A 72,089-nucleotide genomic window follows, 5' to 3' on the forward strand; every position below is an offset into this window, starting at 1 on the left:
TGTGTGTGTGAGTTCAGTGATTTTGGAAAGCTGTAGTGATTGAGGAAACTAAACAGTGTTTAACTTGCAAATTTTATTGAAAGCAAAACACACTGGCGCTAGACTGCCATTACTGCTTACCCAAAGTCTCAAGTTGATAGGTAGCTAGCGAGGAGAGGAGAAGGTGTTAATAAGCGGTTAGAGACGGTCGTAATATGTAGAGCTAGGGAACAGAAAGTTAGTGTTAGGATTGGTCATGGGAGTGCGTAGTTAGTAGTATAGTGAACAGTTAGTAGTAGTAGTAATCAGTAGAGAGCATAGAATAGGCTAGTTAGGTAGAAACTTGATTTTATAATTTCATTAAAGGACATTTTGAACTTGTGTTATTGGATTTGTGGCGCCCTCTTAAAAATCCCCACCCTCACAACTGGTGCAACTAGAAGAACTTCAAACCAGATCCATACGTACCATCACAGGTACCTAACTCACGTTAGTGAAAGTAAATGTGGATGGGCATATGGCTGACCAAATCATCCCTTCCTATGCCAAGGTCACACAAGTAGGTGAACTCTATGTTGTCAGATCCATGGATCAACATGTTTGAGACTGGAGCTTTACTACCGTACAACTCTCACTAATGTTTACAATATTTTCATAAACTTACATTACAAATACAATAAAAACAAAGAAATTCAACATAAAATGAATGAGAAAAATTCAATAATTAGTAAATAAATTGATCATTTATTTAATATTTAAAGGTAAAGGTATTTGAATCACTTTCCAGTAATTGTAGGGGATTTTTTTTTCTTGAATCAAATATTGTTCTTCATAAATTGCAGTCTTAGATGAAATCTTCATTATAACACACATTTTGATTTCATGTTTTGTTGATAGTCTCGGTTGAGGTTTCCTGGAACTTGTGTAGGCTTCTTTCTAGAGGTGTATATGCACTGATTTAATTCAGGTATTCTGAAAAATAGATGTACACACAATATTTCTACTCAGAATTTTCTCTAATTATAGTTTACATTTTTATACATACTCAAAATTTTAAATAAAATTGAAACTAAACTAGCCATTAAATCTATAACTACTTTAGGTCAATATATATTGAACATTAAGCCTAGACTCTATTACTAAATCTAAACTCTAGATCTAATAACTAGGGTACAAGGCCTACTAAATAAGTGGATATAGAATATAGATACTAGAGTAATAAGTGTATGTTACAATATTTACTGACACTAAGTCCTAGACAAAATTTCTAAATTATTGTGTAGATTGTTACTACAACTCACACTAGCAATGCTACAGTCACTCTCTATTACACTAGTGAACTCTACACAGTCTACATTTACAACTCTACACACCTTTTAGGCCTTGCCTTAGCTTAGACCCCACTAGACTAGACAGACTGGGATAGGTAGTACTAGACTAGAGTAACTAGATAGATTAGATAACTTACAACTAGCTCTCTACTCAAAAAACTGAAACACACACTAGAATCTAAAATCTAGATCTAGAATTCAATCTAGTGTAGTTAAGTGTAGTAATCTAGTAATCTAGATCTAGTAGATTCTAAATCTTATCACTGTACTGTCACTTTTTATTTAGAGGGATCAATATAGTTAATAAAGTAATAAAGTAGATATAGGCCTACAGATATTATATATTTAGGATCAGGTAGATTTAGATTTTAGATCTATTTTTTGTAATATTCTGTCATCGAACTAGACGGTCTAGATAAGTGTTTACTGTTTACCAAATCGTTCAGTAGGAGTAATGTCCCCTGGGGCTAGGCTTGCTTGGTCGTACATTAACTTTAAAAAATAATTTATTTACTTACCGCCACAAAACTTTTCTGTCAGAATTGAATGCAAATATATTACTTCCCAACCGTACGTACACAATAGACTTGAAATTTTGTATATTTGTTGCATATTGGGAGTTCATGATGAGTTTAAAATGTTGAAGCGAAGTCAAGAAACAAGCAGCCGCCATGTTTTTTTTTATCAATGGGAATCATGATCACAAAAATTCATTTAGTTTGGAAAAGTTAATCTCTCCCTGGCGGAAGTTTTTCCAAAACTTTGAATGGATTAATGAATTAATATTATTAACTATTTAAAAAATTATTTTCAATAGCTTATCTTTAATTAAAAAATTCAAAACACGTAAAAATCGATACTTAATATTTTGTTTTAATTTGTGACAGCTAAAATATAATTTTAGCGCTTGCCAATTAATGTATAAAATGTTTTGAAAAATAGCATGTTATATAGCAAAATATTACTGCAACACCCTATTATTACAACAATAATGTTCTTGTTGACGTCAGTGCACTTTGCATACACATTTTTTTACTTATAATAATACCCGTTCTAGCCAAAATTACATGGGGCATATGAGGTAGGGTTCACTAATTTGAACACTAGACTCGAGTTAGCAGTCTAGTTCTCTACCACTAGACAACGCCGTCACATATGTATAGATATACTGGGGAACATAAGGTGTTTAGCGAGTTTGTGTGGGAGTTGGTCTACTCAGTCTGTGTTATGTATGTGGGTACTGGACTGTGGATTTAAATGTATATGTAGGGTGGAGTGTTTTGTGCGGGGTGCAATGTTATGGCTCAGGTTGTTGGGTGCAGTAGCGTAGCTAGGATCATCTCATGGGGGGGGGGGGTTCAAATTTTCCCCAGCAAGTTATATATATCAGAGGCGTAGCGACCCTTCCGGCGCCCGGGGACAAATTTTCGATTTGTAAACACCAGCCTCCCCCCCCCCCCCCCCCCTCACATCAAAATTTCGATTTGCACCCACGTCAAACGTTATATATGTATATATATATATATATATATATATATATATATATATATATATATATATATATATATATATATATATATATATATATATATATAAAACGAGGGGTCTGTAGGGGGTGGTAACCCCTTCTAACCCCCCTGCCTATGCCACTGGTTGGGTGGCATTCCATGAGTGTAGTAGCATGTGGACCGGGGCTGCCAGGGATTTGGTGTGGGATGTCGTTCATTGTGTCGTACTGTGTGAGGTGTTGAGGATTACGATCTACTGCGGGTGTTGTCATTTTGTATGTGTGTGTTTTCTTTAATGTGATTAGGGCTGCTAAGTAGGTCACCAACCAGTTCTATGGCTCATGCAGGTTTTATTAAGCCGTAGTACTGGTTCGTGACCAACTTACCAGCCCTATTGTGTGGGATGAGTGACTAAATTGTGGATGGTGGGGTTAATGGGGTTAGCTAGTTACCGCTATTTTAACAAACCATATTAAATGTTACCATACCATTTGCTGGTTCTAATCTAAACCCTGAACAACGAGATAATAAACAAACAAAAATATGCAACATATTTTTTTTTAATTTATAAAAAGCGTGCTAATGACAAGCTTTTATGTAATAATGAATTTAAAAAATAAACGATTTTCTTGAAAAGATATAAAAATAAACTACTATTTAAATTAATATGAAGAAAAGCGTGGGTCACTATATTTTTTATTTGATACTTTTACTTATATGTAGGTAGAGATCCACGCTTTTCTTTATAGTTATTTAAATAGTTGTGCATTGTTATATGTTTTAAGAAAGAGAAAAAACGTGATGTGGTTAAGTGTCTCGAAGCAAACTTGACTTCATTAGTGGCCTGTTCTTTTAAGTACTGCCTTGATTAATACTCTTCACTCATTGTGCCTCAATCATAAAATTCTATTTTATGCAGCCCCCTGCTATTGATTTTACAATCTCCCAAGACATATTTATACCACCAGGTAAAATTTGCAAGGACTTATAGACTTTGTTAATGTGTTGATAAACAATGACTTTTTTTTCAAGACAAATTATAGAGTTCATAGGCTTTGGACATCTTGCTAATTTTTTCCAATACGGAACAAATTCTCGACAAGGGCTAAATACCAAGCGCGAGTAAAATTGTTCAATTTTTTTTTAGTTTGTTGATTATTCCCTATATTCCTATATTCTTAGACTCGTGACCTTGTTTTATAAAAGTGAGTTATTTAAATGTAAACAATGCACATATCGGGACACGGATTTACCTACAGAACCGTATGAAAACCTTGAGTGTACATTAATCACTGACCAAAACAATGAGGTAAAAATACCTTGGTGACCGCCCAAGTGTCAGGGACGTAGAGGGACGCCCTCAGGAGCCCCCCCCCCCCCGATTACACTACCGCATAGACGCCGAGTACGGCCCCTGGCTCCTTATAAATTACAGGCGCCAAATAGCATCCTGTTAACCATGATTGCTTCATTCGCTAAATTTACACAAATGAACAGGATTTTTTATTTAACACGTAAAAAAATTATTGGACGTGTTTTAAACATCAGTGTGACTGACGCAATATGTTAGCGTTACTAATGGTCTATTATTAGATGCTCGATCTTTAATTTTGAATGGATTGTCTAAAAATAGATGCTAAATGCATCATTCGCAAAGTGACGAAACTGTTTGGATTTTTTTACACACTAAAAAGAAACATCCCAGTTAATAATCTAACCTTGGTTAAGTTTTCTGATAAAACGTATTACATGACCCTCAGCGGAACATGTGAGACTTTAGGAGCAAAACAGCAGGAAACGCCTGATTCATTGAGTGAGCGTTTGTAACGCCCCATCCTATCCATTGTTTATCCGACTTTATTCTCCGCGACTCTACCTGATTTGAAATGCAGACATTATCAGAATTATCTTCACTGTTGTGACGCATGTAACATGCAATGTAACCAGGTCGTAGGTTATCTAAGCCAGTGGCCAGTCAGAACGGTCTAATCAACAATGTGAAGATCAGTTGTAGTCATTCATGGCTAGAGACGGCAACGTGGCTCTCTCTCTCTCTCTCTCTGTCCGCAATACTTTTTGGCAACGTGACCAGTATGTTCAGCGATATATGGAAAACTTAGAGATAAGGACTTTGTTTGAAAATGATACGGTGGGAGTTTTAAATATATTTACTAAATTTTATTTAGTAAAGAAAAGAAAGAAAATATAAATAAAGCAATATTCGAATGTAGAAAGACATTTTTAATTATGCATCCGGAAAAGTGTTTATGGTTTTGACAAAAAAGCAATAAACAATGACGTCACATGCCTCATGTTTAAGCTAGGGCAAGAACATACAAATAATAGCGTCATCTTCCAATTTTAGAATAAGAAAAAATGAAATATTCATTCATATTTGATTTATATCTACTTGTCAAGACGTACACTATGAAATTATACAATTTTCTCGGTTAAACTAACACAAATTACTTTTTAAAAAAAACAATTGCCATTGAACCGCCAGGTTTTTAACGAAATCATTTCAGTCTCTTAATCGGTGTGAATATAATATGGTGTTGTGTTGACTAATAATGTACATTATTTGGTTTTAATTTTTCTAATAGGTATTAGAAACCTACGTTATATTAAATGTGTTATTTTGTTATTTCTTTGCTTTGTCACTAATATCGTTAAAGTGTAGTAAAGCACATTGCATATTGACCCATAACTATTTTATATAAAATTCTTTCTCAAACAAGTATAGCATTGAAATATATAGACTTATAATTCACGTTTAACGGGTACCGACGGCTAGTAAAAAAAAGGCATTGTGTCAAGTTACTATCGCTTGTTTTGTTGTGAGGTGACTTTTAACAAAAATGGTATTCTTAAAACGGTAGTGGATCACGTCAGGTTAAAATTGACCGTCTCACAGAAACCCTAACATATAGAGTGAAGATGATTTGATAAATGAATATAGATCTAAATCTGTAGTATCTTTAAATAAAAGATTTTTAGCTGTATACAGTTATGACTTTTGCCAGGAACACTGACTCGTTAATTTAAGTTTTTCTGTGTGGCGATTTGCGTGAGTGATGTCCCATTTTAACATCCATGGCCCAACTAGGGTGGTGTCAAACGCATATTTATCTTCTTCGTCCTAAAATACAGGAAATTTAAAATGATTGTTAAAATGGGGTATAAAACAATGTCGTACATGATCTTAAATCACATTTTTTTTCTATGCAAAAGAAGCATTACAAAAATATATAAAACATTTTAAAAATCAGGTACACAAAATGTAATGTTTATGTTTTTGAGTAAACTTAGTCTAACTTAACAGATGAAAATAATATGAGACTCATGGAAACAACATCCGAGCTTCTTCGACAAGATATAATTAATACAAGCAAATTTTTTTCTTTAAAAAGTAGACCAATTTTATTTGATAAGAGTTTAGAGATAAGAGCCATTTGTATGTATACCTTTAAGAAAACCTTGGATTTATCAGATAAGAGACAATGTACTTATAGGCCTACTTTGCAGACTCAGAAAAACTTACAAAACAGAATAAAAGTACATTTATACCTTGCAGTTTTTGTCAGTCTCAGAATGTCTATCCACTTTGTTGAAAGCTTCCCAGTCTATTTTCTCCACGGGAGTTTTCTCCGACCTCATCAAGACACTCTGCTTTAACCCATAGAAGCCCACGGGTTTCTCTGGCGAATGCCAGCGGAGGTCCATGCTCCAACGGATGACGTCAGAACGATTGTTAAGGCTGAAGAAAGGATACATATATATTTTGTTTTACAAGATAAATTGTTCTATAGTAGACTTTACAATTATTTAACTGAGGTTTATTTATTTTAGTCGACATTTGGCAATATTTAAAAACAAATTTTATCTAAATTACTACTGTTTTTCGTGTTAAAATGTTTTATACACTAAATCCGGTTTTTAATTTTATATTACCAGAAAAATGAGTAATAATAAGACAAGAATATATATATATACATATACATATATATATATATATATATATATATATATATATATATATATATATATATATATATATATATATATATATATATATATATATATATATATATATATATATATATATATATATATATATATATATATATATATATATATACATATAAAGAAAGAAGTATGTTTTGTATATACTTACGAGAATACAAAAACTGAACATTGTTTTTAAAAAAAGAAAACATACCTTCTATGTGGTATCATATTATTTATGAGCAGCATTCCACCATAAGGTACTGGGCACAGCACTTTGTCCTTCACAAAATCAACATCTAACAAAAAAAAAAAAAAAAAACGTTTCCATTAAAGTTACTAGCAAGCATATATGTTTGCAATCAATATAAACCTGATATCAATAAAAATTGTTTATAAATGTTTTTGAAAATATAACCATGAACATTTATTTAATAAAAAGCGAATAAAGCTGACTACAGCGATTTTCAACAACCTTAAAATGGCAATTAATAAGCGACATGGTGTACCTTTTTAATTCACGTTATTGTATTCACGATTTTGTCAACGCATACAGTACGAATGCTATTTCTGATTCAACTTATGGATACCAACTCTTTATTTTCATTTAACTGGGTAACAATTGGTTAAAAAGACATACGTGATGAGGAGTTGTGCCTAATGATAAAAAAAACATGCAAATCATAAGCAGCTACTAAATACGATTTCAAAGCCCTTTGCTAAGCAAGATAGCCCAATTATGATCGCACTTTTAGTGGAGGAGACTGGGAGAGGGGAGCGTTTGGACTTTGACTATATGTGACAATAAGGAGGGGCAGTCAGCAAATGTGGCATCAAACGTGTGTATTTTAAAATGTAAAGCGCTTTTAAAGACTGTTTTGTAAATTAATCTTCATCTCCAATCTTACTTATAATGTTGAAAAGGAATTAACTCCAACTCAATTGAGTTTTACATGTTGATCATGTTTTAGCCATACATGCCGTTGACTCATGTTTCATCTTGCTTTTCTTTTCTTTTTTTGTATTTTCTTATATAACCTTTAAATAAATTACAGAGCACACATTGTTTGATGCGGAGTTGTCTCTCCGAGATGGGTTGCTATCCCCAGCTATCGAGCCTAATATGCCTGGGAGTAAATTGATCATTATGTGTTAGGTTGACTGAGGTCAGTAAATATTTTTGAAAGAAATCGATGTCTAAAAAACAAAATAGCAATTCTGAGGACCGTACTCAACTGAGGTGTGATGTCATTATAGGTGGGTAATGTTTTGTGACGATGTGTGACTGTGCGGAAAATGAGAAAATGTGATTTTTAAAAGCGTGAAGAAATGTGTGTATAACCTCCTAGTCAGCTAAGCTGGTGTAAAAATAAAACTAACTGAGCGTTTTAGCAGCATGCTCTTCGTCTGTTTCTATATACCAAGTGTCCCTCCAGCAACCGGTGTGTCTTGCAACTTTGCCAGCCAGATGACCACCTGATATTACCTATTATAAATATTGGGCCGATAAGTAGAATTATAATCTAAATTTCTTTCTGATATTAGCAATTAGCATCCTATAAAAATGCAAATTACTTGTTAACATACTTCATAAATAGTATACTGAAAAAATAATCTTAAAAAAATATGTTAAGTGTGTTTTCTTGAAACACATGTATTTTAAAAAGTTATAACAACAAGAGTGTTAAAATAGTATTTACCTATTACAACTGTAAATTAATATTGATTTATTGAAATTATATCATTTAGTTAACAATTTTAATATGGGTGTTAATGAAGGAGACGAATTTTATTTAACGTTATTTGGTAAGAAAGACTGCTTAATCCTTTGCAAATATCTAGAACTTTGTTTGTAAATATTAGACTGTAGCATGGTATTTTAAATTTCACTAAGTTCAATGATACTTATATATTATTTCTGTTTTTAGTTCTGTTAAGTGATCAGAATCTCTATCACGAAAAGTCTATTCAACATCTAACTACAGGCCTTTTTTTTTTTTAAGATCGTTTTAGCAGGTGAAAAAAAAATAACCTCCATGCATCCATTTTCCTCGTTAGCGTCTAAAAATGGGATCCAGGCCGTTGGGTAAAGAACGTTGTAGGATTCATTGTCAAAATATGCGCTGTCTTTGAATTGAAAAAAAAAGTAATTATTATATTTTAATCATTGTCTATTATTTACAGACATAATGAAGAAGTGAAAAAAATATTTCAAATTCTACAGATATGTTCCTATTATCTGTAATTCTAGACGAAATCTTTCAAACGTTGTTGAAAGTGTATTTGTACTAACATTATCCTCACTTGGTGTAGTATGCCATCTAAACAGTTGGTTGGGAAAACGAATAGTATTTTTTTTTAATTGTAGTGATCAGTTTGTAAATATTTAATAATGTAAACGTTTAACAATTTGACTTCTTTTAAAGATGCTTGATTAAAGCGCCATAGGATGGTCTTATGTTAAATCTTGCCCTGTTTGTAATCTTTGCAAGAGTACTTACCAGGCACATCATTAAGATTGATTAATTTATTGAGATTGTTTGATACAAGCAATCGTGAATGACTGTTAAAATTTATAACATTGTATCTAAACACAGAACTTAAATACAAGTGTTTACTTGTTTTGAATGTTATTTTGTTTAAATTGTCCTTTTCAGTACACTTAAGATTATTACAAATAATGTTTTAGGCCTATATTTCTTCTTAATATTATTTCTCAAAAACCACAACATGTTTATATTACCTTGATGCCAGGGTACAGTTGTTGCGTCATTCTGAGGTGTTTTGGTTCTGAGATTCCAAACTGGGTGACCCGCAATTTCTGGTCCAATCAGCTGCTCCACCACATTCAGCAATCTCTCGTTTGCCCATAAATCACAGAATGCCTAGATAATATAATAGTTTAAGAGTATGACTATCAAAACAGGATACAAGTAACGAGATATTCAACAACAATATGTTACGTAAGTTGAGAAATACAATTTTAACCTCTGTCAAACTTCCAAGCTTATGAAGAATAATATTAGCACCAGGAAATTCTTTTTCTATGTAGAGAAGTCTCTGGAAGAAGTCATGCTCCTTGTACAAATCTGGTTGTTTGAAATGGTTTACAAAAATTGAGAATTAAATATACGTGATAATATGTATCATGCCAAATGATTAAACTTATATTACTGAAAGAAAAGTAATATAGAATAAAAATATGCCAAATAATTAAATGTGGTTTATAATCAAAACTTACTTTTGATCTTTCCTCCATCATACAACTTCTGGGCCAGGTCATCGACAAGTTTCTCTACAGAATTTCTACATGGCCCAAGTTCTTCTTCGGTAAAGAAATTAGGTACCAGCAAATACCCCTGTGTGATTAATATATTTTTGTTTTGAAAGTCTTAATACCCATTTTAAATCAAAGGCAAAATGATTCCGCGCGCTACGTACATTTTTTAAATTTTTGGTAGGCCAGTTAACTTTCATAAAACATTGCAAAAATGTACTAAAATTATGGTATATTGAAAATTAGAATTGTAGTTTTCAAAGAACTTAACTATACACTTTTTGCGTATTCACTCAATAAATTACACATACTTGCATTAATTACAGTAATAAGCCAAAAATAAATGGAACTTCAGAAGTTGTGTTTAAGCTATATGGTTCATAATGATAACTGCAGCACTATACAGTTATGTTCAAACATTGGTTTCTATTGACAATGAGCTTGATCATCTAAATCTAGACTGAATTAATTACCTACGCCATTATTTATAAATACCAAAATAAGTTCATCTTCAAACACATAAATGTTTTTAAAACAAAAGCTACGTCCAATTTTTTGGAATTAGGTTAATATTGATATTGGGTATTTACGAATGTCTCGAAGCTTGCTTACACAATTTAGTAAGGTATACCAGCTGTATGACATTTGCATTATACTATAAATTAATCGTTAAATATTATAAGTACACCAACTGAACGTTGTATCATTTGCCTGAGGAAAAAGCTTTTGTTGAGAACTGCAATAACTGATATTTCAATCGACTTCTGGGATGAAGGTGACATCAAATTTAATAATTTTCTACAGAAGCAATGCTTTATTCACTTGAATTAATGACTGTTAGAATTAGGCCCCTCAATGCTTTTTCTAGAATGAAGCACTGATCGACAAATAGGTAGAGGGGCGGGGTTGACACGAAATACACCGTCCGCTGAAGTGGATTGGGGTGAAACCACATTGGAAAGCAATGAAAAGCGAGCAACAGATAAGTAGAACTGGTTGACTTGCAACATTGACACATCTTGACGCTTTTCGTCGGCTTTGAAAAAGAGTTGCCAAACATTTGAAACAATTCACTTCTTAAATCAATTTAATCTTGAAATTTTGTTTATTATGCAATGGGATCTGTAAAACTATAATAAATTTAATAAACAAAATGTGAAAAAGAGATTCTAGCGGATACAGACGTTGCAAAAAAGTATTTGGTCACTATGTTACTCCGTTACCTATACATACAAAAAAGAAGAGAGAAGTTCAGCCGCCAGTTTGTGTAGCTTCAAAATCATTTTAAAAACATATACACATGCGTATACACATACTTACCAGGGAGGGTTGACACCAGTAGTTGCCGCTCCCGAGAGTCCATCCGCGGCAGTGATATATACGCATTATCGAGAAAGTTTAGGGGAGATCACTCCCGCTTTATTAAATATTACATTTTTAAAATAGCAATGTTTTAATAACACGCGTGTATGTTATAATGCACTAAAAATGAGAAAATGTGACTTGGACGATAGAGCAATTTAAAATTATCCTTTTCCGATTATTAAAATTATGTATCTTCAATATGATCGTGTGCTGTATTAGTGTTTGTGCCAACTTTAAATATAAATTTGAAGCTGTTCTAGTTTAATTGCTTACTAGTAAACCCACACAACAAACATAAGGGCACAGCCCTTACACGCCAGAGACTACTGCTCATTTTTTATTTCGAATTTAATGTCCGGCTGATTTTTAAAAAAATCCAAAAAGTACATTACATTTAAAATACAATCAATAACTATAACGTATTCCGTAAAGATTAGATTGGATAAAAGTAGGCCAACTGTCCAACGTGCAGATTGGTGCACTGTGGTCAAAATGCCATGGGAACTATTTATGACCTGGACGGCTGTTTATGGTGTAGTGCAAGTAGCTTCAAAGAGCTTATTGTTGCACAACGTAGTGTAAGGATAGTAGTACATTAGATAACGCTACACAAGTGTGAGCTGGGGGATGAAGACTTTTCTGATGGCATTACTATGTGGATGAGGGTGTTTTAAAAATGCGTTTTGTGTCATTTTATGGAAATAAACAACTAGCATAACACCAGTGCTGCGCTGGGTGTGTTTGGCGGTAGCACATCACTTGCCTTCAGCGCGGGTCGCGGTAGCACGTTCCTTTGCGTGCAACCCCATTGGTGTGGATATGATCAGCAACCTGCGCTGCGCACGGGTGGCGGTAGCACTTCCCTTGTGAATGCTTCGCTTTGGTGTTTAAATAATTAAACCAAACGTAAAAAAGTAACAATTATTTAAAGCCGTTCGCGAGCATTGAGATTTCCTTCTGTCCACTTTACGAGTGGGAATATTTAAAAAAAAAACAACAACTACTTATAGGGTTTCTTACCCATGCCATCTCAGTAATTATGTAACGCCCTATCATCTTGGCTTGGATATCACATATCAGTTGGTGAAAATATTGTGTAATATATAGCATAAAGTGAAGAAAATTCTTTAGACCTAGCAATTCATTGGGCAAACGAAGTAGAGTTCATTTCTTTCTTGACCACGGCATATGTATGGCAAGTATTGTCAGCTTTTCGCCAAGCCGTCTTTACTTTCACTAACATGAGTTAGGTACCTACCACAGCTGGGTGGACTCAGGAATGGACTGTCTATCGAATGGGACCCGGATTAGAGATCGGGTTACGGGTCTACTTGTGATTCTGGGTTGATCATCGCGTTATTACCGTCTGGTGCTGTGTCACCCACATCCACATCAGTCAAGTCCAGATGTGGGGTTTGCCTGACAAGTTCCTGTTTCTGTATTTCACTGGCGACCACCTCTGGCGCGAATGGCGTCGCCTCCGAACGTAGTCGGGTTGGGATCACCTGGAAGTTCAGTTCGTCACCTTACCCGTCTGTTTCAATGGCTGATGACCTCTCTCTCCGCCGCCGCTTTTCCTTTGCAAGTATTTTGCCTTTATCCATACCTAGCACTCCAACTGAAAAGAGTTCCGGTGCAATGTCCGAAATTTGCCATTTTCCTATCTCCTCCAGCACGGTGTACACTGGCACGTCCTCTGCCCTATCCACCACCACATAGATTTTGGCCTCCCACTTGTCGCTGATTTAGGAAGTGACCGTAGGGCCCAATCGGCGTAATAACCACCGATGTTTTTGGCTGCTCGTTCAGTAGGCCGACTTCAGTTGTGTTTTTAGGCTTTGTATGCATTTAGTCGGTGTTTCTTATTTCCTCCTTCCCACATCGACACCGAAAACTAAATCGATGGACAGCCTAAGATAACGACCGAAGAAAAGAAAATATGGGATGTAGACTGTACTTGAATGAATACAGCCATTGGCATAGCGACCCCTCCCTTCTCCCGGGGACAATTTTTCAATTAATCGCCCCCCATATATTTTTATGTTTATAATTCAAAACTGCAGCTAAAATGAGCTTTTAATTTTTTTTCCACTCCATTTTGGCGCCCCTAGGATCGGCGCCCTAGGTCATATGTACCTTCTCTACGCCTCTGAATGCAGCTATTGTACGCATGTACTAAAGCATGTACATTTTTTTCTTCAAGTCGCCTTCTCGTCCTCTTCGAGGATCATATTCACTAATGCCCTATTCCACCGTTCGACTGGTTACCGGCGGAGTGTTAAGGTGTTGTCCGACACCTGCGGATACCCGCAATATCACAGCGGTTTTCACGATTTTAGATTATCTTCGGGCAATACTTTTAGCTGTCTGTTCTTTATTACTTAAAATTTGTGAAATGATCTAGAATCACCAGAACATTTTGTTTTTAACCTTTTTCTTCAATTAATTATCTATTGACAGCAGTTTTAAGGGGAAATATGTTTTTATTGTCTGCATGGTGTACCCTTTCTGAGATATCTCCCACATTTCTTTATTTTCCTTTCAAGGTTTCGAAACATATGCGGCCAGCAAAAACGCATTCGAACATGATAAATAGCATCATCTAGATGGGTGTGAAATAGATCTTCATATACACCTTGCATTGCTTCTTTCGGATGTGACGAAGTGATAGCTAGTTGAAATCTACTTCCTAACTCAGCATCTGACATTTTGCGATATAGAAATTCATCTTTAATTACGAGTTTCTTTTACGTCCTGACTAATGCTTTCTCCTCTAGTGTACTGTCTGTTTACATTTTTAGCTTGCCTCTATTTTTATACGACTAATGACCGACGAAATGGTAGTATCGTCAACTGATGATTCCTCCATTTTACTTTCTCGTATATACGAAGTATAGAGAAAGTCTTGTAATCGTGCAAAACAAAATCGAGATTTTTACAAATCTCGACGTTTTACACCTCACTGATACGGAAAAACATAATTTTGCAATCTTGTCCGTATGTCTGTGTGTCTGTGTGTCTGTGTGTCTGTCCGTGTGTGAACACGATAACTTGAGTACCGTTACAGCTAGGTTGATGAAATTTCATATATAAGTATCATATCAAAATCGTAGATCCGTATCAGCTTTTGAGCGATTTCCGATAACCGGAAGTGGTACTTTTCCTACTTTGAATTTTTCAAAAGCCTATAACTTGAGTACTATTTTAGATAGATAAATGAAATTTCACATGTAAGTAGAAGATCTAACTCTCTACCTTCTGTTAAATTTTGAGTAATTTCCGTTGACCGGAAGTAGTAATTTACGCTACTTCTGATTTCTCAAAAAACTAATGTAAATTATAAAAGTACTAATAATATTTCGCACTATTATGCGCTTTTTTATTTGGCGTTCACTTGGTGAGCAATTAATTTCTCTACGAGATTTTATTCTATTTTTAAAACTTTAAGTATTTAAAATGGATTAAAAATCATGTCTAAAGCCCGAGTTCCCATCCCCTGTTATTTTATATAAGAATATTCTAGAAAGTTTAGGGGAGATCACTCCCGGTTTATTTTAAATACAGTTGGAGTGATAAGTCCCATTTGACTGTTCTAAGATATCATATCTGATAGCTGACGGATCCTTTACCACCTGATCGACCGCCTGTATTTACGTGATATCTTCCCAGTGAGTTCTCATATGCGCTACGATAATCGGTTGGGTGTTATCGCCTACCGTGGCTGCAATTATGGCTGATACAAGATGTGTGCTATGCGAGTCGACTCGGCGGCTTGCGACTCAAACTTCTCCACCTCTTCACTCGATAATTTGGTATCTTTGCCGGCTCGTCCTGGTGTCGTCTGGACAATAAATCGGCATCTACGCGAGTAGACCATTTTTTGAACTGTAGGTCAAAGTCATAGATTGACAGAGACGCCAGCCAGCGATGACTTGTAGCATCCAGTTTGGCATACCGGTGAATGTAGCACAGTGGATCATTGTCTGTGACCACCTTGATGTTTGAGTCGACGATATATTTACGGACCTTCTCTGTCATCGCCCACTTAAGAGCTAGAAATTCTCGTTTGTGGGCCGGGTAATTGAGTTCTGTTTTGTTCAGGGATCGACTGGCACAAGCAATAACTCGTGACGTGCCGTCTTGCTCTTGATACAGTATGGCACCTTTTCCTGTACCACTGGCTTCGCAGTGCAGAGTAAAAGGCTTTTCCCTGTCGGCAATAGCCACAATAGGCTCTTCCGTCAATGCTTTAACTACAGCCTCAAATGCCGTCTATTGAGTCTCACCTGTCCTATTTGTTGTTCATTTTGACATGTACCCTACAGTTAGATCATGTGATGGCCTAGAAATTTGGGCTAAATTTGGAATAAATCGCAAAGCCAATAAAAGATTTGACATCCCGGACAGATCTCGGCACTAGCCAGTTGATTAGCGTGTTGATATGTTTGGGTTCTGACTTGATTCCCTTATCTGTGATCACGTACCCCAGATGCCGAACTTCAAATGTCCCACATACACATATGACAGGATCTGACTTCAGGCTGTACCTCACTAGCCGGTGTAATGCCTGGATTGTCCGTTCCACTGACTCCTCTAAAGTTCTATCATGCACCAAGATGCCATCTAAGAACACAATCAGTTCTGTCACATTCAGGTCAGCAAATGGTTTCTCCAGTAGCCTCTGAAGTGTAGGAGGAACGTTCTTCAATCCCACGGGCATTTGTTTGAATTGATACAATCCAAATAGTGAGGTAAATGCAAAAGGACAGGATCCTAATTTTCAGCCGCCATTAGTGTTTTGTCAGGTAAACTTTATATGATGGGGTATCTGGCCTTTTTAACGGGGTTATTTTGACAACTCCTCAAGACGTCGTAGGTAAATAACAAATAAAACAGCCCTCCTGCTTTTTAGATCAATGTCACACGACCGTCTAGTTTATTCTCAAAATTATAAACACGAGACCTATTTGCAATGGCTTTAACTACATAAACACATATATTTTGTTAGAATATTCTATTTAAGTTTCTTTCTTAGCCAGAATAATATATACGAAACTTATACATAGGAGCCCTCGATAACGTAAACGCTCAGAATCCAATGTACACTTATCACATTATGGTTAAATGCTTCGTGTTTAGCGTGTTTAGATTTTGATATTAATTTAACATTTCCGAATGAACCGGCAATGCATGCGGCAACTTAGTTAAATATTAGTGTGTGTGTGGGGGGGGGGGGGGGTTATGTAAATAGGAGAGTTAGGGAACTAAAATAAATATGGATAATCCTAAAAGAAAGCAGATCGTATATTAGTTGCTCAGGTTCATCAAATGTTTAAAACAATATACTCAGGATAAAGTTTAACTTGTCCGCCCCATTTGAAACTTTGAAATAGAACATTCAAAGCATGTGTATTGTCCATTTTGGTCTCGTGTTCGAACCCCGAGTTATTTTCAGAAAAACGTTCCCAAGTCCACTCAATGCTGATGGGTACCTGAATCACGTTAAGGAGAGTAAAGGCGCCTTGGCATAGTGCTAACCACATTATCTCTTTATCTGACTGTACTTACTTTTCTATCGTCATTTATATAATTTAAAGTCATCCATCATTAAAACTATCTAGTTATTATCATTATAATGTAACAAATAAAACATTGACTTTTAAAGAAATAATCAACATTTGAAACAAAACAAAAAACAAGTCATTTCTTAAATTTGTTTCAAAATGTATGTACATGTAATTCACAAACGTCAAAAATTTATGGAGAAAAATGACTGCCTTTAGTTTTGTAAACACTGCTCTGTCGGTACTGAAGTATTTTACTCCTCTTGTGGTTTTGAATTCTTTGTATAACTAAAAAACAAAACAACAATAAGGTATTAGTATGACATTTTAACAACACAACCATTAAAAAATCGATACTATTTCCTTATTGAATTTAGCAAATTTATAAATGTACCATTGCATAAAGCATAAAATCGAAATGAAGAATATGACAAGCACAAGTACTAGTACTATGGCCGATATCTCGTTTCTGCTCATTAAACGTTTCATAGACTTGGAAAATAATATACCATCTTCATCAGGCTTGGAACTGTTGGTTTCAAATTTTATTGTATTCGTAGCTGTAAGAACAAAAATATGATATGTATCAATAAATATTCATACCTAATCTGCAGGTAGAAATCTTAAGTTATAGTAATTCTTTAGTATATGTTTCTTCTTCTTCATTTTCGATCTTAATTGTAATCTTGGACGTGATTTGCTCTAACACAATCAAAATGTTACGAGTTAACATATTATACACCATATGGCCCATGGACTCCAATTTCAGATTGATTTTTAATGTACTTCCATCTGTCAATCCAAGAACTAATTAGAGTTTACTTTCCCCTTGTGTGGAGCCTCATCTGCACGGGGGTTCGATCTTGAGTTTTTTTCGGCTTAACAACCATGCGCTTTACCGGCCCCATCACGCACCCCTGCATGTTTTAAATAAACGTTTAAAGAAAACGGCGTCCATTTCATGAGCCGAAGTTATCAGAGCGTAAAAATGCAGAGTTTAACCAGCCGTTTCTCTGACGTCTAAAATAAAGTTGCAGTTGCAAACAAAAGCAAATTGATTTAAAGTTTGTTTTAAGTTAAAGCATTTTGGGTTGGAAATTTACAAAAAAAAATTAATAATTAATAAAAAATAAATAAAATAATGAACAAGATTTGCACACTTCTAAAAGCAAGTATTCGAATCAAAATAGTATAAAATTATTAAAATTACGTAATATATTACTGTCTTGAACAAAACCATTAACAACCATGATAACAAGCTAATATTTATTTGCTAATCTTATAAAAATCGCTTAACTAAGGTCGTTATTACATGGACTAACATATTGCTAACAAATCATTTCTCCGGAATTTAAAATGAAAACAAACTTTTTTTTTTGTATTTTAGTGAGGTGACTTCATTTAAATAAAGTAATACTCAAATATTAACAAAAAGGTTAGTTAGTTAATTAATACGGACAATTACTCCCAGTTGTCTAAATAAGTTAATGATGTGTCTTCGATAGCACAATATATTCAAAATATTCTTTATCAACAGTATTTAAGTTAAAAATAAAGTCATTTTTTAGAACATGAATATGTAATTTCATATATTTTGCAGTTATGCTAAAAAAAGAATTGTTTTTTTGCTGTTGTGTTTTTGACAATTGTGTGCAGTTTAAAAATTATAATGTTGATGAGAAATTATAAAAGTAAAACTAATTTAAAAATACAAACTAGCATACAATTTTTTTTTCCAAATTTACATATTATTAAACATTTTTCTTCTTGTTGTTTCCTTTGAAAATGTAAAATAAATATGTGCGTATAAGACTTACAATCCATGCAATAGTCACCGAATCTTTTAGGAACACACGCTTTACAAACTCCATTAAACAGACAGTCTTGGTCACTACACGTTATACTACATACTTCAGAACATTCAATGCCATAGCGTCATTTTTTAGAACATGAATATGTAATTTCATATATTTTGCAGTTATGCTAAAAAAAGAATTGTTTTTTGCTGTTGTGTTTTTGACAATTGTGTGCAGTTTAAAAATTATAATGTTCATGAGAAATTATAAAAGTAAAACTAATTTAAAAATACAAACTAGCATACAATTTTTTTTCCAAATTTACATATTATTAAACATTTTTCTTCTTGTTGTTTCCTTTCAAAATGTAAAATAAATATGTGCGTATAAGACTTACAATCCATGCAATAGTCACCGAATCTTTTAGGAACACACGCTTTACAAACTCCATTAAACAGACAGTCTTGGTCACTACACGTTATACTACATACTTCAGAACATTCAATGCCATAGCGTCTTTTTGTACATTCTAAAATCAGATGTAATATCCAATAGCTATATATATATATATATATATATATATATATATATATATATATATATATATATATATATATTTATATATATATATATATATATATATATATATAAATATATATATATATAATGATTTAGAATATACTTAAAAAACGAACCTATAAGCCTACACATATTTGTACTTTTTATTTCTTTAGTAGGCGTGAAGTAGAAAATAGATTTAAAAAATTAAGAATTCGTTTCGCAGTTTAGCTTTTGTGATATAAGTAGAAACATGTTTATTTATTTTTTTAAATGCAGTGTTTAATCCTAATTAAATTAGAATCATTTAAAATTTAAATCATGGACAAAACAACGACAACAATTGGAGCTTAAAGATAAAAATTACCGCCATATGCCTGCATTTCACACAATGACAAGAAACCAGTAGTGCTTAAAACAATTTTCATGATTGGACCACTTGTATCAACGTTGATTTCGTAGAAGAGTGAAATTGTATTAATTGTTCTGGAAAACACTACTTCGTTTTCATCGTTAAATATTTGCACAACAAATCCAGTCATAAATGTATTCCACATTCCTGCAAAATAATAAATCGTGAAAAAGTAAACTTTTTAGTTACGAAATTTTGTAAGTTAGATTCTTTGTCAAGTAATGTCAAACAATAGCTTGAACTATTTCATTAAATCATGTTTTTTAGCGCACTTTCCATACTGGCAATTGCGATTATTAATTCGTTATTTCTGGATGGATGGATGGATGGATGGATGTGTGTCCGCAGCTTTAAGTCGTATCTCCTCCTCAACGAAGCAATATCGAGGACTAGTTCTAAAAGCAAATATGTTAAGCAAGTTCCGAGGATGATTGTGGGCCAAAATAATTCCCGGAATTCCTTCCTGGATTTCCCGGAAAAGCTAAAAAACAAAACCTCGAAAAAATGCAGTTTTTGGCCCATATCTCGGCAACGAGACCACTTAGCGACTTGAAACATTTACCAATCGATTCCTGCCATAATTTAGAACAGGGGTCTCCAAACTTTTCAGTCCGGGGGCCGCATTAACTATCTAATTTCCGTTCGGGGGCCAGTTTCTTCCACGCATGTCGTGATTTTTCTGAGCAAAGTTCTTCAGCCATCACCAACAAACGTTTTTTTCCGTGGACAAAAAGATCTCCGCGGGCCGGATGAAAGGACCTCGCGGGCCGCATCCGGCCCGCGGGCCGTAGTTTGGAGACCCCTGATTTAGAACAATATTGCCGAAGAAAGTTTTCAAAAATATCCTTTCGTTCGGTCACAATTTTTTTTTTAAATTATATTATACATAATACACTACAGTACTATATAGCAATATATAGATATAGATCTATGGGGAAAGGGAAGTGTCAAAATAATCTATTTTTCGCTGTCTTTTAGATCTTGCTATAAGTTTATTTTTTACTTATTAATTCAAACGTTATTTTTGTACCCTATTAATTTATTTATAATTTATATGAGAGTGATAGGGAGTTACAATTACAAGGTTTTTTCACACTTTTTAAAACAAACTTGATCACTATCTATTTTTAGACTATTCTTTGACCTCAAGGTTCTTTGGCTAAACAAAGATGTCTTCCGTGGAAGGTTTCATTCCTGATAGCCATGGATAGATAACGTTATTTAAAATTGTTATGGATAACATAAGGAAATTGCGCTTAAATTGTCACTAGACTTTTTATTAACTTGTTTCTGATATTGATTAAAAAAGGTACGTTATCTTTTAAACCTTTTTAGCTCTGTATAGGGTCTACCAGCAACAAGTATATAATACGTCAGGGATTAATTATCATAAATCATATACATATGTTCTTTCATCAATCAATTTCCCTGAACCCTTAATTGAGTCAAAAGGGCAAAACCGTTGATTTTCTTTAAAAAAAATTCCGCTATCTTTCTCGGTGCTCTGCTTCTCTGGGTATTTCCGAAATGGGAAACCCAGTAAAATCTATCTTTCATCCATCCGACGTCTATGCCTACTCCCCGATGGTAGAGAGCATACATTATTGTTTTGGATAGGCTGTTACTTTGCGTTATAAACTAAACTTCGTTGTTTTGCTCAATAGACTCTCAAAAGGAACCACCGCATTAGTAATCATTTCATGAACTTCTTCATTATTTAAATCATCTCTGTAAGAGATTCCTAGGATTTTGCGTAGACATCTTATGCCCAAGTGTTTTTCTCTGAATGTCTGCGTTGAGGATCCATGCCTAGCATCAGTGGCGTAGCGAGGTAGGGTGTCACCCGGTGCGGCACTTAATGGTGTGACCCCCCCAGAAGGTGTAGCGACCCTTCCCGTCGCCCGGGGACAAACTTTCAATTTTCGATTTGCACCCCCCCCCCCTCAAAGTTACGATTATGCACCCCCCTGTTTTTATATCTCTACTCATCAGTATCACTGTCTCTATCACTATCCATATTTTTATTACCACTTATGCTAATATTATCCGTACCTCTAAGGCTTTTCTATTACAATTTCTACCCCTATACCTATCTCTCTCCACCTCAGCATACACACAGCATACACATACCCTGTTTGTATATATATATATATATATATATATATATATATATATATATATATATATATATTTATTTATTTATATTAAACATAGACTTATATGAATTTGCATACGATTTTTTTAAACAATAATCCGGCGTGATTATTTTAACTGTATTCTAATTATCTTACCTGTGGTATATATTACAATCTGATAGACTTCTCTCGGCCAATCAAACTTTGATACGAAGCTGATTAGTTGTCCAGTCTTATTTATAATTAAGCAATTATCTTGCATGTCGTCTTCGGGTAAAATTTCATTTGTCTCAATGCCGTCCAAGCGAATTGATACTTTTGATTCTTTTAAAATATTTCTTCCTAATTAAATTGTTGAAAATTTCGAATTATTTTAAGAAATACACACGTACAATAATACATTATATTTTTCTTTTATGTATAATACTGACCCCCGTTCAGCCTAACTTGACAAACAGTAGTCTCTAAATTAAATAAAATTTTAGTTTCAGTGACAAATGATTTCGTTTTGCATTCAAGCTCAGCAGTATGTGTATCGATCCAATGATTGATAGTCGGTTGACATTCGTATTCGCTTCCATTGCTAAATGCGCTGAAAACTGTCGCACTAAAATTACTTTCTATAATAAAAAGTAGAAATATTATATATATATATATATATATATATATATATATATATATATATATATATATATATATATATATATTATATATATATATTACAATATTATAATGAAAAATTTACTTTTTGATGGGAAAATATTTATTTTACAAAAAAAAAGATTTTATAAAACAACAATATTGGCTTTGTAAAATTGAATATGGTACGAACAGTTTTAGACATGTATTTTGATCTCATGGCGTTTGACCCAATGGTTCTTACAGGCATCTCTTAGGGAGGGCACCCCCACCCCCAGAAGCACGTCTATCCCCACCACCGCGCCCAATGAAATGTAAAGAATATATAATACATACAATTTTATCAGTGCCTCCCTCGCGAGGAAAAAAAAAGAAAATTGGCGAAGAAAATGTAGCCTAATTAATTTTATCATAAATTTAAACACTAAATAATAATAATAAGAAGAAGAAGAGGAATTGTTATTAATATTATCATTGTTATTATTACTATTCTTCTTCTTCTTCTTCTTATTTTTCTTCTTCTTCTTCTTTTTCTTCTTCTTCTTCTTATTATTATTACCATTATTATTATTATTATTGGTTGTTTTTGTCAAACAAAGCTACATGAGAACATTTCACTATGGACAAACTGCTCGCACCTCAACGCAATTTTTATCATGAAACATAATGGCAATCGCATTATTCTGGTCCAGACCTCAAAATGCCATCTAGTTGTTGTTTGTTACATATTTTTGTATAATGAAAATGTATTTAGAATATGAATATTGTGTAAAAAATATGAAAAGAGAACGTAAATGAATAATCTGATATATAAAATTTATTTTCATGGGGGGGGAGCTTTACTTCCTTCAGTTACTCGCTAAACCTTTAATGCCTAACTCTTTAGGTAGGCCTAATTTTAGTTCACTGACTAATTACACACTTAATGCTAAACTTTGCTAAACTCTCTAGATAATCTTAGATCACTGAATATTTACACACTTAATGCTAAACTTATAATACTAAACTTTCTAGGTAATTTTAGTTCATTGAATATTTACACACTCAATCCTAAACTTTTAATGCTAAACTCTCTAGATAATCTTAGTTCACTGATTATTTACAGGCGTACTGCTACATTTTATCCTAAGCTTACTGCGACTTAGCTGACTTAACTACTTTTCATTCAATTGTATTAAATTAATTGCCTTGGTATATTCCTTTATGGGTCATGGGGAGCAAAGGGCTGCAGCCACGACTCTCCACCTAATTCCGTTTTGGACAGCTCTTACTATTTGCGCCCCACCCCCCACCCCCACTCCCAGCCCCCCTAAGCCCGGTAGCCCTTGTCTTTTCTTCTACTCTTCTCTGGGATTTCATTTGCCGGCCTATATTCCTCTTACACTACGGGTTCTATTCTAGCGCTTTTCTCGCTGTATTATACTCTTTCATTCTCAGGATACACCCAATTCATCCCCATTTGTAGGGTGTATTTTCCAACTATTGCCACTGTAAAATAAGTATACTTTTTGCTTTATTTTTATCACTTTTCTCCTCACTCGTCTTTGTTTTCTTTTTTCGACACGCTTTACTCAACTAGTTTAAAAAAAAACCTAAATCAACAGGTTTATTTTTTCGTCTCAGAATATACAGGAAATAAGTAAAAGAGTTATTAAATAGCTGTGATACTTTAACAGTAGTATCTTTTAAGGGATGTTTCTTTTAAAAAAATTATGAAACCCAATGCTCTCTAATTCTCGTGTGTCAAATTTTGCTCATACTTGAAAGCAAAACATCACTCGCAAATTCACTCGCATATAAAAATGTTCGTATGTCGAGGCAATTGTATGACGAAGTATCAATGTATATATATATTATATTATATTATATATATATATATATATATATATATATATATATATATATATATATATATATATATATATATATATATATATATATATATTATGTCAAATTATTCACTTATTAAAAACACAAAAATATATTACTCACCTTCTTTAAGAAAAATTATTATAGAAATAAAATACGTTTCCGATTTAAACTTCATGTGTAATGAATCAGTAACAGCACAAGTATCATTGTCTAGTAAAGAGAGCGGGTAGATTTCTTGTCCGAAAAGCATAATATCTCCTGGTTAATGATATATATATATATATATATATATATATATATATATATATAAATCTTATTATATTTTTAACATTCTAATGAAGTTGGGTTCTGTTCTACTACCAAGTTATAATTTATTAAAATTTATTAGTTAACGATAAAATTAATTACCTATATTTTGTACTAATACGTTTATACTACTTACTGTAATAACAATTGGGTCCATACCAACCTTCATAACAACCATTCTCCGCCTTTGCATCTATCAGATTATTAAATCTTATTATAGGCTAACTCATAAATCTTAACTAGTGTTGGTAACTATGTGTTTTAATTAATACAAGCGTTTTCAAATAATCTTAATTTGCTTTTTGTTGTTGTAATTTTTCATAACCCAAAATGTATAATAAATTGCATATATTTAATAAAAGAATATGCTATGGAATTCTTATTATATTTGAATATCAGCATGCTTAATTTATGTAGCGCTTGATGTCGATACCAATTAAAATAATAGTTTCAAGTTGTTCATTTGATAAAATAGAACCATCAGTAACTGTTAACATTATTCTAAAGCTTGTTAATATCATCACAAAACAAAATTAGCATTTGTAAGAAAATAATTTACTTTTCACAATACAAAATTGATAGATGACAATTTAGTTAATTCTGTATTTAAAAATCTAAATTGCAAGTGTAACTATATCAAGTCTTGTCAAACCGAGATTGCAATTACTAGTTTTATTTAATTAAGGAAATAACTGTTACTGATGCAACTTCCGGGAACTGTCCATTGTTGAATGTCTTGGCAGCGGATTGTTTCATTTCCTTCAATTTTGTGTCCTTTTTCACATTTCAAATGGCATATTTTGTTTAAGCAAAGCATCCATTTACCATTTGCTATAGTTGGTAGTGTGCCACATTTTGTTTCTGTGAATCAAATATTATCATTACTAAAATTAAAACATTTAGCTATAGTTGTTAATGTGTTATATTTTATTTATCTTATCCAATCGAAATAGCGACAAAATAAATAATGTAATACGCAGTTTTGCTGGTTTTGCTAAAAAGTATGTTTGAATATGAATTTTAATACAGTCCTATTCCAGAAAGCAGAAAATAAAGCAAACTTTCTAACTTTACTAACTGAGCTACCCAAGCTTTTATTATAGAAAGTTTTTTTTTCCGTATTTTCAGTGCATTTAAAAGCCTATTGTTGAAAAAAAAAATTAATTTGTTTTATGGTTACTTTTATGTAATCGTGATAAGCCAAAGGAAAAGCAAATTATATGTAGAATTGCAGACAGGGATGTAAATAACAAAGTCAACAATTGTCTCACCATGAAGGACCATTTAACATAAACATTTGCATCTGTGTTTCTCGCTAGTGTCCAATAAATGTGACGTTTGTTAAACAATCTACATGGGCCTTTGTTGCTAACGTCCCACTTGTGGGACGCTAGTTGTACACTTGATATAATGCAGTAGTTTAAAAACATTGTTACTCTTAAATTTATATCAGATAGAAATATGGTACTGCTACAAGTTCCAAATGTATTTTGCACTTAAAATGTTAATATTTTAGAAGATACGCATTTTCCTGTGCGCATTTTTCTTTTTTCCGCCATTTGACAAGTCCTGCAAAGCCTGCGCTATAACATTTTTCAAAATTAATTTTTTTTTTACAAAACACACACAAATTAAATAGTCTAACCATTTTCAAATACAATGAAACATAATTTGTGTTTTAACTAGTTTTTAACAAATTTTAGCAATATTTTTACAAGCGTCCCATAAGTGGGACGCTAGCAGAATATGGGTTAATGTCGCTTTTAATGACTGTCTTTTTTTTAAATTTATCTTCGATTTGAATTGTAATATTCGAGGCTATTTTCGACTAATACAATTAATCATTGCATTACCTCGTGTTATGCGTCATATGACACGCTGATTGCGACTTTTTTTTCTGTATTTGCTACTTCTATTTTGAATTTTTTTCTCATAGATGGGTTATCGTCCCCTGCCTCGTCTGCCCGTCGTGCTATCTACGCCTTCAACTACAACTAACTGTACTTTCAAATTTGTGAATTTTACCTAATTAATTGTTGAATAATCATGCACACATTATTCGGGTTAGAATAATATTTTTAAAGTGCTGATCAGTTAATTAATAAAGTAATAAACACGTAATCATTTCCGTTTTCAATTACAGAAAATTTAATTTATACTGAGCTATTCAGTAGCCGGTCTACGTTTCTTTAAAATCCTTACCACTACATGCACCAGTCGATGACGCACAGAAAGCTTTTGGATCTTGACATATGCAAGGCATTTCGCAATTCAGACCGTAATGGCGAAAATCACATACGTATTCTGGGTAGACGAAGTTAACTGTTAAACTAAAAAATTCATAAAAAACGTTTTAATAACAAGCTTTTATGTAATGATGCACTAAAAAGTAGAAAATAAATTATAGACTACTATTTAAATAACTATAAAGAAAAGCGTGGGTCACTTTAGTATCTATTGGATACCTTTACTAATGTTAAGGAAGACACCCACGCTTTTCTTTATAGTTATTTAAATAGTAGTCTATAATTTATTTTCTACTTTTTAGTGCATCATTACATAAAAGCTTGTTATTAAAACGTTTTTTATGAATTTTTTTTCAGTACTTTACATGTTTTATTTACAATAGAGTTACATGACTAAAAACCATTGCGCGCCTACTGAACATCACGTTCAGTAGGCGCACAATGGTTTTTGAACGCAGCCATTACGTGATGGCGCAGCTATTGAAGGTGATGACGCGTGTGGTGTGGTTGGCTAGACATGCCTACTAATTCGGTCCAAATTTTAATTAATTCATAAAAAATTAATTAGGCATCCAATTAAGTCAAATTTAGATTCAGATTGCATTGTCTTCATGTCTTGACCCACGTGCCAACTGTGAATCGTATCGGTCAAGTAGAACTGTCCGAATTTTCACTCCTGCGTTTCCGTCTAGACTGACGACTTACGACAGACAGAGGAAGTGAGTTAAATAAAAGCTTGTAATAACGAGAAGTAAAATATAATTATTAAATTATCTTAACTTTTCAAAATATATTATTCTTGTATCTTGCTGGTGTGTCGCGACGCGCATTGTTTTCAATGTATATAAACGGTCTAAAAAGCAATCTAAAAATTCTAATAATAATGTACATAATACGAGCTCAATGCTTTAGAATATATTTACAAAACTTAATTTATGTAGGCTTAATCTCAACACAATAATCGTATTTTACTACCATACATCAAGTCAACAAGACAATAATACCTCCATAAATCTCCACTTCACATAGTGTCAAAGAACCATCGGATATGCCTGAAGTAATGGTCAAGTTATCGGCCGTAAAACTCCTTGTTGTCCAGTCATAAATGGGAACATTGTTTTCTCCACTTTGGTCGTTAAAATGGTAAACAGGCAATCTTTGATCTGAACTGAAAGCCTCGAGAAGAAAGCCCTTCAAACGTTGTCGTTCAGCATCTTAAAGGAATAGTATTTTCATGATTCATGTTCCATTTAAATTAAATAAACTTTCGTCAAATTATAAGGCATATATTTTCATTATAAAATACTTACAAATGGCAGAGAAAAAAATCACAACAATTTTAGAGACCTACGTCTCTTATCAATTTTAGTAATCTACTAAACGACCCGGTTTTCAGCTCGTGAATGGTTAGTACTGCACAAACGCAACACAAACAAATGTCTCAATGTACGCCCTACCATCAATAGCCTTTTACCCGCAAATGAATTGCTGTTCTAAATCTCGAACTAACGCAAAGTCCTTTTTGTAAATCCAGTCCAGACGGAAAGGGAAAACATAAACGTGGGTGCAGAGGAATAATAAAGTTATAATAACACTCATTAGCGTGGATTGATTAAGGGGATAGGCTCCCGAAAAAAACGAGGAAAAATACTTTTTAAGTAAAAAGCCTTTATCATTTATTTGTGTATGTATAAGTTAGGGCATTTAAGGACAAATATTTGTATGTACCAGGGACTCTTCTGAAAATATGGTTGCCATGGAAACGGCGGCCATCTTGGAAAAAACTACCTTTGTGGAGTTCTAAAATTTCCTAAAGTAACATATAAACCGCCCATATAATCATTGATCTTTATTGTACTAACACCAATAAAGTCAGCTGGCTAATTTTTGTAACCAAAAAACAGCCAGAAATATTTTTTTTTAAATTTTCAAAAAAATTGTGTGGTGAAATTCCATTGAATTTAGCATTATTTTCATTGGAATTTCGTCACACCAAATATTGAAAATTAAAAAAAATATTTCTAGAGTGATTTCTGTTACAAAAACCAGCCAGCTGACTCTATTAGCGTTAGTACAAGAAGGATCAATGGTTATATAGCCGATATTTATGTTAGTTTATGAAATTTTAGAACTCCAGAAAATGATGTTTTTTTCAAGATGGCCGCCGTTTCCATGGCTATGGATATTAAAGGTTACTATAGTCCTTAAATGAATCAAATCTGGGCATCCTCCGGTTCCCAGACAGGGTGCTATTCGACACCACGGGCCTCGCCGTGTTAGTTATGGCGCCTACGTTTGTTTAAGTGAGTGCAAAAGACTATGAATAAGTTGGGGTATTATAGTCGTTTGCTAAGTTGAATCTGGCGGTTCCGTAGGCGCCCCAGCATGGTGCAATTTTGCGCCACGGTCTAGACTGTAAGCCCGTTGCGCTTATGTTTGCATTTAAGTTTGTGTTTATGCTTGCTTTTATTTGCATTATTTTGAATTTTTGTTTGCGTTTTGTTTTGCGTCTGTGTTTTTTTTTGTGTTTGTGTTTGGGTTTGAGTTTGTGGTTGGGTTTGTTTTCGTTTGCTTTTGTGGTTGCGTTTGTGTTTTCTTTGTGTAAGTTTTTGCGTTTATGTTTCTATTTGTATTTGTGTTTGCTTTTTTGTGCGCGTTTGTGTTGTTGTTTTTATTTGGGTTTGCGTTTGTGGTTTGGTTTGTGTTTATGTTTGGATTTGTGTTTTTCTTGTTTGCTTTTACTTTACGTTTGTGTTTTCTGTTTGTTTGTGTTTGCGTCTCTGGTTGGGTTTGGGTTTGTGTTTGCGTTTGTGTTATGTTTGCGTTTTGTTTTTCTTGGTTTTGGTTGGTTGTTGTTAGGGGTAATTCGACAAATAGTAAACGTGTATAAATTCTTGTGCTGAATTTCCCATGATTTGGCATGTTATTTCCTATCTTAGGATACCTGCGTATTTTGAATAGCATTTGTGTGTACTAACTGTCTTTCATTTATTAACACACACACATTATATATATATATATATATATATATATATATATATATATATATATATATATATACACTGGTGATACAAACTTTCATACATTAATTAGCCTACAATAAAACACAAGTTGATAAAGTCGAAATACTGAATAAAATAAGAATAATTTTAACAACATATGCAAATAAATTACCTTCCTCATTAAAATTTCAGAAAAATCTAGCAAGATAAAAGGTCTACGATTAATAAAATGTTTTTACCTCTGTTGACTATAATGAATCTTTGAATAGAAACTCTCCTTTTAAAACGAATGTTCCAATACGATGCGTTATGTCTCAGTGTATGAGTACATGAGCCTTGCATCATGTCAGCGTTTCTATTGCCATCAACGGCCTTATCAGACTCATAATTCCGCATTGTGCTAGCATGTTGCGTTTCCTGTTTCAAAGCTATATTGCGACCTATGAAATTCGTTATACAAAATTACACCGTAGGAAAAATTTGATTTGAAAATAAAACTTTGAGCTTAGGGGTCATCCAGAAATGATGTCTCGCTTTTTTGACGATTTTTACCTCCTCCCTCTCGTTCATCACACATCGTCACAAAAAGCAATACTCCCCCCCCCCCTTAATATCATGTCACATCTAATTCTACAACACATCTCAAAATTTGTTATCAAAATAGTTTTCTAAAACGCAAAACAAGGGCTATAACTCATTTCTCACATTGCTTGTTATAATGCAAAAGTGTGACGTCACACCATCTGAACACACCCACCTCCCCTCATCACACACTGTCACAAAATCCCCCATCCCACCCCTACGAGTGTGACGTCATTTATGGACGACCCTTTATTTTAGACTACAGCATACCCCCGCTAACAAAAACCGCACAAACAGATCGTTCTTCATCCAGGCTAATCTCAATACTATTCGACAAGTTGGTCAATTTGAAATGGATGTCGACTGTTCTCTCATCAGAAGCGTTGTGGAATTGGTAGGTTGAGTCAACGATACCATTGTCGCTGTTAAACACTAAAGTAAAACTTTCAAACTCTGAAATTATAGTACATTATATATAAAAAATTATCTCTCCATCCTTCCTTTTGTCCATCTGTTCGTCCATCCATTCAATCCATCGTTCATCGATTGTCTGAAGGTTCTAGTGTAAGTGTACGTTTATGTGTACGTTTGTTGAGCTGAAAATAGGCTTGTATACACTGTATATATATATATATATATATATATATATATATATATATATATATATATATATATATATATATATATGCCTCTGTGAAAAACCTATTTTTTAAATGAACATGACTAGTGGTTTTATGAATTATAAAAATATTCGAATTAACCCTAAACACAACCAACCCAAACACAAACGCAAACACAAACGAAAAACCAGGTGTTGAGCCTACACCTCTGTAATCAGGTGTCCTGCAGCACCCTGGACCCCTTTGTAAGTACTATGTTATCTACATTAATTTTAAAGAAGAACCGAAATTGGAACACATTGGCATTCGATATTAAATTATTATATCATTCCTGACGCCCCTTGCGGTAGTATAGCTGATAGTGCCCCGCGACGCCCACGACAACTGGTTGATCACGAATTTGTGTTCTACTTCGTCATATGTATATAAATATATAATATATATATGGTGGCTTACTTTTGTTCTCAAGCAGTATTCTAATCCAATCCAAGTCTTGATGTTTGCCCCAGGTCACCTTAATTTGCTCCAAAATTGTGCATCTGACTATATTTCCTTCTGTAAGTTGCGAGCGGTTTGGCTCCAATGAACTGGCTTCTTGAACTAAATCCACTATAAAAATTTAATCTATATATATAATTCTCTTCTGGGAGCCGCTAGAAAACAAGCTGCAAACGCGCTCCCTACCTCCCCACCCCTACATGGTTTTAGTGAGCTGTGTTCACTCTAGATGTTTACAAGCAGATCAGACGATTTTAAACGTAGGGGGGGGGGGGGGAAGGAAGGGGGGGGGGGGGTTATGGTCCTTAACGAGCTACTTATACAGTTTTAAAGAAATATTTTCAGTGGCAGCGTTGGTACTGTCGAATTCACAAATTATGAATTACTGAAAAGTAGAAAAAACAACTAATAAGCGGCGTATGTTATACCGCGGGCCGGCTCGTTAAATTTATTTTCTCTCCCTCTTTCACTCTGTTTTTCATATATATATATATATATATATATATATATATATATATATATATATATATATATATATATATATATATATATATATATATATATATATATATATATATATATATATATATATATCCATCTGACTAATTTTTTAGATGGATCTTGGAAATTTACTTGGACATATGGAGAAAGTATCACGTAGGCTCTGCATTCGCCGAGGCTAAAATCTTGGCAAAATTTTAGGCAAAAAATGTGTGGAGTGTTGGAGGGCGTGGTGTGTTGTAAATTAGATCTACTGGGGTTTGAACGGCTTTACCGGCTCGACCACGCAAACCCAGAAGAGCGTTTCTAAAGGTTTAAAAGTTTATTAATTTTTAAACCTTTATGTCTGTTCTAAGAATTATGATTAAGTATCATATCAATAATCAATTATTGAAATATCTTACCATATTTCCTTAATCGAAAGTCTCGAATTCAAATCCCAAGTTCAAATCCGTAGAGCATATCTTAGTCGACTCAGCTCTAATCGGTACCTGACTCACATGAACAAAATGCAGCTTGGGATTGTTCTGACAACTCAATCCGTTCATATCCCAAGGTCACAGAAACAGGTGAACTCTACTTCACCTGCCCCGTGGACCGACATTTTCAGAAAAAAAAAAACCACTTTACTTCCGTACTTTTACTTACGATATTGGCACTTGATACCAAACCATCCAACAGAACAATGGCCATCGATGCAATCGCCGGATGAGGAACACAGGTTGGGCGACACACAGTGGCACTTGTATTCACAACTGTCTCCAAACCATCCATTGTTACAGGCTGTTCAACAACATTCATGATACGAAGATTCAAGAAAAACTCAATTTTTTTAATGTTTAAAACTATATTAAGTTTAATAATGGATGGTGAAAATAGATCAGTTGAAACACGATCAGGGCCGGCGATACCTATAAAGCGAACTAGGCGATTGCCTAGGTCGCTGTCCGTAGGGGGGACGCAGAAATGGGTTGGAAAAGCAAATCGAAAGTTTGAGGGGGGGGGGGGGGGGGGTTGCAAATCGAAAGTTTGTCCCCGGGCGCCGGAAGGGTCGCTACGCCTCTGATAATACCGGGGCACGAAAAAAGTTGCAGGGGGGGGGGGCGATACTGTTAAAACTACGTTTCTAGTGTTAATCATCGTTACAGGCTGTTCAAGAAATTTCATGATTCAAAGTTTAACGAGAAACTCCGTTTATTGTTGTTTAAAACTATACTCAAGTTTATTACTCAAGTTTAATAATGGATGGTGAAAATAGATCAATTGAAACACGATACTCTAAAAACTACGTTTCTGTCGTTATGTGAATAATCATTTGCATTCGGGTGTGTTTGTGTATGTGTGTCGAAAATATTTACTTAACATTTTATTAACGGTGATGTTTTACTTAATGTATTTGAAATATTCCAACCGCATTGAATTCCCCCTAACACATAACACTTGCCCACTAAATAAGAAAGTGTTCCCAATTTGTACTATTCCGACAAAATTTTATCTTTTAAATTCACACTAAACTATTCAAGATATACAGAAGAAAAATTCGTTTTCATGTTCAGTTAACGATGAATTAGTGGTAGACAATAATATAAGTAAAAATTGAGATAGCACGACAAATATTGGGAGGGGGGGTGATGATACCATGACAGAACCTTGCTCACTATTGAGAAACAATACAATATCAAGTAGCCTATTAAAAATTAGTAAATAAGTCTTGTTCCAAAAAAATGGGTCCAGGTTTTATCTATCACAATGGGGGGTGGGGGGGGGTGTAGTAGGGTGACACCAACAAAAATCATTGCCGAATTTACGATCTGTAAGTCTATCTATATAAATATATAAATATCACACTGAATATCTGTAGAAATAAAACGGATTTAAATTGATATAATTTGTAAATAACACTAGGAAATTGGACATTATTTTTACCATATCTATATATATATATAATTCTCTTCAAGGGCAAGACGATGCAAGCCGACTATCTAACCCTCCTCCCACCCCTTGTCTCGCTCTTCAGGCATGCGCAACAGAGTATTTCGCTACCACCCCCACACCCACCTTTCTGTTGAGCTGTGGTTAAACCTTAATGTTTACAATCGTATAGCCTGGTCTAATTAGTGACGGCTATTAGGGGCAGATGATTTAGCTTTTAAACGATTTGAAACTAAGGAGACGTAAGAAGTTCTGCTTGATATTTTCATTGTCGTCCGTAAACTGTCGCTGATCTTACGGGGGCGGGGTAAGGGAGGATAATGTCGAATTCACAAATGATGATTTACTAAAAAGGTAGAAAATAAAACAACTACGTATGCTTACGGCGCGCGTCAGCTCGTATTACATACTGCTCAAATGCCACAGTCAACAAACACAGCGTAATGCATTTCCAGATGCTTTGCAGAAAAGGCATGTCATTGAACTGAAAAAAAAATTACTTTAAACTAATACATAGTTGTTATTTACTATATAATCGTTTTAATTAGTAGATGTAGAAAAATACACACGTTAATATACAATGTGTATTAGTATTATAATAATGTTGTTTGTGCAAATTTTATGATGGATTTTGTTCATATAGCATGATTAAGGTAACGGCTTCATTTTAACACCGTATTTTGGGTCATGTCCTTCGTATGAACAGAAGAAGACTTCCGAACATATCACTAAAATGGAATCAACCTGGAAAACGAAAGAGAGGAAGACCACTGGGAACATAGAAGAGAGAAATGGAAGAAGTGCAAGCTACTGGCAAGACCTGGCATGAACTAAAGTGGCTCGCCTAAGACAGACTGGGTAGGCGGAGATTTGTTGCTGCCCTATACTCCACAGGGAGTGACGAGGATTACGTAAGTAAGTTATTTAAGGATACCAGGTAACATAAAGCGCAAGCGTTTTATAGAAATAGTTATGTCAACATTATAGTCAAGTAATAGTTTTGCTAACTAACCCGTCAGAGTTGGGTGGACTCAGGGACATGCTACGATTCTAGCCAGGGATCCGAACACAACTCTTTCGGATTAGCAGCCAAGCGTTTTACCGTTCGACCACGCCGTTACATATGTTTATTTTTAAAATAAAATAAGACATATTTTCCCCACCATTACAATCACTTGTCTGTTAGACAGTTATCATAGAAGTGATGCTGAATGTTTAGGTAACATTTCAAATGCAGAATAAAGAAAGTCGGAATGTAGAATAGATAACCATTGTTCAAGTAGTTGAAGTAGGTAGGGTAGGGACCGATAGAATTGTTGACCAATTGAGATGAGATCGGCGTGGTCTGGTCGATAAAGCACATGGTTGCTTAAGCTAATAGTCCCGAGTTCGAACACCGGGGCAGATGAGGCTCGTTAGCTGGTGATAGCATCTATTCCGTAATATTAACATTTTTGGAAGAATTAATAGATGCTATAAGTTTACTCGATTGTATTGCTATAATCAAATGAAAATAACCAACAAGTAGGTATAATCACACCATAACATTAATATTTTTGGAATATTTAATAGATGCTATACAATGACGCGACTTTTACTACTAGAATCTATAATCAAATGAATAATAACCAATAAGTCGTAGCATTAACATTTTTGGAAAAATTAATCGGTGCTATAAATTGACGTGATTGTAATTCTATAATCAAATGAAAAATAACCAATAAGCCGATAAAATCACCGTGTTCTAATGTGTAGAATGGGAACACATATACAATTATAGATCTACTTAGAATCCTTCTTATTTCTATTTTGTAGATTCTATTTAGGTTTTAGTTTGTTTACGTATTTAGCATCTTGATCTAAATCTAGATACCGTTCAAATAGCGTGCTAAATTTCGCACTTGCTTTTTAAAGGTGCGCAATTTATTTTGTTATTTATGTTTATGTCAAATTATGTCTACCACTATTAATACTACTAGATCTGAAATGAATTTTAAGAAAATTCGCATTCAGTTATTTATTTTCGTTAGTTTACTCTTTCATTTGAGCATACAGGGATCAGTCGGTTTCTTCATCTCCCCTTCACCCTACATGAATGAAACATTTGGGCTAAATATTAATTTATCACTTTTTTATGTTACTTATTTTGAACACTTTACTGCTGTTTTTTAATTCCAGACGTATTATTAACTGTATTTTTATAATAACATTTGTTTTTGTAATGAACATTTATATTATATTTTTCAATTAAAATCAATGAATATTAAAATAAGAAAATATGTGTTTTCAAAAGGTTGTGCCACTATTATAAATCTTAATTCAGTATTTTTCAAAGAATTATTTCTTAAAATTTTACAGTGTAGTTTGCATTCGACCTAATGAAAAGCTTTCAAGCAAGAAATCTACCAACCAGTCACCTTCGACCGCGAGCCGATCACGCTATCGTTATTAATTAATAATGTTATCTCTCCTTTCATTACTGAATATGTTTTTTTTTAATGACTAACCGTCTAATAAGAGTAGAAGAAAATATATTATCATTGTCGTTAAAGAAGAACTCTTCTGGATTGACATTGCTGCATTAGAAGTGTTTCAAAATTAAGTGAATTTTCCCCAAACCCACGTTAACGGACATTTTAAACTAAGTAAAAGCTAGTAAAATGTTAGTATATTTCCATATTTTATGATGTTGACCTTTCTAAACCTGCTTATTTTTGTGTAGAGTGATTTCCTGGCGTATGTAAACAAGTGTAAGAGGAATCCAGTCAGTCCGTTCCTCAACAAAGAACTGAACATCGTTATGTGATATAGAAACTGATGGCGGACGATAGATCATCATTCAGGTTTTAATCATTTACAAAAAAAATAAAAAAAAATTCAACATTATGGTTTAAATCTGTGTTAAAAATATCTTCATCGATTATACTTTTTTATAAAAAAAATAAGTTAAACAAAGTGAACAAACGAAAACAAATCTGTAGCGTAACAGAAATTGTGGAAGTCCACATTTTTAAAATTTTCGTAACAATGAACATTTTTAAATTTAAAAAAAAATATTACAAATATCTCTGATGTATCTTGGCACATGTTTGTGTTTCTATTGATAACCAAACAGATGGAGAAGGTTGCTTATTCAGCGCATGCTCTATTTTAAGCTCCGGGCCCAAAAATCCATTGTCTCGCTAGGCAAATGAGCCCTATATTTGTAAAGGAAAACGCTTCATGAAAATATACCAGTGATTTAATAGAAAAGGCTTTTAAAACAGGGTTTTCTTTTTTTTTTATTTCGCGTACAGTTAATCTTCCAAAACAACTGTTCTATCGAGTTGAAAATATATAATAACATATATTTATACAATCTTTTGTTTCGCTTCTATAAAGAAGCATCATGTTTTCCCGTTTATGCCTAAAACACCTTGAGCATTTGAAGTAGAGATCAAATGTTTTAACGATTTCGACATATAGAGGGTTAATGTGGTTAGCACTATGCCAATCCGTGTTTGTTTCCCTAACATGAGTCAGATGGGTAGACTCAGGGACGTCACATAGTCTCAAGCCCATATATAGAATTCAAATAGGCTTTTTTTGTGAATTTCCTGTTCTGTCTTATTTGTATCCGAGTGGATTTTTCGTTATCAGCATTGGAGAGTTTGCAAGACAGCAGGCGACGAGAGAACAATGGCTGCCAGTTCTGTCAAATGTCCAGAACAACCACTAGTCTGTCGAACAACACAATGGACATGGATCACCGATGGATTATTTCACTTAAACGTGTTGATGCGCAAACAATATGCTCACTTTACTTGTCGACGTGTTGACTACAGCTACATTTATTTTTCTTCAAATGTTCGTTTTTTTTTTAAAAATACTCTCAACCACAACTGTTTTGAAAAACTCAATCAATATAAAATACAAAGTAAATGTGGGGCTTATTTAAAATCGAAACAAACAATCACGGAGTAGAAGATTTGAAAATACTTTTGCATCTAGTTCGTTTTCGTTTTGAATGAGGAGATCAGCTAACATATGTAGAAACAAATCAGATGGATACATAGCACTTAGGGAATTCATACTTGTCACCTTCGTAATATCAAGCAAAATAAAAATTAACAAAATGGTAAGTAAGTGAACGAGTGAAAGGGGATGAATGGGGGAGAATGTTGTGGTAAACCGCCATTTTAGCGTATTTTATTCCCCGCTTCACGATCACCTCCAGTTGAGCGTATTTTATTATAAACACAACCGTAACACACAAAAACGTTAGAAAAACACTAGATCTACTTTTTTTATGAATGTAATTTTTAATTAGAAAAGTTAAAAAAAATATAAAAAAGCATTAGAACTGTTCCAATTAAATATCGTGTGGTCGTTAGCGGGAGAAAAATACTTACACGGTCGCAGGTTCACCGTGAGTTCACATTGACTTTAATTATCAGCATACGTCATAGCTCGGGCAATAGCTGTTTGAAATCGTGTTGGCTTCAGTTTTGGGGTCATTGTACGTTCATTAATGTGTAATTATAGTATCTTGCCAGGGAGATATTTCTAAATTTGGATTTTTCTCAAGTTTTGACAAAAGTAAATTATCAAAAATCTAAACCAAAGTCAGTCTCTTTGTTTTATTTTACTCATTTGTTAAAACAAAACAAAAATAAAATACAAATAAATAAATCGTGTTTTCCTAATGTTTTAGTGTGTTTCGGTTATTATAATAAAATACGCTCGACTGGAAGTAAACAAGAAAGGTAGAATAAAATACGCTAAAATGGAGTTTTACCGAATGTTGTTTGTACTTGGTACCCTGATCCGTTCGTCCCTGTACAGTCTACGTGTTGTGAGTTGTAACAGTCCGGTTTATACCTAATTACATAAGGTGTGTGGCAAACGTTTGTGAATCATTGCCTCAGTTTCGTCCAGATCTCCAAGGCTAGTGTAGGTTAGGTCTATACTAGTATTTAGCCACTGTATCGTAGTTTGTGTATTTAATGTTTAGAATGGACTGTGTTAGTATAAACAGTGTAGATATTATTAAATTATTGTAGTTTTTAACGAGTTTTTGTTTCCTTCAGTTTTGTTTTGTAACCCGTTTGTGATTGTTTGTCTTATGTGTTGCGCTACGCATCGGATCACCCGTAAGGCGTGTCCGTGTGTTCACAAAAGAGGAGATCGGCTAACGCAGGTTAAAACACGTCAGATGGACACATAGTACATAGTGAACTCATACTTGTCACTTCCACAATATCAAGGGAAAAAAGTAACAAAATAATAAGTAATAGCAGCTTATAACAGAACTATCATTACACGTTAAACAGGGTTATCTTGTTATTGATTAAGTCATTATGGAATAGACATGGTCTGTATATTATTCATGCTTGAGACTTTCTTTTTTTTTGGATAATAATTTACATTTTTTGTTGTCCCATGAACTTAACTAAAACTTATTTAATTTTTGTCAGATTGTTGAATACTATAAACATTACATTCATTTTCTTCATTCAACTAAATGTAATTATGTGATCTATCGCACCGTTTACAGAAAGATTAATGTAAAAAGTACAACATATTCTTGAAATGAGTAACCACATAAGTATTCTGTATTTGTATCGTTTAGTTTTTGCTTTACTATAACCTTATTTTAATTTGTAAAATATGTCAGTGAGTACACAATTTCTACAAAGCAATAAAATATCAACTCGAATTCAATTTAATCATGCATTGTAAATAAAAAGTTTAGAAATGGTTATATGCTTGATTAAATACATGATGTATCGATTTTATGCTAAGCTTACAAAACGTCGATACTGAAATGTAGAAATCAATAATTATCTAAATAAAAAGCACCGCGAGGGATATAAAATATATGTCTAGTTGAAAAAAATGCAGCAATTTTTTTTCAATAGCTAGTGCTACAAACTCCGCTATTCTTTTCGATGTATTTTATTCTCTCATTATCATCATTGCTGTGGATCGCTTGTTGAGCATAGAGACATAACCACACCTCTCCATCGTGTTCTGTTCTCGGCGCTTCCCCTAAGTTGTGTTCACAACATTCTGGCTGCTTCTGCTTCACTTACAGATAACCTTTTACAAACCTTAATTTATCGTCAATTGAGAGCATAACGTGCCTATATCTTCCAGATGGCTTTACTTTTACTATTTGTGATGTATTACTGCTTGCCTACGCAGAAAGCGGATACGTTATACAACGTAGCTCTTTACAAACCAGCTTACCAGTCCTCTGTGTACCCGGACTGGGTCCCTAGCAAAGGAAATGACGGAGGTACGAGACTTCTGTTGACTGGTGGCCAGTGTGCACACACATTCTACGAAAACAACAGTTGGTGGATGGTCGACCTTTTCGACACATACGTCATCACGTCCATCATTCTTACAAACAGGTAGGTTTTTAACATGTCAATATGTTTTAGTTATATTTTATTCCGTTCTGAGGGAATATTTCAGGTTCTTTAATTACTAGGGATTTTTTTACATTTTGTATAATTTTCTTTTATATTATCTACGATTGAATAAGTTAAGTAATGGAGGAATTACCTTGCTGTACGTATATGTAGAGGGGGGGGGGGGGTACTCAGTCTTTAAATTTTTAATGTTTTAAAACTGTCATTAAATCTACCGACTTCTCAATGATACTTCCGGTTTTAATATGTATTTATTTTTCCGAAAAAAGAAATAAGAACAATGTGTCATATGTATAGAATTTTAAAATAACTAAACATGTAATAAAAAGAAAAATAGTCTCTTCAAAAGTAGTGTGTGAACCAAATTTTATTTTAATAATAATTATAATAATATCTGTCGTGTTCTAATGTAAAAATAAACAATCCAAACGGACTAATTTTTTTTGTCTTTCAAAGCACAATAATTAGTTCTCATCTAAATCAGAAGACACTATTCAAAACAAAGACGAGCAGATTGTCATTTGAAAACTTAACGCGCTGTAATGCGTCATTTTCTTTCGTCTACATCTATTATATATTTTTTTTTAAATTTCTATTAGGTTTTAACAATATTATCATTTTTAATAGGACAAATATCCCAAAGCGAGATTAAAACGAACTGATTTTAAACAAGAAGATAATTTTCTTATATGGTCAAATAGATTATGTGACATGTTTTAATGTTCATTGTTAGCTTCCCCATTAATTTATTGTATTAACTAGAAAAATGTGAAAAATTAATTCGAAACAAATTCTAACCTTGTAAGTTATTTGGCAAGAAGGGGGGGGGGATACACAGTTGACCCGAGGATTATTTGCTGTTTTACAACCAAATTATTTTTTAACTTGGAAACTTGGCCGACGCGTATTTACTAAAACTAAACCATTTTAGGAATCTAAAATTAGATTAAAACTCATTTCCTTCCCCGATCTGAATGAAACATATTTTATAAGCGTTATCGTATTCATACTGCGACTAAGTGAAGTTAATTGAAGTCACATAATTTCGAAAAACACAATCTCTATAGCGTCAGGACTGGCTTAAACAGATTTCTTACCTTACTTACTGCGATTCTGTGACTCGCGTTTCTTCTCTTCTTAATCCCGTTCATGCCCAAGGCACATGGGGCAGATGAAGTAAAGTTCATCTGATTCATTGACCTCGGCATATGAAGGGATAGTGTGGTCAGCACTATGCCTAGCCGCCTTTGTTGCCCTAACATGAGTTAGGTACCCATCAGAGCTGGGCGGACTCAGAGATGTTACACTGATTTGAACTAGAGACTCTTGGATTAGGAATCTAGCTCTCTACCGCTTGGCCACGCCTGATAACTAATTTGGTCTATCATAATATTTAAACATTATTTCGAAACCAATTCTTACATAAGTGAAGAGTTTAACTTAAAAAACGATTCGACTAAAGGACAACAGACAAAAGTGTTTCCCGCGTATATTATCTCAAAATGGTCTTCGAAAAGATGATAGCGACTATAAGGCTCTCGACGCTTTGTTCATTTACATATTGACTCGTTGGAAGCAAATCCAAAAAAGAAAAGTCGGAGTCAACAGCCTCAAAGGTGCATAACCAGTTGACACGTATCCTTAATTGTGTTGGAGGGGATCACTTCCAACTCTAAAATTAAGAACGAAGAAGAAGATATTGACCTGCGACAAAAAAAGTTCAAAGAAAGATAAAAAAATATATATTTTAAAACTAACTCGTAAAAGAGAAAACCAAGGAGAAGCTACTTATACGTTAATTAAATGTACTAATCCAGATAAGTAATATAATATATCACATACAATGCTTCTAAGTAAACGGATTAATTGCGTTACATTATGATATCTTAAGAATATCTAATTGTAATTCGTTTTCCTTTCTTTTTTTCAAGGCACGACAGTTTGTATAATGCTATGCGGTTACGTGAATTCCAGATTGAGATATTCGACAATGATCCCACATCAAACTTACTCTCTAATAATGGCAGAATTTGTTATCGACAGACAGCAGCTGTTCCAATAGGGACATTCACGTGGAACTGTAGCCAACCACTTAGAGGCCGTTACGTCAGATTATTTAGGTATGTGAATATATATATATATATATATATATATATATATATATATATATATATATATATATATATATATGTGTGTGTGTGTGTGTGTGTTTGTGTGTGTGTGTATACTAGCTGTCCGGCCAGACTATGCACAGGCTATTGTGAAAAACTTAAATGTAAAAGAACGTTCGTAACGTGACCCCCTTCTACTTGAATCTAATAAAGGAAGCTAAAATTGTGCTTATTGTTGTCTTTAATAATGCACATAACAGGTTTTTTTTTCTGTTCTCTTATAAATGGTATTTCTAAACCGACAAAATAGAATTCCGGATTTTGAACTTAGTAGAAATTAATTTTTTTTTTTTATTTAAATTTTGATAGCATTTATCTTTTATCAGATTTACGGAAGAATGTCTCAATTTTTGTGAACTGCAAGTGATGGCCTCGTCCAAGGCAGTAGAGTTCACTACTTATAAAAACTACAAGAACAAGAGACTAAACATGACGTCGTTATTTGATCTCACCGTGTCCAACGCTATGCTATGTGGCTCCCAATGTCTAGAGAAACGTTACACAGACGGCTGTACTGCTTTCAACTGGTTCCATTCTACACGTCTGTGTCAACTGTTGAGTTTAGACCCAAGAGATGTCACTGTTGTAACTAAACTTGTCTCAGTCTCTGATGTTGAGTTCTATATTACATATTATTAGCGAAGCTTATAGGAAGTATTGATTAGCCCCGGGGTCTCCAAACTACGGCCCGCGGGCCGAAAGCGGCCCGAGAGGTCCTCTCATCCGGCCCGCTGAGATATTTTGTTTCTGAATGTGGCTGAGGAATTTTGCCAAAAAATTCAAAATTATTTGAAAATGTAGCTTTGGTTGTTGCAGAAATTGGTGAAAACATTGTGACTCAAATATTGAAAAATGCAAGCAAGTTTCGATATTTTCCACTTGCTATTGATGAATCGCTGGATAGCTGTTCCACCTGTCAACTGCGTGTGTTCATTAGAGGTGTGGATGAAGACATGAACTTAACACAATAGCTGGGGGGGAGGGGGAGACGGTCTGGATGGGGGAGGGTTTCCGACACCCCAATGAGATGTATGGAAGAAACTGGCGCCCGAACTAATATTTGATAGTTAGTGCGGCCCTCGTGATGAAAAGTTTGGAGACCCTTGGGTTAGACGATAACGTCCCGGTCACATAAAATACAGTGATGTTTTTTCGCATAGCAACCCCACTATTTTGCTTTTATCACTTATAAAATAAAACGGAAGTGATCTCCCCTAAATTTCCTCGTATATTTAATTTAATTTTAAATAAAATAGAATGGCGCAGAAAAAAAAATCATAAATGAACAAATAAACATAAACAATGGATAATTAGTTCTTTATTTTTTTAAATGTTAATTGAGCACTTAATTAAGCCAAATTTTATATCACAATGCATTGTCATCGAGTCTAGACCTACATGGAAAGTGTTAAAGAAATCGGTCCGGTAGAAAAGATCTTCTTTTCAGAAACGAAAAAAAAAAAGAGTAAAGTAATACGCCCGTTCACCGGAATTCACTCAAGCTTTGAGTAAATCAAGAGAATTGGATCTTTTACATATGTTAAAATTTCGTCCAACTTACTGAAAGGGTAACGAAGTTATTGCTATTTTAGAAACTGGAAATAAAATAAATTACCACTTTCGTTAATGGGATGTCACGCAACAATTGAAATTAATTCAGGTATAAGATCTTATACTTATATATGAAATTCCGTCTACTTAGCTGAAACAGTACTAAAGTTAAAGTGTTCATACGAAAGTGTTCTCAGGTCAATCGGTCTGTCATAGCTGTCCATAGGTCACTCGGTCAGTCATAGCTGTCCATAGGTCACTCGGTCTGTCATAGTTGTCCACATGTCATTTGTTCTGTCATAGCTGTCCCCAGGTCATGAGGTATGCCATACTTAGCTGTCCACATATTGCAGATGTGCAACTAGCATTCAAGTTTGTTTTTTTCAAAACAGGAAAATGAATTCTTTAATTAAACAACCTTTTAACTATAGTAACTCAATTGCGTAAAGCTAACTATAAATACACTACAAATCAAATGTAAAAAAAAAACCAGCCTTGAAGCAGTGGAAGACAAAGCTATCTAAAGAATTTTTAAAAATACCATACCAGTTTGAAGAGATAAAGAAAACATAAATATACATATCCCCATATATATACATATATATACGTGTATATATATATATATATATAAATATATACATATATATAAATATATATATATATATATATATATATATATATATATATATATATATTAATATATATATATATATTTATATATATATTTATATATATATATTATTTATCTCTTTCACTTTTTGTAATGTAACCGCACATACATGTTGAATCCACACAGTGCCCACGTCATTTAAACTCTATTTTCACGTCTACGGGTTCTACAGGCTTACTATTTAAATGTGTTTGGTTAACTAGAATGTAACAGGTGTACAGTCAAGGTGCACAATGCTTTTTAGTAGCACTGTAGAAATACCAGTATTTCATCTGAAGAATGATGAAAATGTAAATATAGATAAAATAACACCCGCTTGTGTTTAAAGTAATTCCCATGTTGTAGTAACGTAAAAACCACTAATTCACTACCATGAATTTAATGTAATCCTAAATTAAATAATTGACTTAGTACCTTCATAATAGCATGTACTTCTAAAAATAAAAATATAAAATACTTAGATATAATTTTGTGTTTCGGTGTTATTGATATTTTATTTCAATTTATCCTGTTTTATTATACCGTGTTTTAAAGTGTTCTTTTATTTTTAGTAGAGTTTGTTGTGTATTTTTACGTGATGTGTTGTTAATTTTTTTAAAGTGTTGTGTTTCTGTTATCATTTTGCTTGTATTGTGTTGTGCTTTGTGTTTAATGTTGTGTATTTGCTTTGTGTTATTCGTTACGACGTGTAGACTGTTTGTTTTTATTGTTATTTTTATTTTCTCGTTATATGTTTTATATGTTGATATGTTGGATGTTTGTTTTTTTTTTATTATTTCTCTTATAATATTCTAATTTTTAAAGTATGCTTAAGTTCTATTCTATTTTCAATTTCTGATACAATACCTGCATTTAATGATAAAAAAAATTAATTCGCGTCTGTATCTTTTTTAACCTAACTACACATGAATTTGGATGAGTCTGGCTTGACACCTTTAACGTCTTTCATTATAACTTTGGACAAGGTGATCCCAAATATAAATACACCAACAGCGATAAAAATTATGGCGACCCCTCTTAAAACGTGAACTAGTATAGCCTGTTTCTCGCCTGATTCTAGTCTCTCCTGCACCGTCTTTAACAAACACAGACCTGGGAAAATAATTAAACAAATAAACTGCTACGTAAGTCTTAGCTTTGAATGTATCACAATACGATTCATTTACCTGGAAATATAAAAATAAACGCTCCTGCAAAAGCTCCAAGGATCTCCATGACCACGCCTATATTTGGTATAAAAATTGACAGTATCAAGGTCAAGGTGAACCACACCAATGTCGTTATGACGCGTCTCATCTTTTCTCTGTACAAAATTTCTTCTGGGCTCATTTTCCACAACACGCCCCACACTGTGTCAAACGCTGCCCTGTGGATATATTTAGATAACCTGGGACTGTGCTGTTAAAATATACATCTCATATCTCTTTTATATCTGTTACTACAAGATAATGCGTTGTGAGATTTTATATTTATATTTAAAACAACGAACCAGATTTTAAACATATGTCGACTGATAATATATAGAAAACAATGGCAGTGTACTGTAATGAGCAGTAATGCGAAGTATTGATTAAATATATTTTAAAAGTGTATACTGTACTTAGCAATGAATCTGTTTAGTTATTCATACCATTGAAATTATTTAAAATGAATTTAATTGTTTTGATGCTACTGTTCCCGCTTCGTGTTTTAATTGCTTGTACATGCAGTCTAAGCAACGTTAAATAGACCAAATAAGAGCATTAAAAAATTTAAAAGACTTTTGTACCTCGATTTATGACCGATTACAACATTACTTTGACGTAATCACTGCTAAATATACTTTTACAATAACATAGTTTTTAATTGTATTTTTCTTTAGCTTTAAGTTTTATTCATTCACAAGGCCCGTATTTATTTACGTGACGGCGTTTGTCAAACAAAAGAGTCTGCAAGCCCGAAGGTCTCGAATTCGGATATCCGTTTCGGACTTGTCAATGTTAACGTCCGTGTGTCGATACAGCTCTAAAAAGTACCCAACATCCGTTGGAGAAAGTAACTGCTAGGAATATGCTGATCATACATACTATCCCTTTATATGCTGAGGTAAAAAAAAATAGGAACGATACTTCATCTAAATAGAAATCGTATGCATTTAATTTAATCAACTGCAGTGATATTGAGATAATTAATTTTTTTTCTGATATGTCATATAATTTGCATAAACTTAAATAATTTAATCTTAATCGTGTGTGACTTACTTTCCACAGAAGCAATTTATAGGGTAGGTTGTGTACGTTTTGACCGCAAAAAGAACAACAGCCACCATCACATCAGTCGTGGGGTTAAATGACAGCAATATGTCATTTGTTACATTTTCACCAAACTGGAAAAATTACATTTTTCGTTTAAATTTCCTGTGTATTTTGAAAATAATTTAACTATATCATACGTAAAGTTAGAACCTAATTAAAAATTCAAGAGCTTTAAAAAAACGCGACTTAAGCTTCATTTTGAACAAACAACAATCGTCTATTTGTTGAACGTTAAACAAAAACACAAACACCTTCCATATAACATTACAAAACCTGTAGATATCCCAGAGACGCAGTGACCGTGTATGTTACGACAAACAATACCATGGAAAGTGTTACTGTTTTAGAGAACTCTCTCATGTTACGCTTGGCCATACAAGAGTAGATTGGAACTAAGGCGATTTGACACTGAAATTAGTAACATAAGGAAACATTTTTATTTTAATAGTATATCGTAGAGAGTGCAGAAAACAAGTATAAATAATTAATTATAATTAAGACTACAAATAGGATAGGAGAAATACGCATATAGCAAAATAATATACTTCATCTGATGAATTTTAAATTTATATATGTAAAAACTAGTCTATCACTGTCAAAGAACAATGCAATTAACAATACAAAAAAATCATTAAAAAAACGTTTTAGTAAGAAGTTTTTATGTAACAATACACTAAAAAGTAGAAAATAAATTATACACCACTATTTGAAATGACTATAAATAAAAGCGTGGGTCACTTTAGTATTCATTGAATACCTTTTCTAATATTTAGGAAGAGACTCACGCTTTTCTTTATAGTTATTTAAATAGTGGTGTATAATTTATTTATTTTCTACTTTTTAGTGCATTATTATATTAAAGCTTGTTATTAAAACGTTTTTTATTAAGTTTTTTTTTCTACGTACTCTAAAGTAATACTTTTTTACAATAGAGCTGTATGACTAAAAACCATTGCACATCGATAAACGTGATAATACATGTATAATAGTGCGGAATAGTTGGATAAGACTTTGGACACAATTTCAATTAATTCATAAAAATTTTATTTAGGCATTCAATTAAGTCAAATTTAATGTAAAATTGCATTGTCTTAATGTCTTGATCCCACGTGCCAACGATTGAACAAATATGTCAGAAGTGCCCGAAATTTCACTTGGGCGTTTCATCTAGACTGACTACTGACGACAGAGGCAGCAAGTTAAATAAAAGTTTGTAAAAAATAGATAAACAGAAACATGAACATAATTTAAACTTGGATGTTGTTTATATGTAAATACACTTAAAACGTGTCGAATTAGCTTTATTTTAATTTTTTTACAGTGGAATATTTAGCAGTAATCTAGATATACATTTAGAAATAAAACTATATATTGGCTACGATCTAGCAACTAGATTCACCTGATATGCAAAGCAAATATCTGGAACAACAAGTATAACATCCATCCAGGAATGTGGACTGAAAGTAAAAACATCAGGACCTAGCATGGAAGTTTGACATTTCTAAATTGTATTTACCACCAGGAAATAAATACGCGGACTTCAGGAAACACACATTTTTTTTTAAATTCTAAAATGTTCTAATTTACTGCTTTTAAAACTGAATTTAGTTGGTGAATTTTAAACTCAGACAGATGCTTATTTCCATAACAAAAGTAGAAATCGCTGTTGAAAAACAAGACGATTATTCGATAAAACATGTTTACTGCATGAAGTTTTTTAATATATGATTCATATATATTTTAATTAAAATAAATAATAAGTTTATTAAGTTACAAATCCCACATAAAATTTAAAATGATATGCAGTTGATCAGACAGGAATGAGATTTATCATTACTACAAAACAAAGCATGAGTGAATTGGACATTTACGAAATGTTTTTATTTGCTAAGTCTTTCTTCTTCTTCTTCTTCGTTCTTAATTATTAGTGTCGAAGGGGATCGAGATTTATCTGCCAGTGGGTTTGAACTCGAGACTGTTCGAATTTATCAACCATGAGCTATTTGCTAAGTGAGTGGTTAGTATTACATATTGGAACAGATATATATATATATATATATATATATATATATATATATATATATATATATATATATATATATATATATATATATATATATATATATATATATATATATATATATATATATATATATATATATATATATATATATATATATATATATATATATATATATATATATATATATATACGTCGCCCAACCATGCGGGACACCACACACACACGCCTACTCGCTAACCCTCCTCCCTTCTCCGCCCTCTCTCTCCTGGCATGCTCTATATTGTGTACCCACCCACCTCATTAGGACAACTGTCTTTCAGGAAGTCTTCACCTGTCACTAAATAGCAGCGTATGCTATTAATAAGCTAAAATAAAGATATATTGAATCACGTTTTTCTATTAAATTAATTGCCATCATATAGCAATAAAAATTTCTATCCTACCGAATAGCAATCTTTCCTTGGTTATCATGAGCCTGGACATATTTGATGGCGACAAGTCCAACAATGTAAAATACACCAACAACACCGATGATACTAGATTGGAAGAAAATAGTAAGTTGACATCGAATTCATTTAAATTTCAATAAGGTTACTTGTTAATTTACAAGGGTAATGATGTTACGCTGTGTTATTTTAAACATCAATTTATTAAGCTTTGCAAATATTCAGAGGCGTAGCAACCCTTCCCGGCGCCCGGGGACTAACTTTCGATTTGCACCCCCTCGAACTTTTGATTTGCCCCCCCCCCCCCTCAAACTTTCGATTTGCAACCCCCTCCCCCCTCAAACTTTTGATTTGCACCCCCCTCAAACTTTCAATTTGTTTTCCAACTCATTTTGGCGCCCCCCTAAGGTCGGCGCCCGGGTACATATGTCCCCCGCCCCTCCCCCCTCGCTATGCCTCCGCAAATATTTCACACTGACCCCTTTTTTGACTTAAGGATTGACTTCTGTTTGTTTTTATATCAGCTGATGCCTAACACCGTTGATATAATGTACATAATTGCAGGGTTTTATGTCAACAAACCAAGATATAACTTATTTACTTCACACAGTAGTCAAATAGGTCTAGGTTCAATTATTTGTATACACTGTTTTTTAATTAAAAACAATCAAGTTAATTAAAAACTACGTCAAATAAATATAAACTAAAATTTTACCGGGCAAAGAAATTTGAAAGCTCAATTTAACCTACCTCGTATATCTTAAAAAATCAATTCTTTTAGGAAAACACATTGGCAGTATGAAGGCTATAGACGTGACTGATATCATAAAGGTTCTGGTCATGTAAAATGGATTTGTAGTACAGTAAGTGTCACGGGCTATATTTAGAAAAACTGAAAGCAAATATTGTACAAAAATCTATATATATAATTCTCTTCTTCGAGCCGTTAGAAAACAAGCTGCAAACGCTCTCCCTACCTCCCCACCCCTACATGGTTTTAGTGAGCTGTGTTCACTCTAAATGTTTACAAGCAGAGCCAACGATTTTAAACGTAGGGGGGGGGGAGGAGGGGGGAGGGAAGGAAGGGGGGGGGGGGTTATGGTCCTTAACGAGGTACTTATAGTGTTTTAAAGAAATATTTTCAGTGTCAGCGTTGGTACTGTCGAATTCACAAATTATGAATTATTGAAAATTAGAAACAACTAAATAGCGGCGTATGTTATGCCGCGGGCCGGCTCGTAAATTATAATCGATTAAAATGTAAGTTGTTACGTTTTAAAGAATATCATGCTGTATTGTTATACCATGCTTGATTTGTGTGCATAAAAAAGGTAATTAATTATTCTCTCCGGTAACTGATTTTTAAAAATGCTTATCTTTATAGCTGACATTTACTCAGCTTGCACTAAATGTTCTGATAAATGAAAATAGATAGATATATCTTTTTTTCCCTTTTTTCCCTTCAATAATTTTACTTTCAATTAAAACAAATTACACCATGTGTGTGAATATATTATTCTTGAGTAACATTTTAAAAGTTTACACCAATCTTAGTTTCATAAGCATAAACTATTAGCTTCATTACTGCAACCAGTATTTAGCTAGAGATGAAACTCAAGTCTTGTAAATATTTGTTTTATGATTGAATTTATTGAGTTCAAGTCAAGCTTGTCAGATTCTAGAAAAAGGAAAAAAAATCTCACCAAGCTCCCATATGTCACCGATTATAACCAGGAACGATATACAAGTACAAAATGCTGTCATTAGTACACAAATAGCACAAGCCAGTTGGGCTTTAGGGCCACATATAGCCAGGACCACGTCTTGGTAGGTGTTGCTTCCCTTTATATCAGAACAGTGGATGAGGGTGTACAGAGAGGGCAGGATAAACACAGGTACAACCTGTCGATACAATGTGTTGTCATTTTACTTAGCCATGATACAATTGTAATACATTTATTACTTTAAAAACAGTTGTTTTTTTTTTTACATTGAGAGAAAGACTCAAAGAATGATAAGAAGTGTTTTGTTCGGACTACTTCTCCGAGGGGAGTTGTGGGCCTTTGTATTATTGGGACTGGCGGACTAAATTTTCTATATTTATATCTATATATATAATTCTCTTCTGGGAGACGCTAGAAAACAAGCTGTAAACGCGCTCCCTACCACCCCCACCCCTACATGGTCTTATGAGGTGTGGTTCACTCTAAATGTTTACAAACAGAGCCGGGTTTAGTGAAGACTACTAGGGGCAGATCATTTAGTTTGAAACGATTTTAAACGTGGGGGGGGGGGGGTAACTAAGTGGAGTTTACTTTAACGGAGGGGGGGTGAGGAGGGGGTATCGTCCTTAACGAGCTACTTATAGTGTTTTAAAGAAATATTTTCAGTGGCAGCGTTTGTAGTGTCGAATTCACAAATTATGAATAACTGAAAAGTAGAAAAAAAACAACAACTAAATAGCGGCGTATGATATGCCGCGGGTCGGCTCGTAATAATATAATCAGAAACGTTTCTCTTGTCCAGCGAAATTAAAAAAGAATTTTGCTACATAACATACAATATTTTCTTTACTCACAAGTATCTTCACTTCAATAGTTTTTTTGTTTTTATAATGACTTAAAAAAAATTACTGTCAGATATTTGTTTTCATTTTTTTTCTAAACAGTCGAGCTTAAACATTTCATCAAACAGAAAACACTTTTGTTAAACATCGTCGTCGCTTTCACGAACCCTATTGTTATTCTTATCGTTATCCCTATTGCTAAGCTTATCACCATTTCTTTCGCTATCGCTATAACACTATTAAAATCACTTCTTCTTCTTCGTTCTTAATTTTAGTGTTGAAAGGGATCTGCCAGAGGGTTTGAACTCGAGACTTTTTCGGATTATCAACAATTAATTTTGCCGACTCGACCACGCTTTCATCACAATTAAGGATTATGTGTCAACTGGTTATGCGCCATTGAGGCTATTGACCCCGATTTCAGCCTGCTTTTCTTTTTGGATTTGCTTCCATAGCCTTTGTCCAACCAAGAACAAACTACAAGGCAGCAGTTGTTTGATTTTGGAGTTGTCTCTCCTAGAAGAGTGGCTGTCCTCAACTAACGAGCTTCATCTGCCCGAGAGTTCGAACTCGAGACTTTTCGGTTTAGCAACCACGAGCTTTACCGACTCGACCACGCCGACCCGTAAATGAAATAACAAGTGTTATTAGCTCTATGTGCAATTACTAGAAGGGTGGCACAGAGGGAAGATATTTGATGCCGGGGTTTTTAATGTCTGATGCCAAGCCAAAAACAACTTATGTCAACCTACAGAACGTAAATTTAGACCTAGGATAAACTCACGAGTTGTAAAAAGATCCCAATGAACACCCCGCCAGCATGATGGTAGGAGATGGGGAGGTTTAAAAGTGCACCTCCTACTGTACTGTTGAACAGCAGAAATGCCAAGACGAACCATCCTGAACCTGGTAGCAAAATTGTGTTGTTTTTTTTTTTAATTATTATTATTTTTGATTTTGAATAACGTGTCCGAAATATCAACACTTACTAGTGCATTAGGGATTTTTTTATAATGACTTATAATTAGACTAAAATGCATTTAAGCAAATTAAAACATTAATTTTATGCTTCACTAAAAAGAGTTAATTCGGTTAATGTTTAAATTCTCAATGAGTGTATAATAGTGCGCCACATTTGCACTATATAAATACATATGCGTTTTTTTAAATCGGAAATAGCGTACAGTACTATTTCCGTTCACCAGAAATAACTCAAAATGTAATAGAAAACAATGATAAGATCCTTAAATTATTTTGAAATTTCGTCTTAAGTAATTGGCTTTTGAAAAAAAAAGAAAGTAGAATAAGCTCCATTTATGTTTACTGGAAACCTCTGAAAACTTTATACAGAACTACACATACTTATGCATGCAATTTTATCAACATAGTTGTAACGGTACTCATGTTATCGTGTTCACAGACACAAGCACATACAAACACGCACACACACGCATGCACACACAGACAAGTTTGCAAAATTATGATTGATATGAGATATGTGAAAATCATGATTTCAGTTTTTGCACGATTATGAGAAATTAAAAAAAAACATCACCTAAATTTTTATTTGTAAGTGAGCTGCTATCTGCAATTGACTTTAGCTCTTCTTTCACATCAACTGAGCTTTCCCATTTACCATTGTTTACTTGAACGCCCATAGTTGACCTGCAATAATTAAAACTAAAATAGTAATATCACCATTAAATTTGGATTTTCAAAGGAGTAAACGATACGGTTATGAATTAATAATGACTACTTTGGCTTAGTCATGCCGGTAGAGTTTATATTTGCCTAATTGTGCCAAAATATGTTGAAAAGGATCACTTAATTGTGTTCGAGAAAAAAAACCATCAAATATTATAATTCAATTTGAAGAAAATTAATGCATGATGTGATGATTGATAACAATAGTGTATTTCAAATGGCACGTTTTCATATAGTTAACTACGTATGTGCTGTATGTTTTCTTTATACATTTTAGTGGAACACACATGAAATCATTTACCGGACCGAATTATATTATGTTTTCACCTGCATTTAGCTAAGCTAGTGCATTTTATTGGTCGAATTAAAGTAAGTAAAACAAACCTACTACTGTAGCCGTATTATGAATAACACACTAAAACATAAATAGCTTAACAAAGCCACGGTCTATCCTGTATAACCACACACCGGCCACTTCCATGTAATTAACCAATGGTATACATAACAATACAGAATCAATAACTCAAATTTGATAGTTTTCTTTATGTATCGTGTCAAATACAACCTCCACGAGAATAACCAATATTAACAGCTGAACTACGTTGACCTAACTGAACACAATACTAACAGCTGAACTTCGCCCTGCTGATATACTTACACCTGGCACAACCCGGCTACGGTTCAATGTGAAATTCTCTCTTTCAACTCAGCCGGCCTTGTCATCTTATGTATCGAACACAAAGGCTTAATAGCTCGCATAATTATGTAAAATAATAATAGCTAATGATTAATTAATTCACCCGCATAATACATTCAATTATTTTACGGCAGGACATTCAAGTGAAAAAAAGTGGTTGTACAGGTAAAGTAGTGAAAATTCCAATATAAAACTAGAAAATTGTTCAATATATAATTATCAAAACGACAACAAATCTCTCGAGATATTTAGTTAGCTATTAGATGCTCTACAGCCCAAACACACCAATATAACCGGACCAAAATATTTTTCACTCGGATCACAGAGCTTCAATGTACAATAAAAACTCTAAGTTTTACCTAAATATGTTTCATATGTTAATCGTTAACTTATTTATACATATTTAGATAGGTATATGTGGGCACAGTAGGTGAACCAATAATTTACACTTTCCAAACAGCAAGGTATTTATATTACAAATAGAATGTAGAGTTATAATTAGTCAATTTTATTTTTGTATCCCTTTCTTTCACTAGTTCAACACTAACTGAGCCAAAATTATTATCACATTGTCTATTTTTGTGCGACAAATTATTTCTTCTTCTTCTATGCCTTTTCTACTCCCAATATTGCATGGACTGTTTGTAACACCTGTCTAGGATTTTTACTTTCGCGTAAATAGAGTATAGAGAAATTATTGTAGTCGTGCATAAAATAAATTAAATTGAATTGTAATAGTTTTCGCCATTTAACACTTGCCCCCTCCCCTCCAATGTATCCTAAACAGAATGTAAAGCATGCATTCTAATCGGACAAATATCGGAATAGATATTTTAATAACCTGTCTATCCGTACCTGTACATATAGTAAATTGAATACCGTTTTGGTTATATTGCCACATTTCATAGATAAGTATTATATCAAATCTATAGTTTTGTCTAAACTTTTGTCTACTTATGGTCTCTCAAAAGGTGATAGCTTTAAGTACCATCAAAGTTAGGTAGACAATTTAAACTAGATTAAATGTAGAGCTCCTTTCAAATTTTGTAAGAACTCCGTTAACCGGAAGTTGCAAGTTGCTATATTTTAACTTTGAGACATTGAGTGGACTGTTTGACTCCAATCGGGCAGAGAAATAAACTAAAGCGATCTCCTTCCCTGCTTAGATATATCTTGTCTATTGGTTTAATACAACCTTGACAGCCAGTGTTTGCAATGTCAATGTTCACATTACAAATAGCAATATATAAAAATAAAAAGAATGACAAATGGGAAGGGCTAATAAATATAAAAGATTAATAGCAGCATCGATTTTAAAAGCCCACTGTAATGTTTTCACTACTCTAGTCCATTCATGATTGTATGCAATAAACGAATTGAATTTAAATGTAAACCCAATTATCCGTAAAACGATTTGGTGTCTAATAGCTTTTATGTCGTTCAACTTCTTAATTTTCATGGAATATCGTATCATGATGATATTTAAAATGTACCTTAAACGAAATACATAAATTAAAGAAATAATTATTTATGTTTATTTTGTATGTTTTATGATTACAGAATACTACCATGAAAATTTAGGAAAAATTGTATCCGGCATGCTATTGTAAACAATGACTGAAGTTACTGAAATCAATGGATGTTATGAAAATGTTGTATCCGGAAATGTAACCAACACAATCAAACCAATTCCAGTGTACATAGAACCTGATGACGAGCCTGCACTATCAGTGCTGTACCACGTGGGGTTGGTGTTCTATTACTTTTTCGCTGGTTTCGGATTTTTCGGCGCCACCATTTTGGTTTTAGCCAGGCAAAGGTTAAGCTCAACGACTAACATTTTTCTTTGCTCGTTGTCCATCTTGGATTTACTTTTCACTGGGAGCTACCTAATGGAACACTGTTACTTCTTGTATTTTAGTGAGATAAGCCTGATACTTTTAAACTCAGAAATAATGGAGTTTTCGACAGTTTTGATTAAATACAGTTGGTTGTTTATAACCTTAAGCTACCACCTGTTTGCTTTAATATCTGTTGAAAGATTATTAGCAGTATGTAATAGGATGTAATATGTCTGCTGATATGGCTGGGTCTGCTTTTAGTGCCTCTGATGGGATGCTGTCCGGGCCAGCTGCTTTGCCATTTTTCATGTACTTTATTGCTCTTATTGTTTCTAACTTTGTGAGTGGATCTGTACACACATTTAGTAGGTGGTTTGCAGGTGGTATATCCGGGATGTTTGATGAGAGAGGATGGTTTAAAATCTCCTCAAAGTACCCATCTGTCTCTCTGTTCTGTGTCACTTGTTAAGATATTTCCTACTTTATCCTTTACTGGTTTGTTGGGATTAATATTTTTGCCTGATTTGGCCCTGGTTACTTCATAGAGCCTCTTCATTTTTCCTTGTTGTGCTGCAGTTTCTGCCTCCGCTATCATCTCTTGTATGAACTGTCTTTTATCTTCTTTTGCACTTTTCCTGACCATGCGATTTATTTCTCAAAAATGTGTTCTGAGGTTTATTTTCTCTTTTTTATCCTTACATTTGTACTGGTAGTATGGTTTATCTCTTTTCATTTTTTTTCTTCCCAATATGTCAGTGCATGTTGACTTCGGTAGTTACTGTATACAGAAATACATACTTAACCCTTAATTTTCGGAATTAGATTCTGAATGAAATTTGTTTCTTAAACAATGTGTTATCATATTGCTTTTGGCACACTTAAAGCATATGTCGAAGGAAATTTCGTTTCATAAATTTTTAATGGCCCAAACATACATTGGTACTTATCAGAACCGTCAGGAATGTAGGACATTTTTCAAAAAAAAAAATTTACAAAACAGGAACAAGTGATACAATTTATTAACATGGCAATCATTATAACAATACTTTTTTTGTAATTTTCATACATAAATATAGCACAAAAGAATATTTTGTGTACGATTTTTACTGAACTTTATATCGGAACACATCTTAAACCTGGAACACAGCAAAAGTTTCCGAAAGGTCATGCTTCCTCCATCTTATCTGTGGTATTTCTGGTGTAGCAACGGTTGCAGGACTGAACATGCTTTTGCTGGAAGTTTCCAATAGCTATTACAATGAGCCGCATAAAAAACAAAGCCTAGTATGTCTGTGTGTCTGTGTGTGTGCGTCTTTTATGCATTACTACACCTCTCATCACACCGCAGTGAAACTTTAGAAAGTTGTTGTGAATATTCTTGGAGAGGTTTCTGCTGAAAAAACATTTCAAATTCACATTGGTGGCGCCCCGGCAGGGTACAATTTGTTTTTTTCCATATACGGTATTTAAAAATAAAAGTCGATTTTGGTTTAACGTCATTCATCCGATAGCCATCAAACTTTGGAGAGTTCATTATAACACTCTAGGGAAGGGTTCTGTAAAAAAATAATTTCTAATTTCGCAAGGTCGGCGCCACGGGAGGGTGTGATTTTCCTCTATATATGGTATATAAACATAATAAAAGTGAATTGCAGTGGCACCGTTCATCCGATAGCCATGAAACTTTGAGGAGTTCAATATAAAACTCTAGGGAACGGTTCTGTAAAAAACAATATTTAATTTCGCAAGGGCGGCGCCACGGGAGGGTGCGATTTGGCTGAAAATAAAAATGTCAGTTTCGGCCCCCAAAGGCTCACGTGGGCCGCTGAAAGCCATGTAATACGTTTTATTTTAATAATCAGAAAAAGTAACCAAGGTTAGATTATTAACTGAGATGTTTCTTTTTGTCCGTAAAAAAATCCAAACAGCTTCGAACTTTGCGAATGATGCAATTAGCATATATTTTTAGATAATCCAATAAAAAATCAGATCGAGCATCTAATAATAGACCATCAGTAACGCTAACATATTGCATCAGTCACACTGATGTTTAAAGCACGTCAAAAAAATTTTACGTGTTAAGTAAAAAAACGGTTCATTTGTTTCACTTTAGCGAATGTCGCAATCTGCATCATTGCTAACAGGATGTTATTTGGCATGATGGCGCATGTTAGTTTTAAGGAGCCAGAAGCCGTACGCGCGCCTATGCGTTAGTGTAATGGAAGAGGGGGGGGGGGCTTCTGAGAGCGTCCCTGACACATGGGTGGTCAACGAAGTGTGTTCCACGTCATTATTTCGGTGAGTGATTAATGTACAATTAAGGTGTTCATGCAGTTGTGTAGGTAAACCCGTGTTCCGATATTTATTATCCAAGCGCAGGCATTGTTTACATTTAAACAACTCAGTATTAGAAAACAAGATCACTCGTCTAAGAATATAGGATTGGTAACGCATGGATGAATCCCTTCTTATATATTATTTCGTCGGACTTTCTTCTATTCTCGCGACAACGGTCGGGGAACGGTACGCTAGTATATATATATATATATATATATATATATATATATATATATATATATATATATATATATATATATATATATATATATATATATATATATATATATATATATATATATATATATATATATATATATATATGTATATATATATATATATATATATATATATATATATATATATATATATATATATATATATATATATATATATATATATTCTATTACAACATAATTAATAGGTATTATTAGACTGTTTTTTTTACATCAGGCAAACTACACAAATTCTTAATTTTTTTGAGATGCAAACGATGTACCATTTAAAAACACAAACCTGTGAATTTAAAGTTTAAAAAAAAACATGCTTAACACAGCGTCAACTTACCTTGTCTAGGTCCATGGAGTGTGATGTCGAATGTGTAAAGAAACGTTACACAGACGGCTGTAGAGCTTTCAACTGGTTCCCCTCAACACGTCTGTGTCAACTGTTGAATATTGATATGAGAGTTGTAAATGTTGTGGCAAAACTTACTACAGCACAAAATGTCAATTTCTATGATATTAAATATTAGAGAAGCATGTGCCAAGCTATACCTGAAGATAATTTTTTATATAAACTCGCAGAAAGATTGTGTATTTATTATAAAAGCATAATGCAATCCTTATTTGTTTATAAATCTGAGTGGGGTAGAGTAAGGACCACATCTCACCTAAGCACAATACCACCCACAAGACAACTGAACAATAATACGATAACCTACAACATACGACACACTTTAAAAGACAAATTCCACGATTCACATTCCTTAAATCACAAAAGTGAACACAGTAACAGCACATTTTACATAGAAGTTAACCTGTCGATGAGCGAAGACTTATGTTTCATGGTTTATTTCTTCAACATTCTCGTATCTCTCCACACATTCAGGCTCCTTCTATTTCTGGTTTGATTGTATGTTTTATCCAGGGATTTCATGCAAGTGGTTTTGTTACTAGGGCTGGCGTCGAGGATAGGAAGTATTTTTGTTGAATAAATGTTTTGTATTTAGATTTTACTTTTAAATTTGATGCCGTGGTTTTTTAATTTATAAAACAAACGTTTGCAATATTTTATTCATATATAAAGATAATTTCCCTTTATCATATCAATTTTATGTTTTTTTGTGTCTCAACATGTTACCTAGCAAACGACACCTGACATTCATGTTTTTTTACGTCGCTGACCACACACAAAGCCACTCCATTCTTTCAAAATGTAATTAATTAAAACACATAATATGTGTCATTTACTTCTCTACTCGATACCAATTTTGCTGTCACCATCACAAAGCACCTAGAGATTCATATAGAGATTCATTGAGATTCAAACAAACATAATTAAATGCTGACGTGATAAAGACGTAGACAAATAAAAAAGTATATTTAGATGTATTGATTGCCATGTTGAATATTAACTTGAATGTTATGAGCTGCGCCTCGCTGTTAGAATTTTCTAACTTCTCTTAGAAGTTTCTCGGCGTTTTATTGTAACGGTTATTAGATCATGACATCACCCTTGGAAATTGTTATTTTAATAGGTTCCAACTTTAGCTTAAAGCTATTCTTGCAAGCCATTGGGAATTGAGTATAAACTTTTATAAGTTTTCACTATCACCGAACGTTTGTAGTTACGATGTGAATGAAACAGTTTAAGCAGAGAATTCAACAAATGAAACATTACTTTCCCGGGTATATGTTTAATCAATCGGAAACCCATGTTACAAAAAAATCAAAGAAAAAAAAGTGCAACATAAAACAGAACATTGAAAATTATTGTCTGGGATTTCCGAACAACAATATTTTTTTATAACTAACACAATATTGTAAATATAAGGATACAAGGATTTAAACTCCACTGTTTTGAAACTGAAGCGTAACTTTTCTTGAAATATTAGGGCTCTTTGAGGACATTTAACATAAATGTATCGAAAAGTTAAAATTACTCTTTCTCATTGAAAGTTAATATACTACCCGACGTGTTTTTGAGAAGATGATTTAGGATACAAGTTTGCAACCTGATTTTCGCATGTGTGTTTAAATTACAACATATAGTACGTATAGACCAATTTTTATTTAAAGGACATTTTTGGGGAGAAATATCTTGTTTTATTTTTGAAAACATCATTTTAAAGGCTGAATTACGCAAGTTAATACTGTTTGGTATTGGTGAATACTGTCAGATTTATAATAAAAAAAAAGGGTTATGTTGGCAACTGAAACCTATCTGGATAGCCAGTCTTTGACTTGTTGTATGACAGATCTTCGACTACCTGGCTGACTGGCGTATGTCATGTATCGATGGAAGATAAATTGCTTAATGAAAGGCCTAGGAATAGCTTGATGCAGGCGTTTGTTTTGGTTCGATGAGCGACACCATTTGCATGGCTATAGCATTGCCCGGCAAATTACTTTATATATTTTTAAAAATCCGTTTATTTTCTACTACTTTTATAATACCTTATATGATAATAACTTAGATTTTTTTTTTCTGGTTCACGCAACGGCTGTTTGTTGTTTCGTACTTCCACAAACCCGGAAATGAAATTTTCGTTGAGTGCTTACTACAAAAATAACATATCCCTAAATGTTTTTTCCGAATTTGACCCGAAGTACGCAATTTCAGAAAATATTTTTAACTACGTTAATTTAATTCTATTTGGTTTTTTGAGTGTCATTGGAATAATGGGAAATTGTTTGACAATAACGGAAATGACCATTCGAGGAATTAAAGAACCAAGAGACGTTATCATTGCAACCTTGTCTTGTACACATCTGTTGTTTTCAGTGACTGGGGTTTTAAATGTAGTTTTAGTGATATGTTCCCAGCACTGCTATACTGTGATGTACAGTACACGACTTGAGTATCTGAACTTTGTCGTTTTTCTAAATCGTTGTGCGATTCTTGCAAGTTTTCATCAGGTGGCTTTGATAGAAGTTCAGAGATTTGTTTTTGTTTGCTTGCCGTCACGTTTTTCAAGATTGTTCTCTGCTACACAACTTAAGATTATGGTCGCTTTAATTTTCATCTATGTGATAGCTGCATGTTTATTTGAAAATAAATTCACAGAATATTATTTGAACAAATATATATTTAATTATGATGACCCTGAAGTTCTGAAACATTTGACGCGAGTCTCAAGTTATTTTAATTTTGATCGATTTGTTCTTGTATCAGCCATACCTTTTATTATTATTGTTGTGTGCACTTTACTGACTTTACTCAAGCATTTCATGATCAGCAGAAATACAAAGAAAACTTCAAACATTTCTCCAGTGTCTAAGAAAATTAAAGATCTGAAACTGACCAGGCTGTTGGTCACCGTATGCGTGGTGTTCGTTGTTGTTTTAATTCCCTCACAACTTCTCAAGGCATTTTATCTCGCACCTAACACATTAAATCAGATCGACTTCATCCTATGTATAGTGACGTCAATACTCCACCAGCTTAGCGCGGCTGTTGATTTTGTTGTTTACGTAACAATGAAATCTAGTATTTTTGAGCATTTAAAAATATGCCATTAACAAACAAATGTGTTAAAACGTATTCACTACTATAAAATGAAAGTGTTTCAGCAATTTGTTTTTTACTAAAAAAAATTTTCCAAATCATTATTTTTTATATGAAAGTAAATGCTTTTCCACTATGAATTTGTTATTTATTTTCGATTTACAAATTTTAATTGTGTTTTTTTTTGCGGAAAAAAAACTTATTCAATTATTTCATAGGAAGTCGATAATTTTTAAAAAATCTTTAAACATTAAATTATCTCTTGCTGAGTTTTGTTTATTTATTCAACAAATGTATTTTTTTTGGCAATTATAAGAAAGAGACAATTAACTGTGTTAAATCTTCAAAATCGTATTTATATTACAGTATTTATCGTGTAGACTGTCGGTATGTGAGCAGGCAGAGAAATAAACGAAACCGATCTCCTTCAAGACTTAGATATTCATTTTATATTTGTTATATCCAATAGAGATTACAAATGTTAACAAAGTCACGGGTTACGACACAAATTACAATATATATCAATAACAAACTGACAAATGTGAAGAATTACTAAATATTTACGAATTTAAAAAATGCATAGACCCGTTTTAATAACAATCTTGAATATAACAATGAACTAAAATGAACAAAATGTATTGAATTCTTTTATTAGAATTCAAGAAGCGACCCACGCCTGTATTTTATTGTTATTCAAATATTACATGATTATCATATTTAAAGAAAAAAAAATTAAATCTGTATTTTAAAATTTTAATACAATAGAATTACATGACGAACAACTATTAAATATAAAAGCGAGGAATAATGGTAGTGAGTAGCGTTTTAATTTTTTTAATTGTAATTAATTCATTAAAAAAACTAAGTATTTATCCCATTAAGTCAAACTGAATGTGATATTGGTTTGTCATAGGTTCTTGACACACGTGACGAATTTCAGAAAAATTAATCATCTAGAAGTGTCCGAAATTTTTACCTCTCCTAAGTTTCAAATCTATACGCTAAATTATCTGCCCCTAATAGCCGTCATTAATTCGACCCGGCTCTACGATTGTAAACATTCTGGGTTAACCTAAACTCACCAGGTGGGGGTGGGGTGGTAGCCAAATGGTCTGTTGCGCATGCATCGAGACAGTGGGGGCTGGAGGAGTTTAGATAATCGGGTTGCATCTTCTTGCCCATGATAAGAATTATATATATATATAGTTTCTAACTGTGTTTATGTCCTTCATCTTCTTAATTTTCATAGAATAATGCATTCTATTTTTATTTAACTTTTTTCTTCCACGAACAATTAGTTAAAAACATACTATATATTTATTATTTTATGATTACAGAATACTATCCCGAAAGTTTAGGCAGAACTGAATCCGACATGTTATGGTAAACAATGACGGAAGTTACGGAAATCAATATATGTTATGAAAATGTTGTACCCGGAAATGTAACCAACACAATCAAATCACGTCCAGTGTATATAGAACTTGATGACGAGCCTGCACTATCAGTGCTGTACCACGTGGGGTTGATGTTCTATTACTTTCTCGTTGGTTTCGGATTTTTCGGCAATGGCGCCACCATTTTGGTTCTAGCCAGGCAAAGATTAAGCTCAACCACCAACATTTTTCTTTGCTCGCTGTCCGTCTTAGATTTACTTTTCACTGGGAGCTACCTAATAAGACACTGCTACCTGATGTATTTTAGTGGGATAAAACTGATATTTTTTAAAACAGAAATCCTTGAGTTTTCGACAGTTTTGTGTAACTGCAATTCATTTTTTCTAACCTTAAGCTACCACCTGGTGGCTTTAATATCTGTAGAAAGATTATTAGCTGTCTCTTTACCTCTGTATTTGCATAAACTCAACACACCTTTTCGAATGAAGTTTATTATTTTACTTATTACTATTTATGTTGCAATTATCAACGCGTTTCCCAATAGATACACGGCTTTTTATTTAAATAAATTTATTTCCAACAACGATTTTTCAATGATCGGTTTAGCCAGTGCTGTGACGTTTCAAGTAGTTTTTCAGTTCTACAGTCTGTGTCTTGTATCAACCATCCCACTGACCGTTGTCCTGATGTGTACTTCATTGACCATCTTAAAACTGTTGGTGTCGTCAAAGAAATTTAAACGCATGTCGACCGGTATTCTTCAAAAGAAGACGGTCAAGGAAATGAAAGTGGTCAGGCTGTTGTTGACCGTTTGTGTGGTATTTGTGGTGATGGTGGTGCCGGTAACATTGTTACACACGTACAGCTACCTCACTTTCCAGTTGAGCCCACGAATTGAGTTAGCCTGTGACATCCTACACCAAATGATGGCCTCTGTGAACTTCATCATTTACATCAAGATGAACTTCAAGTTTTCTGAGACTTTCCATAGCCTGTGTAAAAATGTGGAGAAATAAATATTTTTAAAAAATAATGTATTTGACGGTCCATGTGTAATAAAGCAAAGAAGCAAAGATTTTATTTAAAGTTACTGTCTAAGTTAAGGAATATTCAGGGGGAGTTTTAATTTGTTTCTTTCTTACATCCAATTTATATAAATACTAAAAGTAATTATTTTTTAATATTTCGTCCATTTATACGAACGATTAAAAGAAATGCTTTTTAAGATGACGATGAATTGAAAGAGTAACGAGCGATTGGTACAATTAAGAACTATATGGTATGAATATAAATTTCTATTATCTAACTATGGAATATTCAATTTTTGAACTTAAACTAAACATTTTCCTTTCTTACCTTAGCAATTAATCTAAGGTCACGAAAATACCATCATAATACGTTCGGAAGTGTAAGAAAAAGTTATATTTACTCTTTCAAACCAAATAAGATAGAGTCAGATTCAAACCTCTTCCATTTTGCTTGCAAAAAAGGTAATTATAATCTAATTATAGTTTAAGATTGTATCTTGTAACCAATTAAGTATTTTTAGGACGCAGATGTGTTCTTAAATAAGGAAAAGAACAAAAAAAGGGACACTGTTACTTTCTCCTAAAGATAATGCAGTAAACTGAAACTAAAAATGTAGAAATAATGATGGTATAATCCCAAATGCATTTTGGGAAAACTGCAATCTTGTTTGTTTCAGAGCTTTACGAATCTAAATTAAAACGATCAAAATTAGTGTTCGCTAGTACTGTAATAACAAAACAATGGCGTAGGCAGGGTTATTATGGGAGTTATAACATCTTCCCAATGGACCCCCCCCCCCCCCCAAATAACTACTTTTTACAGATATTGACTTGTGTCGCTGTCATTTAGGACTTAAAAATTAATCACTACTTGGGCTGGGCCAAAGCCTCTAGAACAGGGGTTCCCAACCCCGTGCCCGCGGGCGCCATGGCGCCCGCCGAACGATTCGTATGTGCCCGCCTCTCACTATTCAACAGAGACAGAATTTTTTTCATAAACATTATTGAAAGGTTGAAGGGGATGGAAATCGAAAGTTTGAAGAGGGGGGGGGGGGGCTGCAAATCGAAAATTATAGGGGGGGGGGGTGCAAATCGAAAGTTTGAAGGGGGGGGTGCAAATCGAAAGTTTGAAGGGGGCGGGTGCAAATCGAAAGTTTGAGGGGAGGGGGGGTGCAAATCGAAAGTTTGAGGGGGGGGAGGTGCAAATCGAAAGTTTTGTCCCCGGGTGACGGAAAGGGTCGCTACGCTTCTGGAAGGAGTTTGTCGATTTAAAATAGGTGTGCCCGCCACCCTACCGATATTTTAGAATGTGCTCTAGAGTAAAAAAAGGTTGTGAACCCCTGCTCTAGAAGGACAATGTATACCATTGTAATGAGAATAGCCTATAGATCTTAGTTACAATTTTTATTATCACACTAAATAAATCATCTATAATAATAGTTTCGTTATTCTGTCACTGTCTGTCGCTCTGTCACTATGTCTGGAACGCTCTAGAGAAAACACATGGGAAAACGTTCAGAGTCAAGTGAAACGACTTCCCAAAGATGTATAAAAAGAATGACGTCATTGATTATAGAGTAAACAAGGAAACTAAAAAAGTTCACAGTCAATCAAAACCTCCCAAAGTTATACGAAAAAAAGTGACGTCGTTGATTCTCGAGTAAACTAGAGTAGGCCTACTCGTTATCCTTGGATAACTGGGTTTAATGTGGTCATCCAAAAATGACATCCTTTTCTTTTTGACGGTTTTTATTTTTCACCTACAGTTTCTGCACTGCGGAAGTTACGACACGTTTCCTTGAAGAATTATATGATTTCCCTTACCTTCCCCACTGTCACACATCTTCACTATAGCCAGATCCCATATTTAAAAAGACGACACACCTCAAACAACATATTTTTGTCTTTTACAAACACCGATCTCGGCTGAGCATGGATCTGACCACACTCTCCCTACATATGCTGAGGTCCCAAAAACTGGTTAGCTCTACTTCACCTGTCCCGTATCCCAAGGGGCAACTTTACCATTCACTTCTAAATAAATGTCACACCTCTGCTCACACATTTCAGTCTTTTAAAAACATGGATTTCTCTCCATAACATTTTCTGAGCTCGACCCTCGTTTGAATAAAAATGAATAAATTTATTAAAACTAACGTCAATCTAATAATAATGAATTAGAACAAATCGAGAGTGATGTGATTTTTTCCTACAGTGCATTAAAAATTAAAAAGTAAAAACTTTTTTAAAAAATAAGATGTTATTGTGTTTCAAGCCCTGACCACTAGCAAGGTCACAATTACAATATCTATTTGGCCAGCTAGGGACATACCAATTGATGGAAAGTTATCCCTTAATATTTTACTTAGAGCCAGAGTAAAAAAATTAAGTTATGCGAATAGGCATGTTTTTTTTTTAAATAAAATTTTATCGTATGGTGACCAATTCCTGAGCTAAACAAAAAAAAATATGTTAAATAATTAAGGTCTGAAATAGTTTAGTATAGAAACTCATTATTGACCTCGATTGTAGTTCTAGAATCTAGATAGAGCTAGAATCTAGATCTACAATCTACGGCTGGCTTAAATCTTGTTTGTCCGTAACTCTAAATAAATTCTTTGTATTAATGAATTAGTTTATATATGAAGCTAAAAAATAAAGAGTTATATCAAATATTTAAGAAATTAAATATTTTAATAAAGAAACTCAATTATTTTTGGGCTTTTAGCTTGTTTTTGTTTCTAACTAATTAGTTACGATTTGTCTTATCGGTAGATCTAGAATCGTGAATATTAAGCTCTAGATAAATTTATTGTTTACTCAAATTAGAAGAACTGCTCAGAGTATCCTATTGAAAATCGATAATAGTGTTGTAACATAATAAAAACAGACGTATTGTTAAAGCCCACATAAAAGTTTTTGCTAAATAATGCGTTAAACTTTTAAATAAGCTTCATGGTCTTCAATGGATGCTGCATGTGTATTGTGAAAAAAAATCAATCAATTGACGTCTCTTTCAATAAAGATTTGTTCTGAACTTTTTTAATTAAAGGGGTGTTACTGCAACTGAATATATCAAAAAATTAATAAACGTCTCTATAGAAGTGTGTGTTTAACTGTTTTGTAAAAAAGAAACATTATCTTCTACACAAATATGTATTTTACAGCTCTACACATAGTGCAGATGCTCTGATATAACGGAACAGACACAAAATATATATCTATATATATATATATCTATATATATATAAATAATACCAAAAACAAACAAAAAATTAATACTGACGTCACAGTTACTTGATAGTAAGACAATAACATTACCGTCTAATTCATTTGTCAAATCTTAAAAGTGGCCTGCATTTGGAGTTTCTTTCAGGCATCTCAGTGGGTAGAACGTCTACCTCCACCCCAACCCCCACTCCCAGAACAAAATAGAATTCGTATAGAAAATATATAGTTTTACCAGTGTAGATAGGAAAAATGGCTAGTGGCTATACCCGAAAATATGGCATCTTACAGCCTTCGGGTTGTTTTTTTTTTGTTACTATGTTAGTCGTTTTAAGAATTCAATAACTATTAGAGGGTTTTGTAGTGGGTAATTTTTGCGATATATGTATTACAGTCTGATATAGTCGCAGTTAGTTCATAGCCCTCGGTGATATCGTAGAAACTGAGGTATAGTTTTTATTATCTGATGTGGGAAATTGTTTTTATACATAAAAGCATTTAAATCGCGGTCAGTTTTCACCCTTTGGTCGTGAAGTTGTGGCCGATAGACAATTTTAGAGGGTTTTTTTTTCGCCTGACGAGACGGCATGCAAAATGTGAAGGCGAGTACTTTAATCAACAGCTGATCAGTTTTCTTTATCTATATTGACATGATAACACTAAGGGGAGATAACTACAGCATTTTTTTCAGCAGAGAAAAAAATATTTCCTGATCCTCTACCATTATAAAATTTCCCAATAATCTTTTTTTATTTTCGGATGGCTGTTTTAGATTAAAACCTAAATCCTTCTGCATGTTAAAAAATGGTATTCATACTTGTTTTTACATATGAATAGATCTATTAATTTCTATTACCGTACATACATAAAATTTGCTACATATTTTGTCGATTATCAACACTAGATTCGGACAGACACATAAAATAAGAAGACAATAAATAGTTTAATTGACAATTTTAGTTTATTTTAAGATGAACAAAAGCACATTCTTTTATTTGTTTAAAATGTCAATTTAGTTAAATTAATTTAAAACAAATGAAAATATATTATTACTTAATAAATTGTGTCTTTTGATTGATTACTGAATTAATGTTGTTCTTAAATAATAACATCAGTATTGGGTGAATGAGTTTTGGGGTTGGGGTTCGCCTTGCACCTTCTGGTACATCTCAAAACTCTAGAGTCGTGTCTAGATATAGCAGTCCCAGTTCTCACACATACAGCTATAATGTTGGATACAGCTTACGTCCCATGTACGAGATGGAGATGAAGTGTAGACAAAGTAGTCTCCGTTACTTGCATTGTTGGGTTTGCCTACATAGAGTGGGATGGACGATTTTGTTTTATTATATATTCTAACTTCACTGCGTAGAACATCAATATAAGCTTAATATAAAAATGTATTTATGGAGAGAGACGTACAATTAGTTACAGTATGCGAGAAAGATTATTATTTTTATAACACGACGAAATGTTTAAAAGTGTAAACTATTTTCTGTTTAACATTAATTTTATATTATAAGTGGGTTCTTTAGTTTAAACTCCCCTAGCCTAACTAGGAATAATAAAAAAAAGTTAGTTGTTAAACACTTAATACCATTTGTTGCATTTTTTAAACTTAAAATTCAATTTTAACTAATTAATATATTTAATTATTTTTTTAAAATGCTATATATAATATGAAATAAAATAATGTAAACTCGAATTTTAAAGTGAAATAATCACCAATTTGAGTTTCTACGTTTAGCAAGTTTTTGTTCATTCTTCTTTATTCTTAAAGGTTCGAACACGAGACTTTTCGGTTTAGCAAGCATAAGTGTAACCCTATAGTTACTGTAATCGTAGCTTTAAAAGCTCCATCTTAAAAGTCACTGCAAAATGGTACAGCGACCGAGAGCTCTTACCCTCCCTTTTACGTCAAGAGCAACAATCCAATGCTGTTAGCACCTGACTGTTACAGCGGGCCGTTTCGTGATAAAGGTGTATTTTATTGTATTAAACTTATACCTGTACAAAATACCTTCTTCCTCCAGGTAGCTTGCATGGGGTACCCATCATCTTCCCAGTTAAAGTTATCATCATGTATGTCTTTCAGGTCTATCCACACTGTTTTAGTTCGAATCGCTGAAATATTCAGGAGAAATGCAAGTCTTTTGTTACAATTCTGTGTCTAGGGATAAAAGTGTTAATCTAAACATACATTATAAAATACATTTTAAATCTCTAGACAACATAACACCAATAACCGATTGATTTAGTTTTTTTTCTTTTACACAATACCTATGAATACTTTGCAATAAAAACTAACTAGACTACTCGTTATCCTTGGAAAAAGTGGGTTTCAGGGGGTCATCCGTAAATGACGCCACGTTTGACGACTTTTATCTTTCCATCCCCCTCACCAATGTCACACATCATCACAAAAAGCCAGACCTCACATTTAAAAAGACATCACACCTCAGATAAAATGTTTTTGTCTTTTAAAACACCAGTTTCGGCTGCTTATGAGCAGTGGCGGAACTAGAAAAAAAGGGCCACCCAGCAAAAAAAAATTCTGGGCAACCATAAATATATATATATATATATATATATATATATATATATATATATATATATATATATATATATATATATATATATATATATATATATATATATATATATATATATATATATATTGGATAGTCAATTCTGGCCTGGTCGGGTTTTGAAAAAAAAATGTTTTATTTTCAATTAAAACAAATTACAACATGTAAGGTGCGTGAGTGCATTAGTCTGTTTTCAATTTTTTTAGATTTAGAACTTGTTTATTCAATATGTTTCTGAAATACTGCCTACCCTCTAGTCTTTAGCCGGTCGAATTTCAATTTCAAATTTCCAATTTATTAAAAAAACGGTAACAATTGAAGGCACGAAGGCCTTCATACACATTGGCCGTTTAAACAAATTCAAAAGAATATAAAGCATGAAAGCTTTGTTTGTGTAATGGTTTCTCGTGTTATGTTTATTTTTGTTTTTTTGTGTATTTGTATTATTTGTTTTGAATATATTTCCTTTTTATGCTATGTCAATCTTTAGTATGTATTTTAGAAAGATAATTAAGAGAAGTAATTGCGTTTTAATTTGTTTATTACAAATATATTAAAAGGAGCTTATGAGCACCCCTATTTAACCATTTAAAAAAAGGGAAATAAGTCAATGGAATTGTTTTGAACGTATGCCTATCTTTCACACTGCAGCTCAGGCATATATATATTTTTAGCGCAATTTCCATACGGACAATTGCGATTATTAACTCGTTCTGGATGGATGTGTGTCCGATGTGTGTCCGCAGCTTTAAGTCGTATCTCCTCCTCAACGAAGTAATATCGAGGACTAGTTCCAAAAGCAAATATGTTAAGCAAGTTCCGAGGATGATTGTGGGCCAAAAGAATTCCCGGAATTCTTTCCTGGCTTTCCCGGAAAAGCCAAAAAACCTCGAAAAAATGCAGTTTTTGGACCATATCTCGGCAACCAGACCACTTAGCGACTTGAAACATTTAACAATCGATTCCTGCCATAATTTAGAACAATATTGCCGAAGAAAGTTTTCAAAAATATCCTTTCGTTCGGTCACAAAAAATTAATTAAGGAAACTGCGATTAAATTGTCACTAGACTTTTTATTAACTTGTTTACCCAACAGCATGTGTTAGCTACGTGTATAACATCACTACTGTAGTAGATATGTTTGTTATTTACAAACGCTTTTACTGTAAAGTAAAAAATGCAAGAAAATTATTTTTTGTTTAACTATAAAAAATGTATTATGGTCGGCTATGGGCCCCTAAATGGCGTGCCCCCCCCCCCCGTCTGACCATA

At 33.4% G+C, this 72,089-nt stretch overlaps 2 protein-coding genes across 2 annotated transcripts; both read right to left on the reverse strand.

Annotated features, from left to right (window-relative positions):
* Nucleotides 1–5,456: 5,456 nt before the first annotated feature.
* On the reverse strand, nt 5,457–11,496 carry LOC131935636 (uncharacterized). Its single transcript, XM_059292140.1, has 9 exons — nt 11,421–11,496; nt 10,065–10,182; nt 9,812–9,912; nt 9,567–9,708; nt 8,856–8,950; nt 8,204–8,309; nt 7,038–7,122; nt 6,386–6,575; nt 5,457–5,957 (listed from the first exon to the last, which is right to left on the reverse strand). The coding sequence occupies exons 1-9, from the start codon at nt 11,484–11,486 to the stop codon at nt 5,826–5,828; spliced, it is 1,035 nt and encodes a 344-aa protein (XP_059148123.1). The 5' UTR covers nt 11,487–11,496; the 3' UTR covers nt 5,457–5,825.
* A 16,478-nt stretch (nt 11,497–27,974) lies between these two features.
* LOC131935618 (sodium-coupled neutral amino acid transporter 7-like) lies at nt 27,975–57,153 on the reverse strand. The gene is made up of 14 exons (XM_059292121.1): nt 56,947–57,153; nt 56,672–56,700; nt 53,824–53,933; nt 53,053–53,174; nt 51,406–51,604; nt 50,453–50,594; nt 49,700–49,792; nt 48,633–48,690; nt 47,507–47,641; nt 47,180–47,304; nt 46,106–46,305; nt 45,843–46,031; nt 30,325–30,435; nt 27,975–28,207 (listed from the first exon to the last, which is right to left on the reverse strand). Exons 1-14 carry the CDS (start codon nt 57,151–57,153, stop codon nt 27,975–27,977), a joined length of 1,953 nt encoding a protein of 650 aa, XP_059148104.1.
* Nucleotides 57,154–72,089: the final 14,936 nt, after the last annotated feature.

This window comes from Physella acuta, unplaced genomic scaffold (assembly GCF_028476545.2).
Source record: "Physella acuta isolate Inbredline_101_S28 unplaced genomic scaffold, ASM2847654v3 ptg000150l, whole genome shotgun sequence".
NCBI classification, from domain to species: domain Eukaryota; kingdom Metazoa; phylum Mollusca; class Gastropoda; family Physidae; genus Physella; species Physella acuta.

Coding starts and splice junctions, on each gene's coding strand:
- LOC131935636 (XM_059292140.1), bottom strand. CDS start 11,486: ATGCGTATATATCACTGCCGCGGATGGACTCTCGGGAGCGGCAACTAC. Junction 10,183..11,420: donor ACTGGTGTCAACCCTCCCTG/GTAAGTATGTGT, acceptor TTAATCACACAG/GGGTATTTGCTGGTACCTAA. Junction 7,123..8,203: donor GCATGCTGCTAAAACGCTCA/GTTAGTTTTATT, acceptor TTTTTTTGTTAG/ATGTTGATTTTGTGAAGGAC.
- LOC131935618 (XM_059292121.1), bottom strand. CDS start 57,153: ATGGTCAGGAAAAGTGCAAAAGAAGATAAAAGACAGTTCATACAAGAG. Junction 30,436..45,842: donor AGACTCATCCAAATTCATGT/GTAGTTAGGTTA, acceptor CGAATTTCATAG/GTCGCAATATAGCTTTGAAA. Junction 28,208..30,324: donor TGACATGATGCAAGGCTCAT/GTACTCATACAC, acceptor TATTCCTTTAAG/ATGCTGAACGACAACGTTTG.